The sequence below is a fragment of the Triticum aestivum genome, chromosome 5A (genome assembly GCF_018294505.1).
Source record: "Triticum aestivum cultivar Chinese Spring chromosome 5A, IWGSC CS RefSeq v2.1, whole genome shotgun sequence".
In the NCBI taxonomy this organism is placed as follows: domain Eukaryota; kingdom Viridiplantae; phylum Streptophyta; class Magnoliopsida; order Poales; family Poaceae; genus Triticum; species Triticum aestivum.
Window position 1 is genome coordinate 240,482,149 of NC_057806.1, and position 72,089 is coordinate 240,554,237.

The window sequence follows — 72,089 nt, forward strand, 5'->3', positions numbered from 1 at the left end:
AATTTGGAGAAAAATATTAAAACCAAATGAATATATTATTTTGGATTTTTTTCGTTATTTTATTAGAATTAGGAAAAATATGCGTTTTTAAAAATTGCATTGGAGGCCCAAATAAATGTTCACTTTGTCCGGAATATTATTAGAGGATCGTGAAAATTTATTTTGGGATTTTTGGAGTCCGTTTAGTATTTCTTTTATTTGTTTTTCCATGTCAGGATTTAAAAAAAAGTTACCGGCCTAACCGGGTCGTGTCCGACTTGGACTCCGACCCGGCCGGCCTTTATAAGCCGCCCCGCTAGCCCACCCGACCCACCAGACCCGCCGCCGAAACCCTAGCCAGCCACCGCGCCCTGCCTCGATTTCCATGTCGCGCCGCCGCCGCTAGCCGCCGCCCCGCAGCGTCGCCGCCGTTCCATTCCGCCGCCCCGCCGCCGGATCCGCTCACCGTCGCCGCCGCCAACCCCACCGGAGCCGCCGCCGACCCCGCTGGACCTCGCCGAGGTAGCCGCCCGCCTCCTCCGGTTTTCGTTAGAAAGCCACTCGTCTTTTTTTCGTTCGAAACCCTAGATCTCGTTTTTTAAGATCGGTTTTGTTTTGGTTTTTTCGGTTCGGTTAAATAGCGGACGTTCATCCGTACATTTGTTTTAAATAACGCTATTCGTTAGTTAGCCACAGATAACGGACGTTCGTTCGTTAGCCTGTTCGTCTCATTTTATTTTCCAGGATTTTTCTGCGATTATTTTCGATCGCGATTTCTGCCCTAATCTTCGATCTAGTTTATCTTTTCACTCGTTTATCCGAATCAGGTGAAACAAGCGCCTAGATCTTCGTCTCGAAGCCCTCTTTCCGTTTAACCAACTTAAACAAAATTTTGGTACTGTAAACTTGACTTTAGCCTATATTAGTAATCGGATCTTGTTTCTTTCGCAGTTTGAGTTTCGTTGCTCCATTTGATTTGATTATTTTTGCAAACCGGAGTTCTTCAGCTGAACTTTCTGGTTAGATCTTCTTATTTGAGATTTATGCGTGCATCTTTGCTCGATTTCTTAGGTATGCTATTGTTTGTTTGTGATAGAATTCCCGGAGTGCGAAGCGTGCTACTACGAGTCTTTAGGATTTGCAAGATCGTCAGCAAGGCAAGTAACACTTTGATCATACCCCCTTGATTACCCAGTTTTATGCATTAGTTACAACCCTCACACATTGCATGAGTAGGATATCTTAACATGTGGGTTTGGGAAGTAGTTGATGAGGTAGGAACCAATTTCCCTTTTATTATCAAACCCTTGGGAGTTACTTCTATGTTATGATTATATTGCTATGCTATGCTCATAGACGTGGATTGGGTTTGAGTGTATCCATGACAGATGTGAGATTCTTAATTAATGGTTCAACTTAAGGTGGCAACTTTAACACACATCTGGGTGGATTGCTTGTGGGCACCTGGAGAATCCAGTGTTGTCCTAGGATATCCCGCAGTACCCGTGTGATCATCCTACAGTCCGCCACCCAGGCTCAAAGGGGTCATAAGTTTATTCATGCTAGAAACTTCCGTGTGCAGCCACAAGCCATTATGGGCTCTGGCATAGTTGAGTATGTGTGTGACCTCTTTCAGTGGTGGGCTAGCAGATGTAGGGGAAAGTAGGTGTAACGGTCCACCCAGAGTAAAGAGTTAATGCTTCTGAAAGACTGTGTCTCGGTCATCCATTTCTCAAACACCTTGTAGTGCGAGAAATCCAACGGAGGAGATCGAGTCTTGTGGGGAAAAGTGCGCGAACCTCTGCAGAGTGTATAAACTAATCATGGTTAGTCGTGTCCCCAGTTATGGACATCTTGAGTATCTGGTACTTGAATTATTGATTTGATCTCATCACTCTAAATTAATTTGTTGGGTTAATGAATACTTTAATTGGGATTGAGTTGGAGGAACCTTCTCAATGATGTTTCAACTACCATGATAGTTAAATAAAATATATTCCTTTGTTGTAGGGAAAAATTGGCTTTACACAAAAACAATATAACCATAGAGCCTCCACCAGCCATATTGCATGTAGTGATAGCATTTATCTGTTCATTGCTCTACTGTATTATATTGCCAGCATATTCCATGTGCTGACTCGTTCTCGGGCTGCAACGTATCATGTTGCAGACTTTTCAGATGACGAGTAAGATGTCGTAGGTCGTTTGTCATGCACTCAGCTATGCTGTTGGAGTTGATGGACTCGCTTTATCTTCCAAGCATTCCACTATTATCGTATTTAGATGGCCTTAAGCCATATTTATTGTAATAAGTTATCTTTTGAGACATTCATTGTAATAAGTGTGTGATTTCTACTCTGTTATAAATCCTTCGAAGTACTGTGTGTGTCAGCATTACCGATCCAGGGATGACACTGAAGCACAGAGACTTGACCGTCTGAGGTCGGGTCGCTACAGCAATACCGTTTACGCTCACTTTTACCACTTACTACCTTGCTGTTTTGATATTTTCAGATTACAAAAACCTGTATCTACCATCCATATTGCACTTGTATCACCATCTCTTCACCGAACTAGTGCACCTATACAATTTACCATTGTATTGGGTGTGTTGGGGACACAAGAGACTCTTTGTTATTTGGTTGTAGGGTTGTTTGAGAGAGACCATCTTCATCCTACGCCTCTCATGGATTGATAAACCTTAGGTCATCCACTTGAGGGAAATTTGCTACTGTCCTACAAACCTCTGCACTTGGAGGCCCAACAACGTCTACAAGAAGAAGGTTGTGTAGTAGACATCAGGACGCCGCCAGGAAGTGTGAGTCTTTCGAAGAGGAGAATAAGGCCCAAGCGGCCGAACTGGCCAAGGCTCTCCAAGGGGGCCAAGGAGGTGCGGACTGAGTCCCGTGCGACGCGCAAGGAGATCGAGCAGGCCAAACAGATAACGGCTGGTAAGCCCTTTCTTTTACAGAGTAAATTCGACAATCAGAAGTATGCCTTGCTCAAGCAACTGTGGAGTGCTCCAGACGCCTTTGCGGATCTCCCAAAGAGTGCCGCCGACGCCGATCGGTACTTTGAGGCCCAAGAGGGACACACGACGGAGAAGCTCTTCTGGTCGCAATTCGCGATGCATGAGCGCCCAGCGTTGTTGAACGACCAGATGACGTAGTGGGCCGAGCTGCATAGGATGTCTGGATTGGCCATGAGGGACGTCATAGTCCGGCTGTGGCCAGCCGAACCCATTCTGAGCAGCTACTTCGGCCTGGTGCAGCGACTTGTCGACGTGCTGCCCCGAATTGACGCGGTCAAGCGCTCGATATGTATAGAAGGTGCGTGGATGGCCTTCGCTTGTGTCAAGATGCACTGGGCGAAAATGAAGGCCGCTTTCGTGGCAGCTGAGGGTCTGCCCGGAGGCAAGGACCACCGCAAGCCAGAGCGCTATTTTGAGGATGTTTTAGAGGGTGCTCGGTTGATAGAGGGTCAATGCTCGAAGGATATTATGCTCGGGTGAATGTACCTGAGCTGTCCAGACGTTGTATTATAAACCAAGGCTTTTGCAATATATCTATGCTTTCATCCAAACTAATTTCCTCCTGTGCGGCCGTATGTTATTATTCTAAAAGTTTGCCAGTCGTCGGCTTTAACCCCCACGTAGATACTACGGGGGTGTTTGGAATAACATGTAATCACTCTTGACCCAACCTCTTGGTCCGTAAAGGAGGTGACTTACATAGCGAACCAGGCAATCAGACTATGCAGCTTTAGTACCTTCACTTAGCCATAGGAGTTTGATGGGGGTTAAGTACTAGCCCCTGGTGCGTATGCGGCTGTCTGCACTGGGATGCCTTAGGCGCGCAACTGAGCCGAAGCCGGTCCTTCGTGTAATATGGAAAAATCGCAAAATATTTATATTAAGTCACCGAATAGCTGACCAGCTCTCGCCGCATCATGATAGTCAGTTTTCATCTTTCTCTACTGAGGTGTTTGACCGGATGAGCCGGAAACACAATCATAGCAGTTCCCCTTTACTACCCTAGTCGAACGGGTAGAACGTAAGGTAGTAACCACAGGGGCCGGGCAACCCAACTATTGACCAAAGACATGATTCGGAGCTGATGCATATAATACTATATTCGAGGCGCCGAAGTGTACTGTAAAAGTGTTCGGACTTCTTTTTTGAAAAATATGTGTGACTGAGTAGAGCCCCTAGCTATTTAAGTCGTGCCAAGGTGTATATGACAATCGAACGAAAAGAGGGAATACAGATTAGGGGATAAGCCAAGACCGAATAGGTTCGGCGAAAACTGTTTCCATTATAATCTGATTGATATGTCAAGACGTATTTTTACAGATGATGCCATAGGCCTCGAGGCTATTTTACATGCCGAGAACAAGGGAAAGCTGTATACAGGTCCTAGAAAATGAAAAGGTGATCTTGAAGATCCTTTGGATACTCTACCGCACGTCTGCGCTGCTTTTCGCCTTGATGTGTGATCCTTTGAGAGGATGGACGATCGAGTACACTTAAGGGCGTGGAAAAGGGCCCTTGGTACCATCAAAAAGTGATGTGGGTTGCAAAGAACATGAAAAAAATAAAAATAGGAAAAATAAAGGAAGAATATGAGGGTCCAGGTAGGATCGAGCCTTATTGTGGACTTTAATATGTCTCTGTCCTTGCCCATGGTATCTTTAGTGTGTAGTTATGTACACGCGATACATATGCCACAATCTAGTTAGGGTTGTGACGGAGGCTGAATTGCTAATTGATACGTCTCCAAAGTATCTATAATTTTTTATTGTTCCATGTTGTTTAATTATCAATCTTAGATGTTTTATAATCATTTTTGGTACTAACCTATTGACATAGTGCCAAGTGCCAGTTGTTGTTTTCCATGTTTTTTACATCACAGAAAATCAATATCAAACAGAGTCCAAATGCCACGAAACTTTATGATGATTTTTTATGGGCTAGAAGAAAGGCAATGGGCCCTGGTTGCACCTGGGGGTGCCCCGAGGGGGGCACAACCCACCAGGGCGCGCTAGGAGGCCCAAGCGCGCCCTGGTGGGTTGTGCCCACCTCGGGTGCCCCCCAGACCGCCTCTTTGCTCTATAAATACCCCAAAAATCCCAGAACCCTAGGGGAGTCAATGAAATATTCATCCAGCCGCCGCAGAGTCCATAATCACCAGATCCAATCTAAATACCATCTCGGATGGGGTTCACCACCTCCATTAGTTCCTCTCCAATGATGCGTGAGTAGTTCTTTGTAGACCTTCGGGTCCGTAGTTAGTAGCTAGATGGCTTCATCTCTCTCTTGATTTAACTCTTTTGCGGTGTGTTTGTTGGGATCGATGAACTTCGAGTTTATGATCATATCTATGTTTTTATATCCATGAAAATATTTGAGTTTCTTTGATCTCTTTTATGCATGATCTCTTATAGCCTCGTATTTCTTCTTCGATATTTGGGTTTTGTTTGGACAACTTGATCTATTTATCTTGCAATGGGAAGAGGTGCCCAGTAGTGGGTTCGATCTTACGATGCTTGATCCCACTGACAGAAAGGGAACCGACACATATGTATCGTTGCTACTAAGGATAAAATACGAGATCTATATCTACCGCCATATAGATAAACGGATCTTGTCTACATCATGTCATCGTTCTTATTGCATTACTCCGTTTTTCGATGAACTTAATACACTAGATGCATGTTGGATAGCAGTCGATGTGTGGAGTAATAGTAGTAGATGCAGGCAGGAGTCGGCCTACTGATCTTGGACGTGATGCCTATGTAATGATCATTGCCTGGATATCGTCATAATTATTCGAAGTTCTATCAATTTCCCAACAGTAATTTGTTTACCCACTGTTTGCTATTTTTCTCGAGAGAAGCCACTACTGAAACCGACGGCCCCCAGGTCCTCTTTCTCATATATTCGCCTTGTGATCTACTTTTCCTTTGCATTTTCATTCAGATCTATTAAACCAAAAATCCAAAAATACCTTGCTGCAATTTATTTTATTTGGCGTTTGATCTATCAATATTTACAACTTTATCTCTCGTCACACGTCGCTTCTGGCATCGTTACCCGAAAGGGATTGACAACCCCTTTAACACGTCGGGTTGCGAGGTGTTGTTATTTGTGTGTAGGGGTTGTTTATGTTGTGTTGCTTGGTTCTCCTACTGGTTCGGTACCTTGGTTTCATAACTGAGGGAAATACCTATCGTCGTTGTGCTACATCATTCCTACCTCTCCAGGGAAATACCGATGTAGTTCCAGCTACCATCACTAATCTAGCGCTTGACAAGCCAGACTGTCATTCTGTAGGGTAGACCGGACTCGTTTGACAGTGTCCGGTGGCTTGACTGCCGATGTAGTATACGGCTTGACAAGGCCACCCTGTACCTCAGCTGCGAGAGCCGCGGTGTGCTCCTCAGTACTGAGGGAGCGCTCCATGTTTCCATTGACTGTTATAATGCCACGGGGTCCGGCATTTTGAGCTTTAAGTAAGCATAAAGCGGGACCGATTGAAGCGGGCAAAAGCAGTTCGTCTGAGTAGTGCATGATAGCCACTACGGAAGGGGACGATGTCGAAGATCAAGTCTTCGCCGTGGAAATTATCCGGTGAACCGAAGACTACTTCCAGCGTGATGGACCCTGTACAACATGCCTCGACGCCGGGTATCACTCCTTTAAAGGTTGTTTTAGTGGGCTTGATCCTTGACAAATCAATACCTATTTTTCGGACAGTGTCCTGATAAAGCAGGTTAAGGTTGTTACCGCCCTCCATAAGGACTCGCGTGAGATGGAATCCGTCGATGATTGGATCAAGGACCAGTGCTACCGAACCTCCGTGACAGATACTGGTCGGGTGGTCTCTGCGATCAAAGGTGATCGGGCAAGCCGACCATGGGTTGAATTTTGGGGCGACTGGCTCTATAGCGTAAATGTCCCTGAGTGCGTGCTTGCGCTCCCGCTTGGGGATGTGAGTGACATAGATCATGTTCACTGCTTTTACTTAGGGGGAAATTTCTTTTGCCCCCTGTGTTTGATGAACGAGGCTCGTCATCATCCTCGCTAGACGGCTCTTTCCCCTTATGTTCGGTGTTTATTTTACCGGCATGTTTAAAGACCCAACAATTTATGTTGGTATGATTGGCAGGCTTGTCCGGGGTGCCATGGATCTGGCAAGGCCGATCTAGTATTTGATCCAGACTAGATGGACCATCTTTGATTCCTTTGAATGGCTTCTTCCGCTGACCAGGTTTAGAGCCGCTGAATCCGGCGTTGACCACCGTATCTTCAGTATTGTCATTATTGCTTCGACGCTTATGTTTGTTGCACCATGGCTTGCCGTTGCCGTCTCTGACTTCGGATGTGCCAGGGTCACCGGTGCCGTTGCTTCTACGAGCTAGCCAGCTATCTTCTCCTGCGCAAAAGCGGGTCATGAGTGCGGTGAGGGCTGCCATAGACCTTGGCTTTTCTTAGCCGAGGTTTCGAGCGAGCCACTCGTCACGGACGCTGTGTTTAAAGGCTGCGAGGGCTTCGGTGTCCAGACAATCGACAATTTGGTTCTTTTTAATTAAGAACCCGGTCCAGAGTTTCCGGGCTGACTCTCCGGGTTGCTGGATAATGTGACTAAGGTCATCAGCATCTGGAGGCCGAACATAGGTGCCCTGGAAGTTGTCTCTGAAGGCATCTTCCAAATCTTCCCAGCTACCAATAGAGTTTTTTGGTAGGCTATTTAACCAGTGTCGTACTGGTCCTTTGAGTTTTAGGGGGAGGTACTTGATGGCGTGAAGATCGTCACCGCGAGCCATGTGAATGTGGAGAAGGAAATCTTTGATCCATACCGCGGGATCTGTCGTACCATCGTATGATTCAATGTTCACGGGTTTAAACCCTTCTGGGAACTGGTGCTCCATTACCTCATCTGTAAAGCATAAGGGGTGTGCGGCGCCTCTGTATCGGGCGACGTCACGGCGCGGTTCGGATGAAGTCCGATGCGGTTTTCGGCCTTGGTGAGGTTATTCCTGTCAGGACAAGCCTGACGGTCGTCTTCTCGCGTTGGGGTGCACCCGCTTGATTCATATATTGATCTTGTTTGGCCTGCTCTATTGCCCAGGTCTTGATGAAGGTCGTAGGTGTACCCTGGAGCCGTTGCCTCTCTGCCTCTATGGCGAGGTGGTGCGGGTTGGTGTTCGGCGTAGGTGGCTGCTTTTATCTCGCCACGTGGTGGCCGATCTCGTTCATCGGCAATGTCATGTCTTGATGGTATGGGCTCGAGGGCTTCATCATAAAATTGTGGTAGTAGGCGACACTTCGGATAACTCTTTGCTGGGCGTTGAAGGCCGTACCCTTCGGCGGCTAGGACTTTGGTCCACCTGTCGTTGAGTGTATCCTATTTGGCTTGGAGCCGCCGCTGCTGCTTTTTTAGACTTCTCGCAGTGGCGATTAGCTAGCGCTTAAAGCGCTCCTGCTCGAGTGGTAACTCTGGCATGATGAAGTCTTCGTCGCCGAGGCTCACATCATCTTCGGAGAGTGGTAGATAATTACTATCTTCTGAGTCCCTGTTCCCGACTGGATCGTCGGGGTTGACTTGCCCCTCTCCCATATCATCTTTTTCAGATGTGGGCTCGACGGGGGCTTCGGAATCTTCTGCACCCTCCGGAGTGTTATCGTCTCCGGTGCCGGTATTACTATCTTTGCCACGACGTGATTTTGAGCGGTGTCACTGGCGTCGATGTTTCGGTGGTGCCTCATCAGGTTTGCCCTCTACCAGATCTTTCTTGTTTGCATCGTCATCCTATTTGGGTGTGTCCACCATGTATACGTCGTATATGGAGGTGGTTGTCCAACGTCCGATAATCGGCAGGTCTTGGCCTTGTCCGTCTTCCATGCTGTCGATATCTTCGGAGGCGTAGTCCAACATGTCGGTTAAATCTTCAACAGTGGCTATAAAGTGGGTGGTGGGTGGGGCGTAAAATTACGCGCTCTCAGCCCCTAGTCCGGGCGGGGGTAGTTCTAAAATGATTCCTCTGTAATGGTGAGGGATCGCATTAAGTCTAGGACTTTGTTTAATAGTGAGGTTTGTATAGGGAAACGAGAGTCCGCGGGGTTGGCCGGGGCGAAGACCTCCTGGCCATGCTTGCTTGGCACGGACTTCGAGAGCTCAGATTCGGAATCCGGGGGCTAGTCCAGCCTTTCAATGATAGGGGGAATCCGGACTAATCCTGAATTCGTCGTGGACACAATCGCCTCCGGATCCTCAGTAATGCGGTTCGCGGCAGAGAGTCCGGTGGGCTTCAAACTCCCATCTTCGGACCTGGTGGTTTGCTTCGGATCTAAGGCCAGAGCTGTGATCGGGGTCGTGAACCCTTCGAAGATCAAGTCTCCTCGGGTATCAGCGACATAGTTTAGGTTCCCAAAACTGATCTGATGACCAGGGGCATAACTGTCAATCTATTCGAGGTGGACAATCAAGTTGGCACGTAGAACGAAGTTGCTAAATACAAAAATCTGGCCGGGGAGGTAAGCTTCCCTAGAGACGGCATCGTTGTAGATGATCGAACGAGCCATCGAGCCTTCTGTTGACGGTGTCGGTGTCATTGAGCCATCGAGTGTAACGCCCCGGACACACCCGCCGGTGGTCATTACTCCTGGCGGGATCTAGACTGGCCCCACAGATCAATACTAGTCTTTTCTGCGCACTTTGTCCTCACTCATGCGCACCCGGGAGCAACTTCCCGGTCGGTCACCCATCCTGACACTACTCCAAGCTAAGCACGCTTAACTTTGGAGTTCTGTCTGAATGGGCTCCCGGAAAAGAAGGAATTCCTTATTGATATGAGTAGTATATCATCCCTAATAAGCCAGGCCGTCACATACACCCCACTCAGAGGAACCGACGTCCTTGTCGGGCCATAGGAACATTCCCTCTTGGCACATACGTCAGTGCTTCCAGTCCAGTACATGTGCCATGCCGTGTGCCACGACGGGTCACAAGCGACATGAACAACATGACCACGCACCTGTCCGTAACCATCCTGTAACCGTGAGGGTCGGCTCTGATACCAACTTGTAACGCCCTCGATGCGGCTATACCTCCCACGTGTCGAAGCACGACTTAGAGGTATAACCGCATTGAAAGCAATGTCGCAAGTGAGGTAATCTTCACAACAACCCATGTAATACAATAAGGGAAAAGGAACATAGTTGGCTTACACTCGCCACGTCACACAAATACATAAATAAGTCATTACATTCATCCAATACACTCAAGGTCCGGCTATGGAACCAAAATAAAGATAAACCCCAAATGCAACATAGTCCCCGATCGCCCCGACTGGGCACCACTACTGATCATCTGGGAAAGACACGTAGTAACGACGAGAGTCTTCATTGAACTCCAACTTGAGCTCAATCGCATCACCTGGAGCGGTATCATCGGTCCCTGCATCTGGTTTTGGAAGTAATCTGTGAGTCACGGGGACTCAGCAATCTCACACCCTCATGATCAATACTATTTAAGCTTATACGTATGGTAAAAGATATGATGTGGAGCTGCAGCAGGCGACTAGCATATATGGTGGCTAACATATGCAAATGAGAGCGAGAAGAGAGGGCAAAGGCACAGTCGAACAACTATGATCAAAAAGTGATCCTAGAATAACCTACGTCGAGCATTACTCCAACACCATGTTCACTTCCCGGACTCCGCCGAGAAGAGACCGTCACGGCTACACACGCGGTTGGTGCATTTTAATTAAGTTAAGTTTCAGGTTATCTACAACCGGACATTAACAAATTCCCATCTGCCCATAACCGCGGGCACGGCTTTCGAAAGATCAAATCCCTGCAGGGGAGTCCCAACTTAGCCCATCACAACCTCTCACGCTCAATGAACGATATTCCTTCTCCCAAGACAATCCGATCAGACTCGGCATCCCGGTTACAAGACATCTCGACAATGGTAAAACTAAACCAGCAACACCGCCCAAATGTGCCGACAAATCCTGATAGGAGCTGCACATATCTCGTTCTCAGGGCACACTCAGATAGGTCAAGCTACGAGTAAAACCAACCCTCGAGTTGCCCCGAGGTGGCCCCGCAGGCTGCTCGTTTCGGACCAACACTCAGAGGAGCACTGGCCCAGGGGGGTTTAATAAAGATGACCCTTGGGCTCCAGAAACCCAAGGGAAAAAGAGGCTAGGTGGAAAATGGTAAAACCAAGGTTGGGCATTGCTGGAGGAGTTTTATTCAAGGCGAACTGTCAAGGGGTTCCTATTATAACCCAACCGTGTAAGGAACGCAAAATCCGGGAACATAACACCGATATGATGGAAACTAGGGCGGCAAGAGTGGAACAAAACACCAGGCATAAGGCCAAGACTTCCACCCTTTACCAAGTATATAGGTGCATTAAAATAAACAAGATAATATGGTGATATCCCAACAATAAACATGTTCCATCAAGGAACAAACTCCAATCTTCACCTGCAACTAGCAACGCTATAAGAGGGGCTGAGCAAAGCGGTAACATAGCCAAACAACGGTTTGCTAGGACAAGGTGGGTTAGAGGTTTGACATGGCAATTTGGGAGGCATGATAAGCAAGTGGTAGGTATCGTAGCATAGGCATAGCAAAAGAGCGAGCATCTAGCAAGCAAAGATAGAAGTGATTTCAAGGGTATGGTCATCTTGCCTGCAAAGTTCTCAGAGTTGCCTTGATCCTCGTAAGCGTACTCAACGGGCTCCTCGATTCACGTACTCGTCTCCCGGCTCTACCCAAGCAAGAACAACAAGCAAAAGGAACACAATCAACCACATGCAATGCTCAAACAACATGATGCAAACATGGTATGATATGCGGGATGCGGTATGTGATGCATATGCAAGATTTGGAAAGGAATGATTGAACCTAGACTCAACTTGGAAAACCAAGAGTGTCACTGGAAAGGTAAGTTGATTTCGGTCGAAATTGATATAAAGATCACCGAAATCGGATGCACGGTTTGGAAATGGCAAGCAAAACAAATATGGCACCGGTCTGCGATAATCAGCACGAGACCATCTAAATGCATCAAGAACAACATGCTACTGCACCCAAACATAGCAACAAAATACATGGCAAGGATCCACTCATGATGCTTGACAAAAGATGAACACTAAGATACGGCTAATTCACTCAATAGCAAGCTCAAACAAGCATGGCAAAAATGCAAAAGATAACAGGTTTCAGACTTAGTGAAATTAACAGCAAGTCAAGAATTTAACATCAGGAAGCAATGTTTAGAGCACAAAAACTACATGCTACAGGAATATATCATGGCAAAGAAAGGCATGGAATGAAGCTACTCAAAACATACAAAAAAGTCCCTTAGTAACCATGAGCCAAAAGGGATAAGAAAATACAATTGCAAGCATGTGAACATAGCAATTAACGAAAACAGATTCAGACTGTGAAAAACTGGAGCATGGCAAAACAGATATCAAATAGGCATGTTTACGAGCTCGATGCACTCACTACGAGGCATTGCATGACCAACTAAGCATACACCCAGCAAATAGACATGGCATAGAAGCTATACATGGCAAGAACAACATCATAGCATGCATGGATCAACAACAACAAGCTTGGCAAAATTGCTAAACATGTTAACAATCTGCCAGGAACATTTTATAGCAAAAGTATAGCTCGACTGACTCAAGCTAGGATGCTCCATAATTGCAAACAAAGACATTGATGGATAGAGCACAACATTATCTACAAAACATCCTTACTGATCATGCTCAAAAGAGGCACGGATCACTAGGAAACAACATGAACATATGGCATAAAAATAATGACAGGGCAAGGACTAAGTGAAAATCTAAGTCCCTGAAATCAGCATCATTGAGTAAGCTACTTTGCATGCTTGTGCTAGTCACCACATAGATCACAAAAAATACATGGCGTACACCCCTGTGAAGAGAACATGGCATACTTCAAAACACATGTAGAGCTCAGGATCATAGCATGCACACATTAATCATGGCAAAAATGACAAAAGAGCATTTGCTGAAACAGAACTGAAACTATCATCACATAGCCCTCTTCGAATAGCATTCCGGGCATCAAGATGAGCTCAAAAGAAAATGATGCAATGAGATGAAATGAAGTACTCGTCGAGACAAACATTTTGATATGCTACACGCACGAATCGGAGCCACGATGAGGAAGTTATGATGCGTCAAAGTATGCAAAAATATCTAGGGTTTGAGGGGGAAAAGTCAACCGAGTGGATTGGATCCAGATCTGGATCGGGATCACGATTACTGTAGCAGCTCGAGGTCTCGCCGAAAATGGAGGTCCGCCGGATTCCTGTTCGCCGGAAGGAGGGGGTTCGACGGAGATGGGGACTTGCCGGGGCGCCGATGGGTGGCAGGGAGGCCTGCGCGGGCCTGGGCGGCCGGCGGATGCGGACACCAAGACGAGGCGGCGGCGAAGCGATGCAGCCGCGACGAGGGACGGCGTCGCCGGCGCGGGCGGCGCGGCGGCCGGCGTGGTCGGTGACGGCGGCAGGTGGCGACTCGGGCGGCGGAAGGAGAAGCGAGGCGCGCGGGAGGATGAGGACGACTCGGGCGGCGGCGCGCGGTGACCCGGGCCGCAGGGGCTCTCCTTGGGCCCGGCGGGCCTCGGGTGGAGGGAGGCAGCCGGCTGACAGGTGGCAGCTCCTCAGTGGCTCGCGGCGGTGTCCGGCGCGGAGGTGGGCATTGTCCGGCGGCGGAGGAGCGGGTTTAGCTAGGGTTAGGGTAGAATGACCCAAAAATTTCGGGGATGGACCTATTTATAGAGGTAGAGGGAGCTAGGAAGCTCCAAATGAGGTGCGGTTTGCGGCCACGCGATCGTGATCGAACGCTCTAGATTATGGAAGGGGTTTAGGTGGGTTTTGGGCCACTTTGGAGGGGTGTTGGGCTGCAACACACACGAGGCCTTTTTGGTCCCTCGGTTAATCGTTGGAGTATCAAACGAAGTCCAAATGGTATGAAACTTGACAAGCGGTCTACCAGTAGTAAACCAAGGCCGCATGACAAGTCTCGGTCCAATCCAAAAACGTTTAGCACCCACACACGAAAAGAGGTAGAAAGGGACACCGGAGGACATAGGAGCGCCGGAATGCAAAACGGACAACGGGGAAAATGCTTGGATGCATGAGACGAACATGTATGCAAATGCAATGCACATGATGACATGATATAAGATGCACGACAAAGACAAAACACACGGAGACGAAAACCCAACAACGAGGAAATAATATAACTTAGTGCCGGAAAAGGAAAGAGTTGGAATACATATAAGGCAAGTTACATCCGGGGTGTTACAACACTCCACCACTACGAAAGGATCTCGTCCCGAGATCTAGGACTGGAAAAACTCCGGGTACTCAGAACGGAGGTGATCCTCGTGTTCCTAGGTGGCTTCATGGTCGGAATGATGTGACCACTTGACTTTTAGGAATTTGATAGACTTGTTGCGAGTCTTGCGCTCAGTTTCTTCAATAATAGCAACTGGGTGCTCATGATAAGACAGGTCTTCTTGGAGATCAATGTCTTCGAAGTTGACGGTGCGGTCAGGAGTCTTGAAACACTTGCGGAGTTGAGAGACATGAAACACGTCGTGCACATTTGCAAAGTTGGAGGGAAGCTCAAGTTGATAGGCGAGATCGCCTCTTTTGCTGATGATCTTGAAAGGACCCACGTATCTCAGGGCAAGCTTCCCTTTGATACCGAAGTGACGAGTACCTTTCATTGGAGAGACACGAAGGTAGACATGATCTCCGATCTCAAAAGCCAAGTCGCGATGCTTACTATCATAGTAACTCGTCTTGCGTGTTTGCGCGGCTTTGAGATTATCATGAATGACTTTGCACATCTCTTCGGCCTCTGTGATCAAGTCATTGCCAAGAAGTTGGCGTTCACCAGTCTCTGACCAGTTAAGAGGAGTACGGCACTTCCTGCCATAGAGAATCTCAAATGGGGCCTTGCCCGAACTCGCTTGGAAGCTGTTGTTGTAGGAGAACTCGGCATATGGAAGACAATCTTCCCACTTCATACCGAAGGAGATGACGCAAGCCCTGAGCATATCTTCAAGAATTTGATTGACTCGCTCGACTTGGCGACTAGTTTGAGGATGAAAAGCTGTGCTGAAGCGAATGTTGGTGCCCATGGCCTTCTGAAAAGAATCCCAAAACTTGGAGGTGAAGATGCTGCCATGATCTGAAGATATCAACTGCGGAATTCCATGCAGAGAGACAATCCGGGAGGTATATAGCTCTGCCAACTGAGCTGTTGTGATAGATTCTTTGATAGGAAGAAAATGAGCCACTTTAGTGAGCTTGTCGATGACAACGAAGATAGCATCATTGCCACGCTTGGACTTTGGAAATCCAGTCACGAAGTCCATCTCAATGTGGTCAAACTTCCATTCTGGAATGGCAAGAGGTTGGAGGAGACTAGCTGGTCGTTGGTGTTCTGCTTTCACTCTTCTGCAGGCATCACATTCATTCACGAACTAAGCAATCTCGCGCTTCATTCGAGTCCACCAATATGACTGCTTGAGGTCATGGTACATCTTTGTACTTCCAGGGTGGATAGAGAGGAGTGAATTATGAGCCTCGTTCATAATGACTTTACGAAGGTCACCTTTAGGAACAACAATGCGATCCTCGAAGAATAGAGTATCCTAGTCATCAAGACGATAGCACTTGTACTTGGGTTGACTCTTGGCAATCCCAATCTTCACCTTCTTCACCATAGCATCAAGAAGTTGAGCCTCGCGAATCTGATCTTCCAAAGTAGGAGAGACTTGGAGGTTGGCGAGTAAACCTTGAGGAACAACTTGCAGATTGAGTTTGCGGAAAGCTTCACAAAGCTCGGGTTGGTAAGGCTTGATAATCAAACTGTTGCAGTAAGACTTCCTACTCAATGCGTCAGAAATTACATTGGCCTTGCCTGGAGTATATTCGATACTCGGATTATACTCTTGAATCATCTCGACCCAACGAGTCTGCCTGAGGTTGAGGTTAGGCTGAGTGAAGATGTACTTGAGACTCTTATGATCAGTGAAGATGTCCACTTTTCGTCCCAATAAGAGATGTCTCCAAGTTAAAAGAGCATGGACAACTGCCGCCAACTCAAGGTCATGAGTGGGGTAGTTCTTTTCATTGGGCTTCAACTGGCGAGAGGTATAGGCCACAACTTTCTTCTCTTGCATCAACACTGCACCAAGACCTTGAAGGGAAGCATCAAAGAAGACCTCGAACGGTTTGGATTCATCAGGAGGAGTCAGAACTGGAGCAGTGACTAACTTCTCTTTCAGGGTGTTGAAAGCGATGTCACAATCAGACGACCAGACGTACTTCACATGCTTCTGGAGAAGGTTGGAAAGAGGCTTCGCGATCTTTGAGAAGTTCTTAACGAACCGTCGACAATACCTTGCGAGCCCAAGGAAGCTGTAGAGTTGCTTCATGTTCTGAGGTGGTTCCCAATTCACAATTGCAGACACCTTCTCAGAATTCACTGCTATGCCCTTGGCAGAAATGATATGTAAGGTAGAGAACCTCATCGAGCCAAAACTCACACTTTGAAAACTTGGCATAGAACTGATGTTCTCTGAGCTTATCCAGCACCAAACGCAAGTGCTTGGCATGATCCTCCTTGTTCTTGGAAAAGACCAAAATGTCATCGAGGTAGACCAAGACGAAGTCATTTGTGTAGGCGTTGAAAATGAAATTCATCATGCGAGAGAATGTTGGAGGAGCGTTGACAAGGCCGAAAGACATGATAGTGTATTCATATGAACCATAGCTTGTTCCGAATGCTGTCTTAGGGATATCTTGCTCACGAATGTGAATCTGATGATAGACCATACGGAGATCAAGCTTGGAGAATACGTGAGCACCTTTGAGTTGTTCAAACAGCTCATTGATGTTGGGAAGTGGGTACTTGTTCTTTATAGTCTTCTTGTTCAATGGACGGTAGTCGACACAAAGTCGGTCTGTTCCATCCTTCTTCTTCACAAAAAGAACTCCACAACCCCACGGAGAAGAACTAGGTCGGATGAGACCCATTCGCTCTTGAATATCGAGTTGCTTCTTCAGCTCCTTCAACTCTTCAGGTCCAAGCTTGTAAGGACGTTTGCAAACAGGTTCCGTGCCAGGCTCAAGATCGATGACGAATTCAACTGGCTGGTGCGGAGGCATTCCTGGAAGCTCTTCTGGAAAGACGTCTTAATATTCGCAAACGACTGGAATTTGAGATATAGCATCCAGTTCGCCCTTTCTCATTGAGAGAAAACAGTCGAATGGTATCATCACAAACAGCAAAGACAATTACATCCTTAGATGAATGAGTCAATTGAATCTGCCTGGGAGCACAATCAAGCTGAGCCTTGTGCTTAGAAAGCCAGTCCATTCCAAGAATAAGATCGATATCCGAGTTACCAAGGACCATTGGGGAAGAAAGAAACTTATAGTCGCCCAACGTGATAGTAACATCTGGAACCTCCAAACTGGCACTCAAACGTTTGTCGGGAGAAACGATATCCATTGATTTGCCCAAATGAGAAGAAGCGAATTCATTCTTGGCAAAAATGGCTTTGACATGAAACAATGCGATGCACCTGTATCAAAAAGTACTTTTGCAGGAACATCGTTAACAGGAAGGTTACCCATGATGACATCTGATGAGTCCTCTACCTGAGCTGCGTTCAACAAGTTGACCTTGGCGTGCTTGGGATTATGCTTGACCACTGCGGTGCTAGCAGATCTCATAGGAGGAGGAGGAGGAGGAGGAGGAGGAAGACGCCTCTGATTGAAGCATTTGTTGGCATAGTGACCCTTCTACTGACACTTGTTGCACGTGACCTCCGAGAGCGGACGGTGATACAGAGCACTTGATCTTGGAGCTTGAGACGAAGTCTTGTTCTGAAAGCCTGGGTTGGGTGGGTGGGAAGATCCATTGCCACCTTTGCTCTTCTGCTGATAAGGCTAACGGAACGGAGGAGGAGGCAGCCAATACTTTTGCTGCTTAGAAGCCACTTGAGTTGAGGAAGAAGGAGTTGCATCTCTGACTCGCTTCTTGGAAGCATCGCACTTGAGTTGAGTAGTCTCTTGCTTCATTGCCATATTGTAGAACTCATTGTACTTCTTCGGCTCAAACAGGATGAGAGCTAGTTGGAGATCTTCTCTGAGGCCACCCCTAAACTGATAAATCATGCTCTTCTCGTCAGGGACGTCTTGCTTGGTGAAACGAGCGAGCCTCTGGAACAGAATGTTATACTGGTAAACAGACAAGCTGCCTTGCTTCAGGTTGCGGAATTCCTCATGCTTGCTTTCAACAACACTCTGAGGAATGTGATGAGCTTTGAAGTCTTGACGGAATTCATCCCAGGTAATCACACGGCCTCCTCTAGAATCTTTGTATTGCTGGAACCATTCTGTAGCTTGGTCTTTGAGTTGGAAGGAGGCAAACTTGACAAAGTCCTCATGCCTGACGTTGCTGCACTCAAAATGCTTGCAGATATCCACGAGCCAATCATCAACGTCTGAGGCCTCGACGCAGTTGCTGAAGGTCTTTGGCTGGTTTGCGAGGAACTGGTTGAGTGTAGCAAACCGATCCTGATTGTTGCCATGGCCATGATTCCCTTGGTTACGCTCTTGCAAGAGCTGCATGATCAGCTGCGTGTTTGCATTGGTAGTGGCCATCACAGCTTGCCATGCCTCCGAGGTGGAGGTGGTGGTGGCGGATCATGATTCGGAGTCGTGCGCGTTGGAGGAGCCATCCTGAAGAGGGTGACATCCATTAGCATCTTGACAGACATATAATCAAGCTGAATCAAAAAGGATCGAAATTGCAACATAAAGTCTTCACATCCGAACAACATGAATGAATGAATTCCAATTGAAATGGTCACATTTCCATAAATTGAGAAGCCACTTAGATAGAGGTAGATGAATAAAACAACAAGGTACAGACAAGAACAAATACTTGGTGAGGATTACCCAATCACAAACCAAATATCCGCAGAAGAAATACTAGAGCTACATGAATTCCCACCTATGAAACTCCCGCACCTTTCCGGTTATGCAATCAGGTGTTGGGGATACAGGGGAAGCATAATATCTCACCCAAAGCTAGCAAATCCTACATCCAACTGTATCCATCCTTCAACACATAACCAAGAAACCTTCGGAAATCATTTACCTCAACCTTCAAAAAGCATCCGTTATACGAGTTATGGCAATACTCCCGAACTCCCGCCCCAGTACTAGGTGGCGTCGAGGTTATCTCACCAACAACTGCATAAAAGAGATTTTCAATGTCGGTGAAACTCAGGTATTCCAGAATTGCAATGATAAAATTGTGACAACAACACCTCGGAGCTCAACTCCCCGGGACGCTGCCACAACCCCTAAATGTCAGGAGGCACCAAGAACAACATTCTCATCACAAAACCATCGGAACGATTCCAAGATACCCGCTTGATCCTAAAAAAAATTAGTGAAATTTGAGAAGAGAAGAGTCAAAACTCTATGTCAGGATGCCTCACCAGAGTGACGAAGGGATTGAGGAGTAAAAAGAAGTCCTACTCTCCGATATATATAATCCTAAATGACTCAAAACATTTTTCTAGACTCAACAACGCCAGCGATTCGATCAAGCAGGGGGCTCCTAAGGTCGGGGAAGGCTCTGATTACCAACTTGTAATGCCCCAGACACACCCGCCGGTGGTCATTACTCCTGGCGGGATCTAGACTGGCCCCACAGATCAAAACTAGTCTTTTCTACGCACTTTGTCCTCACTCATGCGCACCCGGGAGCAACTTCCCGGTCGGTCACCCATCCTGACACTACTCCAAGCTAAGCACGCTTAACTTTGGAGTTCTGTCCGAATGGGCTCCCGAAAAAGAAGGAATTCCTTATTGATATGAGTAGTCTATCATCCCTAATAAGCCAGGCCGTCACATACACCCCCACTCAGAGGAACCGACGTCCTCGTCGGGCCATAGGAGCATTCCCTCTTGGCACATACGTCTGTGCTTCCAGACTAGTACATGTGCCATGTCGTGTGCCACAACTAGTCACAAATGTCATGAACAACATGACCACGCACCTGTCCGCAACCATCTGTGTAACCGCAAGGGTCGGCTCTGATACCAACTTGTAACGCCCTCGATGCGGCTATATCTCCCACATGTCGAAGCACGACTTAGAGGTATAACCGCATCGAAAGCAATGTCGCAAGTGAGGTAATCTTCACAACAACCCATGTAATACATAAAGGGAAAGAGATACATAGTTGGCTTACACTCGCCACGTCACACAATGCATAAATAACATTACAATCATCCAAATACACTCAAGGTCCGGCTACGGAACCAAAATAAAGATAAACCCTAAATGCAACATAGTCACCGATCGCCCCGACTGGGCACCACTACTGATCATCTGGGAAAGACACGTAGTATCGTCCTGAGTCCTCATCTAACCGCCACTTGAGCTCAGTTGAATCACCTGGAGCGGTATCATCCGTCCCTGCATCTGGTTTTGGAAGTAATCTGTGAGTCACGGGGACTCAGCAATCTCACACCTTCGCGGTCAAGACTATTTAAGCTTATAGGTATGGTAAAAGATATGATGTGGAGCTGCAGCAAGCGACTAGCATATATGGTGGCTAACATACGCAAATGAGAGCGAGAAGAGAAGGCAAAGGCACAGTCGAACAACTATGATCAAAAAGTGATCCTAGAATAACCTACGTCAAGTATTACTCCAACACCGTGTTCACTTCCCGGACTCCGCCGAGAAGAGACCATCACGGTTACACACACGGTTGATGCATTTTAATTAAGTTAAGTTTCAGGTTATCTACAACCGGACATTAACAAATTCCCATCTGCCCATAACCGCGGGCACGACTTTCAAAAGTTCAAATCCCTGCAGGGGAGTCCCAACTTAGCCCATCACAAGCTCTCACGATCAACGAAGGATATTCCTTCTCCCAAGACATTCCGATCAGACTCGGCATCCCGGTTACAAGACATCTTGAATATGGTAAAACAAGTCCAGCAACACCGCCCGAATGTGCCGACAAATCCCGATAGGAGCTGCACATATCTCTTTCTCAAGGCACACTCAGATACGTCAAGCTACGAGTAAAACCAACCCTCGAGTTGCCCCGAGGTGGCCCCGCAGGCTGCCCATTTCGGACCAACACTCAGAGGAGCACTGGCCCAGGGGGGTTTAATAAAGATGACCCTTGGGCTCCGGAAACCCAAGGGAAAAAGAGGCTAGGTGGCAAATGGTAAAACCAAGGTTGGGCATTGCTGGAGGAGTTTTATTCAAGGCGAACTGTCAAGGGGTTCCCATTCTAACCCAACCGTGTAAGGAACGCAAAATCCGGGAACTAACACCGATATGACGGAAACTAGGGCGGCAAGAGTGGAACAAAACACCAACCATAAGGCCGAGCCTTCAACCCTTTACCAAGTATATAGCTGCATTAAAATAAACAAGATAATATGGTGATATGCCAACAATAAACATGTTCCAACAAGGAACAAACTCCAATCTTCACCTGCAACTAGCAACGCTATAAGAGGGGCTGAGCAAAGCAGTAACATAGCCAAACAACGGTTTGCTAGGACAAGGTGGGTTAGAGGTTTGACATGGCAATTTGGGAGGCATGATAAGCAAGTGGTAGGTATCGTAGCATAGGCACAACAAAAGAGCGAGCATCTAGCAAGCAAAGATAGAAGTGATTTCGAGGGTATGGTCATCTTGCCTGCAAAGTTCTCAGAGTTGCCTTGATCCTCGTAAGCGTACTCAACGGGCTCCTAGATTACGTACTCGTCTCCCAGCTCTACCCAAGCAAGAACAACAAACAAAAAGGAACACAATCAACCACATGCAATGCTCAAACAACATGATGCAAACATGGTATGATATGCGGGATGCGGTATGTGATGCATATGCAAGATTTGGAAAGGAATGATTGAACCTAGACTCAACTTGGAAAACCAAGAGTGTCACTGGAAAGGTAAGTTGATTTCGGTCGAAATTGATATAAAGATCACCGAAATCGGATGCACGGTTTGGAAATGGCAAGCAAAACAAATATGGCACCGGTCTGCGATAATCAGCACGAGACCATCTAAATGCATCAAGAACAACATGCTACTGCACCCAAACATAGCAACGAAATACATGGCAGGGATCCACTCATGATGCTTGACAAAAGATGAACACTGAGCTACGGCTAATTCACTCAATAGCAAGCTCAAACAAGCATGGCAAAAATGCAAAACATAACAGGTTTCAGACTTAGTGAAATTAACAACATGTCAGGAATTTAACATCAGGAAGCAATGTTTAGAGCATGAAAACTACATGCTACAGGAACATGTCATGGCAAAGAAAGGCATGGCATGAAGCTACTCAAAACATACTACAAAAGTCCCTTAGTTACCATGAGCCAAAAGGGATCAGAAAATACAATTGCAAGCATGTGAACATAGCAATTAACGAAAACAGATTCAGACTTAGTGAAAAACTGGAGCATGGCAAAACAGATATTAAGTAGGCATGTTTACGAGCTCGATAGACTCACTACGAGGCATTGCATGACAAACTAAGCATACACCCAGCAAATAGACATGGCAAGAACAACATCATAGCATGCATGGATCAACAACAACAAGCTCGGGAAAATTGCTAAACATGTTAACAATCTGTCAGGAACATTGTATAGCAAAAGTAGAGCTCGATTGACTCAAGCTAGGGTGCTCCATAATTGCAAACAAAGATATGGATGGATATAGCACAACATTATCTACAAAACATCCTTACTGATCATGCTCAAAAGAGGCACGGATCACTAGGAAACAACATGAACATATGGCATAAAAATTACAGCAGGACAAGGACTTAGTGAAATTCTAAGTCCCTGAAATCAGCATCATTGAGTAAGCTACTTTGCATGCTTGTGCTAGTCACCACATAGATCACAAAAATACATGGCATACACCTCTGTAAAGATGGCATGGCATACTTCAAAACACATGTAGAGCTCAGAATCATAGCATGCACACATTAATCATGGCAAAAATGACAAAAGTGCATTTGCTGAAACAGAACTGTAACTATCATCACATAGCCCTCTTCCAACAGCATTTCAGGCATCAAGATGAGCTCAAAATAAAATGATGCAATGAGATGAAATGATGTACTCATCGAGACGAACATTTTGATATGCTACACGCACGAATCAGAGCCACGATGAGGAAGTTATGATGCGTCAAAGTATGCAAAAATATCTAGGGTTTGAGGGGGAAAAGTCAACCGAGTGGATTGGATCCAGATCTGGATTGGGATCACGGTTACTGTAGCAGCTCGAGGTCTCGCCGAAAATGGAGGTCCGCTGGATTCCTGTTCGCCGGAGGGAGGGGGTTCGCCGGAGATGGGGACTTGCCGGGGCACCGATGGGTGGCAGGGAGGCGTGCGCGGGCCCGGGCGGCCGGCGGGTGCGGATACCAAGACGAGGCGGCGGCGAAGCGATGCGGCCGCGATGAGGACAGCGTCGCCGGCGCGGGGCGGCGCGGCGGCCTGTGGTCGGTGACGGCGGCAGGTGGCGACTCGGGCGGCGGAAGGAGAAGCGAGGCGCGCGGGAGGATGAGGACGACTCGGGCGGTGGCGCGCGGTGACCCGGGCCGCGGGGGCTCTCCTTGGGCCCGACGGGCCTCGGGCGGAGGGAGGCAGCCGGCTGACAGGTGGCAGCTCCTCAGTGGCTCGCGGCGGTGTCCGGCGCGGAGGTGGGCATTGTCCGGCAGCGGAGGAGCGGGTTTAGCTAGGGTTAGGGTAGAATGACCCAAAAATTTCAGGGATGGACCTATTTATAGAGGTAGAGGGAGCTAGGAAGCTCCAAATGAGGTGCGGTTTGCGGCCACGCGATCGTGATCGAACGCTCTAGATTATGGAAGGGGTTTAGGTGGGTTTTGGGCCACTTTGGAGGGGTGTTGGGCTGCAACACACACGAGGCCTTTTCGGTCCCTCGGTTAATCGTTGGAGTATCAAACGAAGTCCAAATGGTACGAAACTTGACAAGCGGTCTACCGGTAGTAAACCAAGGCCGCATGACAAGTCTCGGTCCAATCCAAAAACATTTAGCACCCACACACGAAAAGAGGTAGAAAGGGACACCGGAGGACATAGGAGCGCCGGAATGCAAAACGGACAACGGGGAAAATGCTCGGGTGCATGAGACGAACACGTATGCAAATGCAATGCACATGATGACATGATATAAGATGCATGACAAAGACAAAACACACAGAGACAAAAACCCAACAACGAGGAAATAATATAACTTAGTGCCGAAAAAGGCAAGAGTTGGAATACAGATAAGGCAAGTTACATCCGGGGTGTTACATCGAGCCATGGAACTTTCAATGAAAGCACCAATGTCGGTGTCAAAATCGACCGATCTCGGGTAGGGGGTCCCAAACTGTGCGTCTGAGGATCGAAGTTAACAGGAGGCAGGGGACATGATGTTTACCCAGGTTTGGGCCCTCTTAATGGAGGTAATACCCTGCTTCCTGCTTGATTGACTTTGATGAGTATAGGGGTTACAAGAGTTGATCTACCTCGAGATCGTAATGGCTAAACCCTAGATGTCTAGCCTGTATGATTATGATCGCCTCTACGGACTAAACCCTCCAGTTTATATAGACACCAGAGGGGCCTAGGGTTGTATAGAGTCGGTTTACAGAGGAAGGAAACTTCATATCCGAACACCAAAGCTTGCCATCCACGCAAAGGAGAGTCACATCCGGACATGAGGGAAGGCCTTCTATCTTGTATCTTCATGGCCCATCAGTCCGGCCCATGTCACATAGCCCGGATGCCCGGGGACCCCCTAATCCAGGACTCCCTCATGCGCCATGACATTTACCACATCTTTGCGTGCACAACAAATGAATTTGCTCTCATGAATGCTTTACATATCTGTCGATATCATCTTCATAAGTTTCATGAACCTTGCCACGAACAATCTTGTCGCACAGACTCATGCTTACATGATGGACATCTTGTGTGCGCTAATCATTGTATTTCTGAGTGTCGTTTGTGCTTCCTCTTTTTACATGTATATCACTCCAGAGACACCTTGGAGTACTTGGATTGCGCCATGCCTTCACCTTTGTCCAATTACAAGTGCGTCCACGATAACCGTTTCCATGATGACGAGGATTACAATTCGAGGTCGGATCTTTCCCGGCAGGGGGGCAGATGATGCGGAGCATCCTACGATCATCCCCATGTACGCTACGACTACTCCCCAAGCCCCAAGAGGACATACGATGAGACCTCAAGCATATGCCATTGGACACAAGGTTATCCCGCTCCTCTCCGAACCGTCACTTTCCACATATGAGACATGGCTAGTACCTCATGCATGGACTTTGTGTATACTCAGGCACAACCGAGGCAACCATGGAGAATCTAAGGACCAAGGCCAAGCATGGAAGAGAAGAAGGAAGAAGAGAACAAGCAACTCAGGAGTTGCCCGGATGATCCGGACCGAGACTCGAACAATCCGGCCCTTGGCCCGGATGATCTGGCTACGCGCGACATGAGGACAACAAGCCCCCAGACGAATTCGGATCATCCGAACCAACACCCGGACCATCCGAACCCACCCGAACCATCCGGGCCACCCGCGACTGCCATGACACTTTTGGACGATCCAGACGGTCGCCCGGCTGAAGAATGGAGATTAAGAGATAGTAGACTTATTGTAATATAGTTTAGTTGCATACACATTGATGTTTAGTTGGCTTGTAATATAGTCTAGTTGCACACACATTAATGTTTAGTTGGCTTGTAATGTAGTCTAGTTATACACACATTAATGTTTAGTTGGCTTATAATGTAGTCTAGTTGCACACAAATTGATGTTTAGTTGGCAGGAAGACTAGTTGCACACGCATATACTTAGTTGGCTTATAATGTAGTCTAGTTGCACATACATTAATGTTTAGTTGGCTTGTAATGTAGTCTAGTTATACACACATTGATGTTTAGTTGGCTTATAATGTAGTCTAGTTGCACACAAATTGATGTTTAGTTGGCATGAACACTAGTTGCACACGCATATACTCAGTTGGCTTATAATGTAGTCTAGTTGCACATACATTAATGTTTAGTTGGCAGGACTATTGACACACACATGTTTAGTTGGCGCGGCAATCTATTCTAGTTGCACATACATTGATGTTTAGTTGGCAGGACTAGTTACACACATATATGCTCAGTTGGCGCGGACTTTTAGTCTAGTTGCACACATTGATGTTTAGTTGGCAGGACTAATTACACACACATATGCTCAGTTGACGCGGCAATGTATTCTAGTTGCACACACATAGATGTTTAGTTGGCAGGACTATTTGACGCATACATATGTTCAGTTGGCGCGGCAATGTAGTCTAGTTGCGCACACATTGATGTTTAGTTGGCAGGAAGACTAGTTCGTCGAAACATCCCCATGCGGGATCTATTTTTGAAGAACACGTCGCGAGGGTTTCAACGATGAAAACGGATCTGATTTTCAACACACGGTTTAGAACATATGTTTTTTATAATTTTAAAAACCAAAAATTAGTGCATAAGGGATGAACATGAGAAACATTAATGCAATGTCATGCAGATATCCATCAAGTAAAAAAAAACCACATGGAAATGATTAATTAGCAATGTTATTTTTATCCACATGGATTATTAAGTAACAACATGCTACGTGCCAAAAAAAACGGCCGCCCAGGAGCGCTAGCGGGCGCCCAGCCGCCCGCTAGACGCGTCCTTCTTTGAATCCTTTCGGCCTTTTGAAACCCAGCTAAAACCCTTCACGGTTTTTTGTTTTGTTTTGACGGTTCTGCACCGTGTAGTTTCCGCCTCCTGCACAACGTAGGGTTTCCTGAGCTCCGCCCCCATGGCGCGCGTCGCCGCCTCTAGGCTCGCCACCGTCGTGACCTCCTCGAAGTCGAAGGTGAGCTCATGCCCCTCCCATCCCTCCCCGCTTCTCCCTCTCGCTTCTCCTCCCATCCAACCCTGGTTCCTCACGGCCAACCCATTTTACCTCCATGCCAGCTCGAGGTGTTCTCCCGCCATCTCCCCGCCGCCTCGTCGGCGTGGGGCACCCCGTCGCGGCTTCCCAATCCAGGTCAGGCCCCTCTCTTGAAGTTTAAATTTCGATATTTTCGCGTGAATTGTCCGAGAAAAGCTGACCCGAGATCACTGAACAGCGAGGGAGAGAAGGAGCCCGAGTTGGTGGTGCCCGAGCAGGTCGTTCCATGGTAAGCCCTCCGGTAGATTGATGTGTTCTGCTGTGCAATACCATTTCTCAGATAGCAATTTGTCTACCTCGGCGGGCGTACTTCAGTTCTGTAACCACTGTCAGAGTTGAAAGTTGGAAACCAAGTGTTGGGCATTTTGTAATTAATGCGCTTCAGTTTGCTTATTTTTAAGCTGCTGTGAGAGTAGCTGTTCTGCGGTTAGTACATCAGATTGTAGTTGCATGAGTTCTGTTAATCAATGGTTTTCCTCAGCACATTGCATCTCTGCTTGAATGGGATAACATATCCCTTCCCTAATTGATTGTGGAAAATAAAAGAGCAAGCACCTATGCATATAAAAACATCTTAACCAGACAAGATTATCGTACTTCACTGCAATAGGAAAAAGAAGCAGGGACGGAGCCACGAAATTGTGAAGGGGGTGGGGGGGGTCATAATAGACACAATAGCATGGTAAATATTGTAACACCTAGATGCTCAAAATATGTCCGTTGTTCTGCAATGTAATTTACAACCATCATCATTGACACACTTGACGGTCTAGATAATTTCTTCAGAATTAAAATTGCCTACTAGTTCCGATTGGCTTGAAAATGTTCTAAACTGAGCTCTTCCTCTTCATATCTGTAAATAACCATAATTGGACAATTAAATCTTGTATACGGTCTATACGCCTGTTGTCAACCTGGTAATGATGTCCTGAGAACTCAACTTATTGGATTGATAAAATTATGAATTGATTGAGCTCTCTTCCTTTCCATGTACGCATAAGCACACGGAGGCAATCAGAAATTTCATAGTTAAAATTTAACGTTTGAAGTTTCTACAATTCTATTTAGGTTTAAAGGCATGAAGTAATCTAATGACGAAAGTAAACTAATCCTTTTCCTTATGTCCTTGCCGCACTGTTGTGTGGCCTGCCAAATGGCAGTGCGCCAGTGGATCGCTGCCCGGCCGCCCCCAAATGATAGTGCAATAGATCGCCGCTGTGACAGTAGGCAGCTGGCGTGAGGCGTTGATTGCATCGCCGCAGCAGCCAGGAAGCGGAGAGAACTGATTTGTGTGTCCGTTCGTGCCGATGACAAGTCCTACCTAGGCCTGCAGTCCTGCACCCTATTTCAAACACGATGGGCTCTCCTTTTCTTTTGCCGGCTTTTGGGCTTTTGGTACACAATATGTTATAAGTATGTCGGCTGTTAGGAAGGTAATCACGAATAATCTTGGAGGCTTTACGTTTCCTCACACAGCGATAGGGGGAGGGGGGGGGGGTGCGAACGGTAACAGAAGCTGCGTAATTCAGGGAAAAACTATATTAAAGGGGAGATAAAATCGTTTTTTTTTGGGGGGGGGGGGAGGGGGCCTCGTCCCCCCTTGAATCTGTCCCTGCTAATAAGTATCTCAACCAAATGAGATTATCATACTCTTGTAATAGTGAACAAATCTGTTATTTTGTCAATTTTTAAATGAAGTCAACATTCATATCTGAATCCTTTCAGTCCAGGCAACCAGCATTTCTTCTATCAGTAAAAGTATGTGTCTGTGGGTGTCAACCATCTTGGCATATTGGTAATTTCCTTTGCATTAAACACAACCCATCAGTGTTATGGTCACTCATATCGATGCTAGCTTGCTATGTCCAGTGTTGAACACTTTCCCTGATTCACCAACAGATGGTTCAATATCCCCAAAAGGAATCAACCATAATATATCTCTCACTGTCCTTGCCAGGGTTATATTATTCTGTAGATTATGTAGCCACTAGACACTTTATAATCTTCCAAGTGGCGCTAGTTGTATACAAACCCATAACATTGTCAAATTCCTAGTAACTTGTTGCTATCGTGTCAAACGCAAATCAGGTGTTCGTTTTCTTTTGCCTGTTTTCGAACTACGAAAGTATGAATAGAGCAATATGGTACACTCATCTGACTCTTGACTCTAGCTTCCTAGTGGGCCAGTGGGCGTCTTGATTCAAATGAATTTAGTAGGTCACGATCCTTAGAAATTCTTTCTGTAGTGGTAGTTTGATTGTTGGACTTTCGATCTTGGGAAATTTTATTATGTGCCACTTTGCACTTAATTCTAATGGAACCGCTTGGAAATTGCTATGGCTCATTACTTTCTATGTTTTTCGTATGATGTAAATGAAGACACTTTCGTGCAAATTCCTATGGTTTCTGGGCATGTAAGACTCAAGAGGGCATGCCATTGCAATCCTGCATTTTCCCTATTTTAGTGTTCCTGAAATTCTGCAAATTGGAGTGGCCCTGAAGCTGGGTTACTGCTGCTCGTCCTTAAAAGAGCACGTCACCGCTATGAAAGTTAAAAGAAGTGTTCCTAGGTGCTTGCCTAGGCACGCAAAAAAGCACTGTCGTGAAAAGATGGTGCATGGCAGGTTGTCTCTGTCACTGCTGGTGGCTTGGTTGTTTGTGGAAGCTGCATATGAACTAAGGCATACTTAACCAAAGTAAAGCAGCAGTTTACTGGGATAAATGGCTTTTGGAAATGGTTGGACCCCCCCCCCCCCTCCCCCCCTGATTTCTCCTTTCCAGAGCTGGCCAGCTTGTTGCTGCTGCGCAGTCGCTTAGGCGGGCTATACGCACAAAAGCCTAGTGCCTCGTTGAACCTTTACCATGACGGCTGTATGAAGTATAAAGAGACAATGTAAATTTATGCTTGATTTTATCATTTACCAGTACCCATATTGTCATTGCCATTTGTCAGACACAGGCACTCAGCCTTGGACCATTTGTAATGCAAAAGTCTTACTTCAAACTTGCCTTTAATTTGAATTATGAGTGTGACTCCCTTTGTTGTTTTTCGTTTGGTAACTAAATTCCATGTTCCTTTTGTTTATTTCTATGATAAGAAGTTAAGAACTTATTTTTATGATTTTAGCCACAGCGAGGGTGAATGCAAGGGATTACTATGATGTGCTCGGAGTGAGCTCGGATGCTTCTGCATCGGACATAAAGAAGGCATATTATGGGGTCTGTATTCACTTTGTCTCAATTAAGGCTTACGATATTCATTATTGATCAGTTATAACTTGATTAACTTTCTGGAGGTTCCTGTTTATTCCAAGATGTTACTATACTATACCAGAATGGTTAACATGAAACAGGGCCTGGACCAAATAAATAAAGAAATTTGACATGTTGTTGGACATACCATCATATTCTCTTGTTAGCTCGTTATGTGCAGAAATGCACTATAATTGATCAATAATGCCTAGCTGGATCTTTCATCAGGATTGGTTAGCCAAGATCTGTTTCGGAATTTTTAAATTTTGGCTAAAGAAGGGAAAATCTCTACTCACCTAAGGTTTTCTAAGAAGTTTATTCTCGCCACGGGTGGTTCAGGTCTAATTGTACACACCACCACAAGCTTTGACGTGCTATCTTCCAGGGCTTCTGCAGAGTGGATTAGCATGCTGCCAGTAGCCTTGGCAGAAACCAGTTATACTGCCTTTGTAAGATCTTTTGTTGTCGCACGATGTCTTTCAGAAACTAGATACGTTATTTGTAGTTCACCTTTTTAGCCATGCCACCTCGCACTTGCCGATCTAGAGAACATGGCAAAATTCCAGAGAAACAATTAGATAATGCCAGGCCCTGCTCACTCGCAATGTTAGCCTACAGTTTCTTGTTTAAAAGAGATAAAGTGCCCTCACTTTTGTTACATTTTGTCATGAGAGGTTTCTAAACTGAAATTACTAGTGCTAGTTTTAGAATCCAATGAGTATAGTTGGGTCATGGTGCACACATTCTTAAGTTCCAGACAGGCGATTGTTTACTTCTGCAACAAATAGGTTTTTTCCTACATGGAACACTTTTTGGACCAGTAGAGAAGCTATTTCTTGTCAATGATGGCTTATGAGAGAGATAGTCCTGCCCCCTTGCAGAGACTGTACGCCTAAAGGATCAACTTCTTGTGATCTACCGTTGAGGATCAACTACATTGTATTTTTTATAGCTTCGGGCTGTTTGATCAACAATTCATGATCTTCATGTACTAGATGATCTTTCTGTCTCCTTTGTAACATTTGTTAGCTCATCAAATTTTAGCTTAACTGGCATGCTTCTCCAGCTTGCAAAGAAGTTCCACCCCGATACTAATAAAGATGATTCTGGCGCAGAAAAGAAATTCCAAGAAGTTAACCGGGCCTATGAGGTATGAAGTTTTCGTAGACACAATTTATTCTGTTTGGTGAGCCATGGCGCATGTTTATCTAAAAGACTGCTATTGTTTGTGATTTTCTCTTAGGTTTTGAAGGATGATGATAAGCGCGAAACTTATGATCAGGTTCTTACTTTGTTTTGTATGAAAATAAAATAATATTAATATGTAAACTCAATGCCATCATAAATAAGAAACAAGTTTTTAATTTCATTTCTTTCTGTGTTAACTGTTTATCTAAGCTTGCTTACATAATGATAACATTGATTTTCTAATCACTAAAATTAATTCTAAGATACACGAAATCTAGTGCTTATGTATAACTATTACCTGTTGACAGCTTGGAGTTGAAGCTTATGAGCGCCTAGCATCAGGGGGTGGCCCAGATGGTTCCCCTGATAGCGGTGGGGACTTTGCTGGTGATAATCCATTTAGTGATATTTTTACCGATGTAAGAGGTCCTTTGTTTTTATTTAGTACCAGTAAATTGGCCCTTGTACATTTTTTGGTTGTCACTGTAAGCTGTTGTATCCATGAGGCTGTGCTTTACAAACTCAAAATATGTGATTGCCTTCAATGCAGGGACTTCAAAACATAAGTGGACTTTTTTTGTTTGAACCATGCAGGAGAACTGCATGTGAAATATATAGATAGAAGAAAAGGGGCGAACAGCCCATACGTGACTTAAAAAAAATTGTACAAAGGTGTTCATGTAAACATTGTAGTGCACTTATGGTTTTTAACCTAATGCAGTTCCTTTATTCATTAGTGCAAGGCCTAGGCTTATGTATACTTTAATAAACATATTATATGAAGTAGTTCCTTGATATTTTATTTTTTTGCCATGTCAACCAGATCTTTGACAGAGGAGGCCAAGATGTCCAGGTTACTCTTCTTCATTGCAACGGTTACTTTAAATTTGATATATTGTTGCAATGCTCATTTTTTTTTCTCAATTGTAGATTCCTGTTGAATTGTCATTCATGGAAGCTGTCCAAGGATGCAGAAAAACTATTACATATGAGGCTGATGTTCTCTGTGGGACCTGCAGTACGTGTTATCATCTGTCTATTATCCGTTGATGTAGGAATTTTCTGAATTGTGCGCTGTTATGTGGCTGCTAGAAGGAGGGCGCGAGAGGACCGGCCGGGGGCCTTTTTGCCCATGGCCGGGCAAGAGGGAAGGGATTTCCTTCTTAATTCTCGCTTGATTAGATTGATACATCTCCTCCCCTTATATAGAGAGGTTTACTTGACTCCCCAGCAAGGCTTACTTGACCCCTAAGCAAGCGACCCTTATCTCTAATTAACCCTAAGACTAACGGGCTATACCGCCAGCCCAGGCCCATTAGGCCCATTACGTACTCTAACACTACACCCCACCTGGACATGCAGCTTGTCCTCGAGCTGCAACCTAACCAACTTATACCATGACTCGACGCAACACAAACCTAACACCTAAAAACAAGCCTTTTACATCTCGGCTTGTTTCATTACTCTCAACCTGAAATGGACTGGGAGGCTTTATTTTGGGCTATTTTTTTTAAATAATACATTTTTATATTAAATTTCAGAAATATTACGCCGTAATTATATTTTTTAAAAATATTACCCAATCGGCCTACTGCTGACCGATTGGATCCAGTCGGCCTGCTGCTGGCCGATTGGCCCCCAGTCGGCCCACTGCCGGCTGATTGGATCCAGTCGGCCCACTGCTGGCCGATTGGCCTCAGTCGGCCCATTGCTGGCCGATTGACACCCAGTCTGCTTCCTCTAGGCCGACAGGTGCATGCACCCATTTATCTGTTAAATAGGTATTTGAAAAATGTTGAGGAAGTATTTGAAAAAAATATTGATCATGCATATAAAAATGTTAATCAAGCATTTTAAAAAACATTGAACAAGTATTTTGAAGATGTTGAACAAATATTTGAAAAATGTTGAATAGGTATTTGAAAAATATTAAAGAAGCATTTTAAAAAATGTTGATCATGTATATAAAAATGTTAATCAAGCATTTGCAAAAAATGTTGAACAAGTATTTCAAAAAATGTTGAAAAAGTTTTTGAAAAAAATATTAATCATGTATATAAAAATGTTGAACAAGTATTTGAAAAAATATTAATCATGTATATAAAAATGTTGAACAAGTATTTGTAAAAATGTTGATCATGTATATAAAAATGTTGAACAAGTATTTAAAATATGTTGAACAAGTATTTAAAAAATGTTAAACAAGTATTTTTAAAAAATTGAACAAGTCTTTGAAAAAAAGTTTAACATCTGGAAGCTGGTGGGGTAGTTATTAGCTGCGTTGGGGATCGATGCCTGGTCTCCATGGCAATCACCAGAGTAGCTAACTACCCCATTAGTTTCCAATTGCTGGTTCGAAAAGGGATCGCGACCAACTAAAGGTGACTGAGCCGGTCTTCTCTATTATTTCATTCTTTTTTTCTTTTCTTTCTATATTATTTTTCTAATACTTGTTCAAAAAAATTAAATACTTGTTCAAATTTTTTCAAATACTTGTTCAACATTTATATATACATGATCAACATTTTTACAAATAATTGTTCAACATTTTTATTTACATGATCAATATTTTTTTAAATACTTGTTCAATTTTTTTTTTCAAATACTTGTTCAACATTTTCTTCAGATACTTCTTCAACATTTGTTGCAAATGCTTGATTAACATTTTTATATATACATGATCAACATTTTTAAAAATACTTCTTCAACATTATTCAAATACCTATTCAACAGTTTTCAAATATTTGTTCAACATTTTCAAATACTTGTGCAACATTTTTTTAAATGCTTGATTAACATTTTTATATGCATGATCAACATTTTTTCAAATACTTCTTCAACATTTTTCAAATACCTATTCAACAGATAGATGGGTGCATGCACCCGTCGGCCTAGAGGAAGCAGACTGGGTGCCAATCGGCCAGCAGTGGGCCGACTGGATCCAATCGGCCGGCAGTGGGTTGACTGGGGGCCTATCGGCCAGCAGTAGGCCGACTGGATCCAATCGGTCAGCAGTAGGCCGACTGGATCCAATCGGCCAGCAGTAGGCCAACTGGATAATATTTTTAAAAAATATAATTACGGCGTAATATTTCTGAATTTAATATAAAAATTGTATTATTTAAAAAAATTAGCTTATTTTGGACCCAACATAAAGTGGACACCATCCGCACGTTGGACGTGCACGTGTACAGCCACCTGGATCCCATGGACACCATCTGGACAAAAGGAGTGCATGTATATGGCCACCTGGAAGTGGTCGCAAGAGTGACCAGCAGAGGCGCCCTCGCGGCGGCCGGCGGCGGAATGCAGTGGTGCTACGCTCCTGTCGGTGACACCATGCCTTCTCCCCGCCGGACGGCTGTTGGTCTGCACCACACAGAGAAGAGTGGAGGGCTTTCGATGGAGAATGGCGAGGAGGGGTGCGCCCCCCAACCGCCGATGTCGCAGACTTTGAGGTCGCTGTCCATGGGGAAAACAGCATGCCCGCCGCCCGTGGGGAAAACTGCATTCCCAAGATCCCCGACGCAGCGGACGAGATCGAGGTCCTTTGCGCAGCGAAGCGCAACTGGGAAGAGCGGCAGCTGCAGACCACGCATCTCCCGCACACGCCGACGCGCTAGGAGGCCGCGCGCAGCAGCCTGCAGCCTCACCGCCGCCGACACGTGGCGGGTAGCGATCCAAGCTGGAAGCGGTGACGGCGACGGCGGGAACTTGATCTGCTGGATGGGGACGCCCTGGGACGGCGGCGGCGCTGATGGGAACGAGGTCGTTGCAGTCCCGTCGTAGGGCATCCCATACTGGTACGAGATGACCGGCGCTGTGGTCGCGTCCGAGGGCGGCGGCGGCGGGGGTAGCTGCTGTTGGTGTGGCGGCGGAGGAGGTGGCTGCTGGGGATGCGGCTGGGGCGCATAGGGCCCGACGAGGAAGGCCTTGATGCCCGCCACGCCTGCTGTAATTCCAGGATTGCGGCTGTCATCTGCTCCGGGGTGAGGACGAGGGCGGACGGCGCATGGGCAGAGGGTGCAATCGCCCTTGAGGACGTCAGCACGCCCAATGCCTGCGCGCCTGCTGTGTGGGGCAGCAGCGCCGATGAAGACGCTGGTGGCGGCGGGTAGGTGTGCGGCGGCGGCTGGTGGGAAGAACTCGGTGGAGGGCTGGATATGATCGAATCCGGGAAAGCTGATACCAGATTGTTATGTGGCTGCTAGAAGGAGGGCCGGCCGGGGGCCTTTTTGCCCACGGCCGGGCAAGAGGGAAGGGATTTCCTTATTAATTCTTGCTTGATTAGATTGATACATCTCCTCCCCTTATATAGAGAGGTTTATTTGACTCCCCAGCAAGGCTTACTTGACCCCTAAGCAAGCGACCCTTATCTCTAATTAACCCTAAGACTAACGGGCTATACCGCCAGCCCAGGCCCATTAGGCCCATTACGTACTCTAACATGTGCACCCCCACCCCCACACCTCTCGTTTGATGGCTAAAATGTAACATGTATTGATTGCAGATGGAAGTGGCGTTCCACCTGGCACTATACCTCAAACATGTAAAGCTTGTAGAGGTGCTGGTGTGGTATGTCTCCTTTTAAATGATGTTTTGACAGAGTATTTCACTCGGAGATTACTTTCTTGACCTTAAAAGTGTCGTCTTATGAGTACAGACATTCATCCAGAGGGGTATGTTGAGTTTTGAATCTACTTGTTCTCGGTGCGGTGGAAGCGGAAAAATTGTGAAGGTACATTTCTGCTTCAAAGGCTTATTTTGTCTATATGTTCCTCCAAGTTTAGTCTTTATGGTATTATTGTCATGTGAGGTGAAGTTGCTGTCTGTTATGATGCTCAGTTACATCACTGTCATATGAGGTGAATTAACATCTTTGATGCTTTAAACAATTTGGGGTAGTAATTCCTAAAATTTCTGCATTATGCCAAGTACATGATATGAATTGCTCTATGTGATTGTACAGTAAATTGTTAGTTCTGAACTTTCTGTTCCATGATTTATCCTAACTTAATCTGCTTTTCCATGTTTCACTTGAAGAATTTTTGCAAGACATGTAAGGGCCATCAGCTTGTCAAGGGGAAAAAATCAGTCAAGCTTGACATAATGGCTGGTAAAAATGACTAATCATTACCATGTATATGCTTGATATCTGAATCTTGGGTTCTTCTGGATAAGGTTTTACTTGCCCATGCGAGTGCGCTAGAGTAACAAGGGGCATGTGCATGCCAAAAAGGTTGGCAACCATGTAAACTAGATAGGGTAGATTTGGCCCGTGGCAACAAACCAAACATATTCATTTTGCATATAATTTTTGTTTATCGGTAGCTTTGCTTGCTGTAAAGTGTGAACTAAGACTAACTTACCTAGGTGGACATACCACTGATACCAACCCAACTACTTGACACAATGCAGAAGTAGATCTCCCCTTCCAGACTTTATTTATTAGCACTACTAATGTAAAGATGGTACTTTTAACGGCAGTGGCGGACCTAGAATCTCAGACTTGGGGTGCCACAGTTCAAAGTTTGTGAAACTTTACACTATAGATAATTAGATAGTATAATTTGGTCTAAACATCGTCATAATCCTGCACCTGTTCAGGCGCGCATCCGGACTGAAGGTGAACTTCCAGAAGAGCGCTGCGGCCCTGATTCGGTGTGACACCGAAGATGCTGCCCACGTCGTCCAGCACCTGGGGTGCCCCATCGTCGATTTTCCACTCACCTATTTGGGCATCCCACTCATGTTCCATCGCCCACCGCCGCCCAGCTCCAGCCCGTCGTCGGCAAGGTGGCAGGGAAGCTGCCCTCCTGGAAGGCCTGGCTCATCAACAAGGCTGGCCGCTTGGCCTTCGTCAAGGCCGTCCTGAGCGCGATCCCCATCCACCAACTCCTCGTGCTCGCGCCGCCAAAAAAGACCCTCAAACTTCTGGAAAAAATCGAGAGGGGATTCCTCTGGGCAGGCCGCGCTGAGGCCAATGGGGGCAACTGCCATGTTAACTGGCGGCGCGCTTGTCGGCCAATCCCGCTTGGCGGCCTTGGCGTGCACGACCTCGAGTGCACCGGACTCGCCCTGCGCATGCGCTGGTTATGGCCGAGCCATGCCGGTGACGAGAGGGCCTGGAGCGGCCTCGACCTGCAGTTCTCGCATGAGGAACGCTCGTTCTTCTTCGCGTCCACGACAACGACGATCGGGAATGGCCTGCACGCCCTCTTTTGGGAAGACCGATGGATTAACGGCCGCGCCGCCAGTGAGATCGCGCCTCTCCTATACGTTTGCATCCCCAAACGGCGCCGCAAGTCCAGAACTGTCGCCGACGGCCTCCATAGAAACCAATGGGCTACCGACATCCATGGCACGATTGGCATACCGGAGATAGGCGAATACCTCGGCCTTTGGTGCCTGATTGCCCAAACCACTCTCAGCAATGAGCTGGACAGCCTTCGCTGGAAGTGGACTACGAATGGAGAGTACTCTGCCAAGGCCGCATATCTCGCCACCTTCCATGGCTCCACCCATTGTCAGGCTTGGAGGCTAACCTGGAAGTGTTGGGCGCCGCCGCGGGTGCGTTTCTTCCACTGGCTAGCCAACCTTGACCACTGCTGGACAGCCGACCGCCTCGCGCGCCGCAACCTGCCACACCCACAACGTTGTCTGCTTTGCGATCAGGCTCCGGAGACGCTGCATCACTTCTCCTCGGATGCCCCTTTGCCCGACAGGTGTGGCACGCGATCCTCTCATGGCTGCGCCTCTCCTGCCCGCCGCCCAACAACGACGCCACACTTCACGATTGGTGGCGAATGGCAAGACAGAACACGCCCAAGCCTATGCACAAGGGTCTTGCCTCCGCTACCCTGCTCGTGCCATGGATGATTTGGAAGCATCGCAATGGCTGCGTCTTCGAGGGTGCTCGCCCTTCTACCACCTCGCTGATCGCCGCGGTCAAAGACGAGGCTGCACTTTGGGCCAGAGCAGGGGCCCTAGGGTTACGCGCCATTCTACCACAAACCTGGGATGTTCACTAATGTGCCTGTACTTGCCTTGTAACCAGCCTCCTAGGAGGATTGTACCAAACTCCTTTTCAATACAATGAAACGCAAAGCTTTTGCGTTTTCTCGAAAAATAATCTCGACAAGTAGTCTTAAAGTTGCATTAACTTGTAGGTATTTAGTGTTAGGTACATACTAAAAAATGTTTCACCCCCACTAAATCCGGCCCTGTTTAACGGCAATAGCTCATTTCACTGTTCTATTAAATATGCTTCTATTTAATTATTCTTCCTTTTCTGTTAATGTTTGAGTAGTTGTGACTACAAGTATGCAACTGTGCGAGTTCTTTTGGAGTCTAGGAAAATACTTACATTTTTATGTGTATTATATATAACTAGAACGCTTCTTCAGGAATTGATGACAATGAGGCTATAAAGGTTCGTGGTCAGGGTGGTGCAGATGCGGAGCGCAATAAACCTGGTGACCTTCTTTTGACTATCAAGGTTACATTTCTCTTTGGTCAAATTTCCAACTCTATCTGTCAGTTAAATTGGTACTACGTCTGTAAACTTTTATTAGACGTTTTAGGTTACTAAAGTAGTGACCTAAAATGTCTTATAGAAGTTTACAGAGAGAGTATGTTTCAAGTGAAATTATGGCTTGTTTGTGTTGCTGCACTGTGGAGTCTAGTTAGTCAGGACAATTTATTAATTTCTTCAATATTTTTCTATGAAAAAAGAATCTTCATTTGTAAGTGCTTTCGTAAAGGAGCCCTAATACTCATTTTCCTATTACAGGTCAGAGAGGATCCTATCTTCCGTAGAGAAGGCAACCATGTGCATGTTGATGCTGTTCTAAGCATGGCCCAGGTGAACTCTCTTACTATTGTTGCCCTCCCCTTTGTTGTTTTCACCGATCTGAACTCTTTAAGTAACTGCATTATGCAGATCACATCTTTCTTTCTGGAAAACAAATATTCAAATTACGTCTTCTGCCCTGTGTCACCAACTCACCTCCTACTATGCACCGATACTTTGCACAATCGTCCTATCAGTATCACCAGACTTACCTGATACTGTTAGGCCATTGATACAGCTCAGATGTGTATTAGGCTCTGTGAGTTAGTTTATTTAAAAAATAAAAAAAGATAAAAGTACGATGCCTATGTTACCGTCATGCATTGCTCCGTATATTTTTGGGTATCTAAAACTGCTTGATTTACAGGCTGTGCTAGGTGGGACTGTTACAATACCTACCCTCACCGGAAATGTTTCAGTCAAGGTAGGCATACATGGACTATTTCAGTTTTTGGGTTATGGTACATGACACGAGCTGACTATGCTGCTTGTATTTGTTGGATGATGCTGTTTCTTAAGGCTCACGTTGCATTTGGTTTTCCCTGTCTAGGTTCGCCAAGGTACCCAACCAGGAGAGAAGGTTGTCCTACGGGGCAAAGGTTGGTCATTGTGGTCACCTAAATCCCTAAAAGAAACCCCTTTATCTGGGTCGTGGGATTTCGATCCAAATGTTATTAACGCACGTGCCATTTCCCTCTTTATTTTTGCAGGAATAAAGGCGAAGAATTCGTCATCGTACGGGAACCATTATGTTCACTTCAACATCAGAGTCCCAACGTATGTTTCTTTGCCTCAACTAAATTCAGTTGACAGAAGAAAAGGAAAGAAATGAAACACCAAAATGAACATATTGTTTTGTCTGTGCCATTTGTAGGGAGCTGACACCACGGCAACGGGAGCTGATGGAGGAGTTTGATAAAGAGGAGAGCAACGACGTGGCGAGAGTTGCGGCTGCATCTGGATGAGATTTTTATGCTCCTCATCGATTGATTGATTATTGGCACACATAATAAGTCAGATGGCCTTGAAGGGCTTGGTGTACCCTATATGTCCCTATCCTTGTTTGTAGGCGTTAGATGGTGAGTTTTGCCCTGTATAATATACACGTCACCATAACTGATAAGCCTAAATTATATTGTATAAGCATCTGATTTATATTCACCACTTCCTTGTGGTACCATTGTAACAAGACATAAGTTGGAACCGATGGAAGCAACGTTTTTGGATGAGAATGTATCAGCATTTTTGTTATAAACATGAAACAAATGGAACGGATGCCATTTGCTGACGTAAAATGCACGTCTGCACCGGGCGGCAGATGCCGTGCAGCAAATCCATCTTGTTTGGTTATATGCAAGTTCTGTTGGGGAGCGGATTTTCTGCTACTCTCAAGTTGTTTTTTCTTATAAAAACCTAGAATTCTTTTTAGATGCACTTCAAATATTTTTGGGAATATTGTTGCTGATGGACCACGGTCCAGCACGGTATGCACATACAAGATGAGAAGCAAATATGTGAGGCACTTAATGCTAAATTCGATGCAATGGATGTAGACAGTGAACTCTACAGCATTTTTATGACTACAAGATGGTTAGCCACTGTTTTGTAGTTGAATAAGCTCATGAAGTACAACGCATTGTGAAGGAATTAAAACTCCTTAGTCTGTCTTATCCGATAAATTTGTGGCCGGGTGCATGATTGCAAAGCTGTCTCCTTTATGGAGGAGTTTGGCCACTACTAGGAAACATAAGAAACATGAGATATCAGTTGAAAACGTGATATCATCTCTTGATGTTGAGGAGAAAGTTATTGCTAAAGACACTATTGAGAAAGGAGGTGAGGTCTAGTCTAGCGTCGATATTGTGCAGAGATACCCACACAACAAGGACAAAGGGAAAAACAAGTATGTTCTCAATAAGCACGTCAAAACTACTGCCTTCACGAAGAAGAAGATGAATAAGGCTACGCTAGAGTGTAATGAGTGCGGGAGCTCGGACACTTTTCCAAGTGCCCAGAACATGGTCGCAGAGGGAACAGGCTCCAAGAATGTCAACATTGTGACCGCTAACAATATTGATGGTATGATAATTTGCCTATTGTTCTTTCAGCATTTCAATCATCATTTTGGTGGACTGGTTTTGGTGCTAATGTTCCAGTGTGTATACTGACGTTTGTATGTTCACTTCTTATCATGCCGCACAGTATTTTTTCGTCCTAATAAAGAATGGGTGGAATGGTTCCGTTTGTGGTATTGGCAAGGTGGATCTGAAGTTCACTTTGGGAAAAATTGTGCAACATGTTCCTACTATGAACAAGAATCTTGTTAGCGGCTCTCTTCTATGTAGAGATGGGTTTAAAGTAGTTTTAGAGTCGAATAAAGTAATTGTGTCGAGATATGAACAATTTTTTTTGATAGAAAGACTGTAAGGGAACCCCCTACAGTATAATTGGTGCAACAAACCCAAATTGCAAGTACCAAGTCTTGAACCTGGATGGGTGGGAAGGCATCAGCCCCTTCCCACCACTAGGCTATGCCTTAGTCTGCGAGATATGAACAATTTATAGGCAAATGCTATGAGTGTGGAGGCTTGTTCCGCTTTTTTTTGCAGTAAGTCAGTGAACCAAATTTGTGCTGGTATTAATGATTATGCAAGTGTTTGACACTCTTGTTTATGTCATATTAATTTTTGTTTAATGTCTCGGCTATCCAATATAAGTTTAGTTTCAAATTTGACTATCGCCAAAAGTTTTAAGTGTCGTAGTCATGTGCAATCGAAGCAACCTTGGAAGCCGCATACGACAGTCGAGGAGAGAAACTTAGCACCTCTAGAACTCATACGTTCTGATCTATGTGAGATAAATGGTGTATTGACAAAAGGTGGAAAGATATATTTCATGACGTTGATTGATGCTGCCAGTAGATTTTGCCATGTTTATTTGTTGCAAAGTAAAGATGAAGCTTCATACTACTTTAAATCTATAAGGCCGAAGTTGAAAATCAATTAGAGAGAAAGATCAAGCGTTTTATGTCGGATCGTGGTGGCGAGTAATTTCTCAAAATATTTGGCGAATTCTGTGAAGAACATGATATTATTTCATGAGAGGACGACTCTCTATTCTCCCCAATAAACAATAAATGGGTTGTCGAGAGGAAAAATCGGACATTTACTGACTCGGTGAATGCCATGTTAGAAACCGCTGGTTTATCTAAGGTATGATGGAGGAAGGCCTTTGTTGACTTCATGTCAAGTCCTGAATAGAGTTTCTAACACTAATAAAGAGAAAACCCCTTACGATGAGTGGGTTGAGAGAAAACCATCACTTTCTTATTAGCACATTTGAGGGTGCTTGGTGAAAGTCAATGTTCCAATCACTAACAAATGCAAACTCAGACCAAAGACTTTGGATTGTGTCTGTAGAATATGAAGTATAGGCTGTGCAAACACAATACATTGATCGGTGCACCAGGCACGTATATATGAGTATAGAGAGGGGCCACAACCTCGACTATACAAAGGAAACATGAGGTGGGCTCAATACACAATATACACATACATAATATACTCAACCCCCCCCCCCCCCCCCGCAGTCAAAGCGGCGCCAGTGACACAGAGACTGGAACGAAACTCCTCGAAGGTGGAAGTCGGCAGGCCCTTCGTCATCACATCGGCGAACTGTTGTGCAGTCGGAACATGAAGGGCCCGAATACGTCCAAGGGCCACTTGCTCGCGCACAAAGTGAATGTCCAGCTCAATGTGCTTAGTCCGGCGATGATGAACGGGGTTGGTGGAGAGGTACACTGCAGAGATGTTGTCGCAGTAGACAACCGTAGCCTGGGAGATATCGTGATGCAGCTCCTGAAGTAACTGTCGTAGCCAGGTGCACTCGGCAACAATGTTAGCCACAACTCGGTACTCAGCCTCCGCGCTAGAGCGCGATACTGTGGGTTGTCGCTTGGACGACCACGAGACGAGTGAAGGACCGAGGTAAACGCAGTAGCTGGAGGTGGACCGACGAGTGTCGGGGCAGCCAGCCCAGTCTGCGCCGGAGTAGGCCACCATCTCTAGAGAAGCAGACGCCATGAGGGTGAGCCCAAGAGTCATCGTGCCGCAAGTGTAATGGAGGATCCGCTTCACGAGAGTCCAATGGGAGTCACGAGGGGCGTGCATGTGGAGACACACCTGTTGAACTGCATAGTGTAGATCCGTTCGGGTGAGAGTCAGATACTGAAGAGCACCGACAATGGACCGGTAGAATGGAGCATCCGACGCTGGCGAGCCCTCAAGAGCAGAAACCTTGGCCTTCATGTCAACAAGAGTAGTAACAAGGTGACAGTTGAGCATGTCAGCACGCTCAAGGAGCTCGTGCGCATACTTCTGCTGATGAAGAAAGAAGCCATCCGATCGCCGAACGACCTCAGTGCCAAGAAAATAATGTAGAGCACCCAAGTCCTTGATGGCGAACTCGTCATGCAACCGGAGAGTAATATGCTGAAGAAGAGCTGCGGAGGAGGCCGTCGGGATGATGTCGTCGATGTAGAGGAGCAAATATGCAGTCGTGTCACCATGGCGATAGACAAACAATGAGGGGTTCGAGCGAGTGACGATGAAGCCCAGTGTCTGAAGAAACCCGGCGATCCACTGGTACCAAGCGCGAGGTGCTTGCTTGAGCTCGTATAGAGACTGGGACAGCAAACACACATGGCCAGGAAGAGATGCGTCGACGAAACCTGTGGGCTGCTCACAATAAACCTGCTCCTCAAGATGGCCGTGGAGGAAGGCGTTGGAGACATCCATCTGATGAACTGGCCAGCCTCGGGACATCGCAAGCTGGAGGACGGTGCGGATCGTGCCCGGTTTGACAACCGGTGCAAACGTCTCAGTGAAGTCAACTCCAGCGCGCTGTCGAAAACCACGAACCACCCAGCGAGCCTTGTAGCGCTCAAGTGTACCATCCGAGCGGGTCTTGTGGCGAAAGACCCACTTGCCGCTAATGACATTGGCGCGAGGAGGCCGGGGAACCAGTGTCCAGGTGCGGTTTCGCTGGAGAGCGTCGAACTCTTCCTGCATCGCGGCAAGCCAGTGAGGATCACGAAGGGCTGCGCGAGCGGACGGAGGAATAGGGGACGGCTCCGCGGTGGAGGCGGCGAGGAGGTACTCTTCGCTCGAGTACCGTAGACTCGGACGGTGAATGCCAGCTCGGGCCCGTGTGACGCGGTGAGACGACAGCGCCGGGACGTCCAGCGAGGCGGGCGGCAAGACGGTCGGCGAGGTGGCCAGCGAAGCCGCCGGCGAGGCACCTGGCGTGGCAGCCGGCGACGGGGCCGGCGAAGGGGTGGCCTCCGAGGTGGCCGGTGAAGATACCGGCGACGCGGCGGCCGACGAAGATGCCGGCGAAGAGGCCGGTGAAGATACCGACGACGCGGCGGCCGGCGAAGTGTTGGGGAACGTAGTAATTTCAAAAATTTCCTACACACACGCAAGATCTTGGTGATGCATATCAACAAGAGGGGAGAGTGTTGTCCACGTACCCTCGTAGACCGAAAGCGGGAGCGTTATAACAACGCGGTTGATGTAGTCGTACGTCTTCACGATCCGACCGATCAAGTACCGAACGCACGGCACCTCCGAGTTCTGCACACGTTCAACCGATGACGTCCCTCGAACTTCGATCCAGCCGAGTGTTGAGTGAGAGTTTTGTCAGCACGACGGCGTGGTGACGATGATGATGTCCTACCGACGCAGGGCTTCGCCTAAGCACCGCTACGGTATGATCGAGGTGGATTATGGTGGAAGGGGGCACCGCACACGGCTAAGAGATCAAGAGATCAATTTTTGTGCCTATGGGGTGCCTGATGAAGCTATGTACCTAGGGTAGGGTCATGGACCTGTCCTAACTGCACTACCCAAGGACATCTCTAGAAGAAATCACCTTTCAATCGACTTGCAGGTGTTCCACTCAACAGACTCGAAGACATTCGACCGAGAAGCAATCACTCGACCAAGATCCAACCACTCGACGGCTAGGAGACCTAAAGTCACTCCGCACACTAACGGTCGGTCATTAAGTAGCTTTTATGGTCATCATAGCACTTTATTACTAGCATTACCAGTAACGCCCTGCCTTAATATACATTGAACCCTTTGTAACGTGGGCTGGTCGGGGTCCTGGCGCACTCTATATAAGCCACCCCCTCCTCCGAGACAAGGGTTCCCACCCCTGTAATTCATACTCTCATAATCCAGTCGACCGCCTCCGGGCTCCGAGACGTAGGGCTATTACTTCCTCCAAGAAGGGCCTGAACTCGTAAACCTTGCGTTCTTACAACTTCTCCACAGCTAAGATCTTGCCTCTCCATACTTACCCCCCTACACTACTGTCAGACTTGGAACCACGACAGTTGGCGCCCACCGTGGGGCAGGTGTTTTAGCGTTTGTTGGAGGAGTTGCAACCTTTTCCGACCTGAATCATCATGGTTTTCGGTGGAGTTTTGGTGGAGGGCCGCGAGATCCATCTTGGTGCGCTCACGTTCATCGTCGACGACTCTGCTTGGCTCCAGGAGGCTCCGCTCGACGTGGACGCACTCCCTGTTCGCGGGGCAACGCACTTTAGCGCGTGCGTCCGCGACGTTCTCCTGCGGCAACCGTCGACCCCCTACCGGTCGGCTCCTGTGTTGTCCTCCCTCCCCATCTCCCGCCGGCGCAAGCGCTCCGGTCGGTCGAGACTTCAGCGTTGGGTGAGACACGCGGTGGCACGTCGGTCGGCCACCCCTCAAGTCGCGGCGATCGAGCCCGACGAATCCCTCTACGGCATGTTCGACCGGCTCCGCAGAGACTGCATCCGAGTGCGACAGTAGCAATCCGGCGGCGGAGGTTCTGATGGTCAATGGACCGCCCAGTCCCCCCGGTTTTCCCCGCACCGACGGAGGCGCGGGTGGAGGCGACCCGTCGCATCTCCATGAGGAGTATCTTCCCGAGCCTCTCACGTCGCTGCAGAGAGAAGAACTTCGCCACCGGAACGTGGATGCACTGCACACTCCTATCATTGGAGAAACCCTCGAGGCTCGCGCCTTGGAGGACGCGCGCCTAGCAAACTTGGCCGAGCACACTAGACTGGAGAACCTCCAGTGAGCACTCGACGAGCGTGCGCGACAACGGGTTCCCGAATCCAGTTTACGACAGCTCTTCCCGCCCCCGCAGGTATATTGAACTCTGATTCAGAATTTAGCAGCTGCGGCCCGTATAGCGGAGTTGATTCAGCCTTCCCAGTCGGAGGCTGGCAGAGGCTTGCTGCAGATCAGAGCGTTACTCCGGGCAGCAGGAGATCAGAATTCCGCTATTTCTCAGTCGCGGAACAGGATTCACAGCAGATCCGTTGCCGCAGACACAGTCTAGTCGGCTCACAGCCCGAGATCGCCCCTGAGGCGTGAGGGACGTGGAGACCGGCGTGACCAGTATGGGAACCATGAGCAGTATGATCACCGAGTCGACCGTGACGGTCGACGTCGAGTGCCCACGCCTCCCCCGAGGAGCGGGTCGTATGTGCCTCGCCAGCAGGATGACAGACGCCCTCATAGTGGTGGGCGAAGGATTCCAGTCGACCCTAGAGGGCCAGGCTTTGACGCGAGATCCATTCTCGTCCAAGGTTTGGTCGACAGGAACAGGGCTCACCAAGAAGGTCACGACAGAGATGCACCTACCAGCAGCAGAGTACATGTTTCGGGGCCAGAGTGCTTTAGTAGAGCCATCAGGGCCGCTGTGATTCCTCCCAACTTCAGGTTGGCGACTGGAGTCAGTAAGTTCACTGGCGAGTCCAAGCCCGATACTTGGCTTGAGGACTACCGAGTGGCCATCCAGATTGACAGCGGTAATGATGAAGTGGCCATGAAGCACCCGCCTCTCATGTTGGAGGGCTCAGCCAGAGCGTGTCTGAACCAGTTAGCACCTAGCAGCATTTACACTTGGGAAGATATCTCCCGAGTGTTCGTCACCACATTTGAAGGCACATGCAAGTGACCGACAGGGCTGACGGAACTGCGGTCTTGCGTGCATAAGCCGAATGAAACTTTGAGGGATTACATCCAGAGGTGGATCACGTTACATCACTCGATGGAGAATGTGCCTGACCACCAAGTAGTTTGTGCCTTCAAGGAAGGCGTCAAGTACAGAGAACTGAATTTGAAATTCGGTCGAACCGGGGATATGTCCCTGAATCGGATGATGGAGATTGCCACCAAGTACGCTAATGGTGAAGATGAGGATCGATTCAGGAGTGGCAAGCTCAAGTCAGTCGCCCAAGAAACCGGAGAAAATTCCAATCGGAAACAGAAGCGGAAAGCCGAGCCAGTGGCTCCCGGGGAAGCCTTGGCTTTAACCCAAGGAAAGTTTAAAGGGAAACCTAAAGGGCCTTGGAACCCCCAAAAGGTTAAAGACCAGGACAAAAATGATGTGTTGGACTTGCCATGTCTCGTCCACACAAAGAAAGATGAAGAGGGTAATTTCATTTACCCGAAACATACCACTCGACAGTGTCAACTCTTGATCCAGCAGTTCCAGGGCAAGCAGCCCAAAGGTAAGGAAAATGAGTCAGACAAGGTCGAGGACAAAGAAGACAGTGACGACGGATACCCTCAGGTCAATTCCACTCTGATGATTTTTGCCGATGTTGAAAGCAAAAGTCGACTGAAAGTTATTAACCGAGAGGTGAATATGGTCGCTCCGGCGACACCTAGTTACCTGAAATGGTCTCAGACTGCCATAACATTCGACCAGTCCGACCACCCAACGCACATCGCCAGCCCTGGGAGGCAAGCTTTGGTGGTCGACCCAGTTGTTGAAGGCACCCGACTGACCAAAGTCCTGATGGATGGTGGCAGCGGTTTGAACATATTGTATGCTGAGACATTGAAAGGGATGGGCATTCCGATGTCCAGACTCAGTGCCAGCAACATGAGTTTCCATGGAGTCATTCCTGGGAAGAAGGCTGAATCACTCGGCCAGATTGCTCTTGATGTGGTTTTCGGTGATTCCAAAAATTACCGCAAAGAAAAATTGACATTTGAAGTTGTAGACTTCCAGAGTGCCTACCACGCTATTTTGGGGAGGCCGGCTTACGCATGCTTCATGGCCCGACCATGTTACGTGTACCTCAAATTAAAGATGCCTGGCCCCAAAGGTGTGATCACTATTACGGGCAATCGGAAGAAAGCGGAAGAATGTTTTCAAAAAGGTTCGAAGATCGCTGATGCTCAGATGGCAGTAGTGGAGTTGCAGGAATACCAGAAGACTGCAGACCCGAGTGATTTGTTGAGAGCCAAGAAGCCCGCTACAGAGTCAGCTTTTCAGTCGACTGGCGATACGAAGACAGCTCACATCCACTCGACCGACCCCAGCGCTGCTCCAACTCATATCTCGACAACACTCGACTCCAAATAGGAAGAAGCGCTCATCCAGTTCCTCCATGAGAACTGGGACATTTTTGCATGGAAGCCCTCTGACATGCCGGGTGTTCCCAGGGAGCTGGCTGAGCACCGCCTAAGAGTCGACTCAAAAGTAAAACCTGTCAAGGAACATCTCCGATGGTCCGCCGCCCTGAAGAGAAAGGCCATCGGCGAAGAGGTGGCTCAGCTCTTAGAGGCGGAGTTGATCCGAGAAATCTACCACTCCGAGTGGCTCGCCAATGTTGTCATGGTCCCCAAGAAGGACAAGTCACTTCGCATGTGCATTGACTTTAAACATATCAATCGAGCCTGCCCGAAAGATCATTTTCCTCTCCCCCGCATCGACCAGATAGTCAACTCGACTACGGGATGTGAGCGACTGTCTTTTTTAGACGCCTATTCCGGGTACCATCAGATCCGTCTGTTGTTGGAAATATGCCCTAGAGGCAATAATAAATTGGTTATTATTATATTTCCTTGTTCATGATAATCGTTTATTATCCATGCTAGAATTGTATTGATAGGAAACTCAGATACATGTGTGGATACATAGACAACACCATGTCCCTAGTAAGCCTCTAGTTGACTGGCTCGTTGATCAATAGATGGTTACGGTTTCCTGACCATGGACATTGGATGTCGTTGATAACGGGATCACATCATTAGGAGAATGACGTGATGGACAAGACCCAATCCTAAGCCTAGCACAAAGATCGTGTAGTTCGTATGCTAAAGCTTTTCTAATGTCAAGTATCATTTCCTTAGACCATGAGATTGTGCAACTCCCGGATACTGTAGGAATACTTTGGGTGTGCCAAACGTCACAACATAACTGAGTGGCTATAAAGGTGCACTACGGGTATCCTCGAAAGTGTCTGTTGGGTTGGCACGAATCGAGACTGGGATTTTTCACTCCGTGTAAACGGAGAGGTATCTCTGGGCCCACTCGGTAGGACATCATCATAATGTGCACAATGTGATCAAGGAGTTGATCACGGGATGATGTGTCACGGAACGAGTAAAGAGACTTGCCGGTAACGAGATTGAACAAGGTATCGGGATACCGACGATCGAATCTCGGGCAAGTATCGTACCGCTAGACAAAGGGAATTGTATACGGGATTGATTAAGTCCTCGACATCGTGGTTCATCCGATGAGATCATAATGGAACATGTGGGAGCCAACATGGGTATCCAGATCCTGCTGTTGGTTATTGACCGGAGAGTCATCTCGGTCATGTCTGCATGTCTCCCGAACCCGTAGGGTCTACACACTTAAGGTTCGATGACGCTAGGGTTATAGGGAAAGTATGTACGCGGTTACCGAATGTTGTTCGGAGTCCCGGATGAGATCCCGGACATCACGAGGAGTTCCGGAATGGTCCGGAGGTAAAGATTTATATATGGGAAGTCCTGTTTTGGTCACCGGAAAAGTTTCGGGTTTTATCGGTAACGTACCGGGACCACCGGGAGGGTCCCGGGGGTCCACCAAGTGGGGCCACAAGCCCCGGAGGGTTGCATGGACCAAGTGTGGGAGAGGACCAGCCCCAGGTGGGCTGGTGCGCCCCCCACAAGGGCCCAAGGCGCCTAAAGGGGAGGAGGGGGGCAAACCCTAAGGGCAGATGGGCCTTAGGGCCCATGCCTGGTGCGCCTCCCTCTCTCCCTCCCCTTGGCCGCCCCCTAGATGGGATCTAGGGGCCGCCGCCACCCCTAGGGAGGGAACCCTAGGTGGGGGCGCAGCCCCTCCCCTCCCCCTATATATACTTGAGGTTTGGGGCTGCCCAACACATGTGAATTCTCTCCCAGTTGGCGCAGTCCTACCCCTCTCCCTCCTCGTCTCTCGTAGTGCTTAGCGAAGCCCTGCTGGAGTCCCGCGCTCCTCCACCACCACCACTCCGTCGTGCTGCTGCTGGACGGAGTCTTCCCCAACCTCTCCTTCTCCCCTTGCTGGATCAAGGCATAGGAGACGTCACCGGGCTGTACGTGTGTTGAACACGGAGGTGCCGTCCGTTCGGCACTAGGATCATCGGTGATTTGGATCATGACGAGTACGACTCCATCAACCCCGTTCACTTGAACGCTTCCGCGTAGCGATCTACAAGGGTATGTAGATGCACTCTCCTTCCCCTCGTTGCTAGATTACTCCATAGATTGATCTTGGTGATGCGTAGGAAAATTTTGAATTTCTGCTACGTTCCCCAACAGTGGCATCATGAGCTAGGTCTATGCGTAGTTTCTATGCACGAGTAGAACACAAAGTAGTTGTGGGCGTTGATTTTGTTCAATATGCTTACCGTTACTAGTCCAATCTTGATTCGGCGGCATTGTGGGATGAAGCGGCCCGGACCGACCTTACACGTACTCTTACGTGAGACTGGTTCCACCGACTGACATGCACTAGTTGCATAAGGTGGCTAGCGGGTGTCTGTCTCTCCCACTTTAGTCGGATCGGATTCGATGAAAAGGGTCCTTATGAAGGGTAAATAGCAATTGGCATATCACGTTGTGGTTTTTGCGTAGGTAAGAAACGTTCTTGCTAGAAACCCATAGCAGCCACGTAAAACATGCAAACAACAATTAGAGGACGTCTAACTTGTTTTTGCAGGGTATGCTATGTGATGTGATATGGCCAAGAAGAATGTGATGAATGATATGTGATGTATGAGATTGATCATGTTCTTGTAATAGGAATCACGACTTGCATGTCGATGAGTATGACAACCGACAGGAGCCATAGGAGTTGTCTTTATTTATTGTATGACCTGCGTGTCATTGAACAAGGCCATGTAATTACTTTACTTTATTGCTAACCGGTAGCCATAGTAATAGAAGCAATAAGTTGGCGAGACAACTTCATGGAGACACAATGATGGAGATCATGATGATGGAGATCATGGTGTCATGCTGGTGATGATGATGATCATGGAGCGCCGAAGATGGAGATCAAAAGGAGCAATATGATATTGGCCATATCATGTCACTATTTGATTGCATGTGATGTTTATCATGTTTTTGCATCTTATTTGCTTAGAATGACGGTAGTAAATAAGATGATCCCTCATTAAAATTTCAAGAAAGTGTTCCCCCTAACTGTGCACCGTTGCGAAAGTTCGTCGTTTCGAAGCACCACGTGATGATCGGGTGTGATAGATTCTTACGTTCACATACAACGGGTGTAAGCCAGATTTACACATGCAAAACACTTAGGTTGACTTGACGAGCCTAGCATGTACAGACATGGCCTCGGAACACAAGAGACCGAAAGGTCGAGCATGAATCGTATGGTAGATGCGATCAACATGAAGATGTTCACCGATGATGACTAGTCCGTCTCACGTGATGATCGGACACGGCCTAGTTGACTCGGATCATGTAATCACTTAGATGACTAGAGGGATGTCTATCTGAGTGGGAGTTCATAAGATGAACTTAATTATCCTGAACATAGTCAAAAGGTCTTCGTAAATTATGTCGTAGCTCGCGCTTCAGTTCTACTGTTTAGATATGTTCCTAGAGAAAATTTAGTTGAAAGTTGATAGTAGCAATTATGCGGACTAGGTTCGTAGACTGAGGATTGTCCTCATTGCTTCATAGAAGGCTTATGTCCTTAATGCACCGCTCAGTGTGCTGAACCTCGAACGTCGTCTGTGGATGTTGCGAACATCTGACATACACATTTTGATAACTACGTGATAGTTCAGTTAAACGGTTTAGAGTTGAGGCACCGAAGACGTTTTGAAAACGTCGCGAAACATATGAGATGTTTCGAGGGCTGAAATTGGGATTTCAGGCTCGTGCCCACGTCAAGAGGTATAATACCTCCGACGATTTTCTTAGCCTGCAAACTAAGGGAGAAAAGCTCAATTGTTGAGCTTGTGCTCAGATTGTCTGAGTACAACAATCATTTGAATCAAGTGGGAGTTGATCTTCCAAATGAGATAGTGATATTTCTCCGAAGTCATTACCACCAAGCTGCTAGAGCTTCAGGATGAACTATAATATATCAGGGACATATGTGATGATCCTTGAGATATTCGCGATGTTTGACACCACAAAAGTAGAAATCAAGAAGGAGCATCAATTGTTGATGGTTGGTGAAACCACTAGTTTCAAGAAGGGCAAGGGCAAGAAGGGATACTTCATGAAACGGCAAATCAGCTGCTGCTCTAGTGAAGAAACCCAAGGTTGAACCCAAACCCGAGACTAAGTGCTTCTGTAATAAGGGGAACAGCCACTGGAGCAGAATTACCCTAGATACTTGGTAGATGAGAAGGCTGGCAAGGTCGATAGAAGTATATTGGATATACATTGTGTTAATGTGTACTTTACTAGTACTCCTAGTAGCACCATGGTATTAGATACCGGTTCGGTTGCTAAGTGTTAGTAAACTCGAAATAAAAGGCTGCGGAGTAAACGGAGACTAGCTAAAGGTGAGCTGGCAATATGTGTTGGAAGTTTTTCCAAGCTTGATGTGATCAAGCATCGCACGCTCCCTCTACCATCGAGATTGGTGTTTGCGTTGAGCATAGACATGATTGGATTATGTCTATCGCAATACGGTTATTCATTTAAGGAGAATAATGGTTACTCTGTTTATTTGAATAATACCTTCAATGGTCTTGCACCTAAAATGAATGGTTTATTGAATCTCGATCGTAGTGATACACATGTTCATGCCAAAAGATATAAGATAGTAATGATAGTACCACCTACTTGTGGCACTGCCACGTAAGTCATATCGGTATAAAACGCATGAAGAAGCTCCATGTTGATGGATCTTTGGGCTCACTCGTTTTTGAAAAGTTTGAGACATGCGAACCATGTCTATTGGTGTATATGCATGAAGAAACTCCATGCAAATGGACCGTTTGGACTCACTTGATTTTGAATCACTTGAGACATGCAAATCATACCACATGGGCAAGATGACTGAAAGCCTCGTTTTCAGTAAAATGGAACTAGAAAGCAACTTGTTGGAAGTAATACATTTTGATGTGTGCAGTCCAATGAGTGCTGAGGCGTGTAGTGGATATCGTTATGTTCTTACTTCACAGATGATTTGAGTAGATGTTGAGTATATTTACTTGATGAATCACGAGTCTGAATTATTGAAAGGTTCAAGTAATTTCAGGGTGAAGTTGAAAGATCGTCGTGACAAGAGGATAAAATATCTATGATATGATCATAGAGATGAATATCTGAATTACGAGTTTGGCACAGAATTAAGACATTGTGGAAATTGTTTCACAACTAATACAGCCTGGAACACCATAGTGTGATGGTGTGTCCGAACATCATAACTGCACCCTATTGGATATGATGCATACCATGATGTCTCTTATCGAATTACCACGATAGTTTATGGGTTAGGCATTAGAGACAACCACATTCACTTTAAATAGGGCACCACGTAATTCCGATGAGATGACACCGTATGAACTATGGTTTAGAGAAACCTAAGCTGTCATTTCTTAAAAGTTTGGGGCTGCGACGCTTATGTGAAAAAGTTTCAGGCTGATAAGCTCGAACCCAAAGCGGATAAATGCATCTTCATAGGACACCCAAAACAGTTGGGTATACCTCCTGTCTCAGATCCGAAAGCAATAAGGGATTGTTTCTAGAATCGGGTCCTTTCTCGAGGAAAAGTTTCTCTCGAAAGAATTGAGTGGGAGGATGGTGGAGACTTGATGAGGTTATTGAACCGTCTCTTCAACTAGTGTGTGGCAGGGCACAGGGAGTTGTTCCTGTGGCACCTACACCAATTGAAGTGGAAGCTTATGATAGTGATCATGAAACTTCAGATCAAGTCACTACCAAACCTCGTAGGACGACAAGGATGCGTACTACTTCAGAGTGGTACGTAATCCTGTCTTGGAAGTCATGTTGCTAGACAACAATGAACCTACGAGCTATGGAGAAGCGATGGTGGGCCCGGATTCCGATAAATGGCTCGAGGCCATAAAATCCGAGAGAGGATCCATGTATGAAAACAAAGTGTAGACTTTGGCAAGAACGGCTCGATGGTCGTAAGGCTGTTGAGTACAGATGGATTTTAAAAGGAAGACGGACAATGATGGTAAATGTCACCATTAAGAAAGCTCGACTTGTCGTTAAGATGTTTCCCGACAAGTTCAAGGAGTTGACTACGATGAGACTTTCTCACTCGTAGCGATGCTAAGAGTCTGTTGGAATTATATTAGCGATTACTGCATTATTTATGAAATCTTGCAGATAGGATGTCAAAAACATTGTTTCCTCGACGATTTTCTTGAGGAAAGGTTGTATGTGATACAACCGGAAGGTTTTGTCAATCCTGAAAGATGCTAATAAGTATGCAAAGCTCCAGCAATCCTTCTAAGGACTGGAGTAAGCATCTCGGAGTTAGAATGTATGCTTTGATGAGATGATCAAAGATTTTGGGTGTATACAAAGTTTATGAGAAACTTGTATTTCCAAAGAAGTGAGTGGGAGCACTATAGAATTTCCGATGAGTATATGTTGTTAACATATTGTTGATCGGAAATGATGTAGAATTTCTCGAAAGCAATCAGAGTTATTTGAAAAGTGTTTTTCAATGGAAAACCTGGATTAGGCTACTTGAGTATTAAGCATTAAGATCTATAAGGATAGATCAAAACGCTTAATAGTACTTTCAAATGAATACATACCGTGACAAGATTTTGAAGGAGTTCAAAATGGATCGGCAAAGAAGGAGTTCTTGGCTGTGTTATAAGGTGTGAACATTGAGTAAGACTCAAAACCTGACCGCGGCAAAATAGAGAGAAAGGACGAAGGTCGTCCCCTATGCTTTAGACGTAGGCTCTACAGTATGCTATGCTGTGTACCGCACCTGAAGTGTGCCTTGCCATGAGTCAGTCAAGGGGTACAAGAGTGATCCAAGAATGGATCACAGGACAGCGGTCAAAGTTATCCTTAGTAACTAGTGGACTAAGGAATTTTCTCGATTATGGAGGTGGTAAAAGAGTTCGTCGTAAAGGGTTACACCGATGCAAACTTTGACACTAATCCAGATTATTCTGAGTAGTAAACTGGATTCGTATAGTAGAACAGTTATTTGGAATAGCTCCAAATAGAACGTGGTAGCTGCATCTGGGAGATGACATAGAGATTTGTAAAGCACACACGGATCTGAAAGATTCAGACCCGTTGACTATAACATCTCTCACAAGCATAACATGATCAAACCCAGAACTCATCGAGTGTTAATCACATGGTAATGTGAACTAGATTATTGACTCTAGTAAACTCTTTGGGTGTTAGTCACATGGGGATGTGACCTTGAGTGTTAATCACATATCGATGTGAACTGGATTATTGACTCTAGTGCAAGTGGGAGACTGTTGGAAATATGCCCTAGAGGCAATAATAAATTGGTTATTATTATATTTCCTTGTTCATGATAATCGTTTATTATCCATGCTAGAATTGTATTGATAGGAAACTCAGATACATGTGTGGATACATAGACAACACCATGTCCCTAGTAAGCCTCTAGTTGACTGGCTCGTTGATCAATAGATGGTTACGGTTTCCTGACCATGGACATTGGATGTCGTTGATAACGGGATCACATCATTAGGAGAATGATGTGATGGACAAGACCCAATCCTAAGCCTAGCACAAAGATCGTGTAGTTCGTATGCTAAAGCTTTTCTAATGTCAAGTATCATTTCCTTAGACCATGAGATTGTGCAACTCCCGGATACCGTAGGAATACTTTGGGTGTGCCAAACGTCACAACGTAACTGGGTGGCTATAAAGGTGCACTACGGGTATCTCCGAAAGTGTCTGTTGGGTTGGCACGAATCGAGACTGGGATTTGTCACTCCGTGTAAACGGAGAGGTATCTCTGGGCCCACTCGGTAGGACATCATCATAATGTGCACAATGTGATCAAGGAGTTGATCACGGGATGATGTGTTACGGAACGAGTAAAGAGACTTGCCGGTAACGAGATTGAACAAGGTATCGGGATACCGACGATCGAATCTCGGGCAAGTATCGTACCGCTAGACAAAGGGAATTGTATACGGGATTGATTAAGTCCTCGACATCGTGGTTCATCCGATGAGATCATCATGGAACATGTGGGAGCCAACATGGGTATCCATATCCCGCTGTTGGTTATTGACCGGAGAGTCATCTCGGTCATGTCTGCATGTCTCCCGAACCCGTAGGGTCTACACACTTAAGGTTCGATGACGCTAGGGTTATAGGGAAAGTATGTACGCGGTTACCGAATGTTGTTCGGAGTCCCGGATGAGATCCCGGACGTCACGAGGAGTTCCGGAATGGTCCGAAGGTAAAGATTTATATATGGGAAGTCCTGTTTTGGTCACCGGAAAAGTTTCGGGTTTTATCGGTAACGTACCGGGACCACCGGAAGGGTCCCGGGGGTCCACCAAGTGGGGCCATAAGCCCCGGAGGGCTGCATGGGCCAAGTGTGGGAGGGGACCAGCCCCAGGTGGTCTGGTGCGCCCCCCCACAAGGGCCCAAGGCGCCTAAAGGGGAGGAGGGGGGCAAACCCTAAGGGCAGATGGGCCTTAGGGCCCATGCCTGGTGCGCCTCCCTCTCCCCCTCCCCTTGGCCGCCCCCTAGATGGGATCTAGGGGCTGCCGCCACCCCTAGGGAGGGAACCCTAGGTGGGGGCGCAGCCCCTCCCCTCCCCCTATATATACTTGAGGTTTGGGGCTGCCCAACACATGTGAATTCTCTCCCAGTTGGCGCAGTCCTACCCCTCTCCCTCCTCGTCTCTCGTAGTGCTTAGTGAAGCCCTGCTGGAGTCCCGCGCTCCTCCACCACCACCACTCCGTCGTGCTGCTGCTGGACGGAGTCTTCCCCAACCTCTCCGTCTCCCCTTGCTGGATCAAGGCATAGGAGACGTCACCGGGCTGTACGTGTGTTGAACACGGAGGTGCCGTCCGTTCGGCACTAGGATCATCGGTGATTTGGATCATGACGAGTACGACTCCATCAACCCCGTTCACTTGAACGCTTCCGCGTAGCGATCTACAAGGGTATGTAGATGCACTCTCCTTCCCCTCGTTGCTAGATTACTCCATAGATTGATCTTGGTGATGCGTAGAAAATTTTGAATTTCTGCTACGTTCCCCAACATCTGTATGGGCCTGACGAAATCAAAACAGCTTTCATCACTCCATTGGGGTGCTTCTATTATGTTACCATGCCATTCGGCCTCAAGAATGCCGAAGCCACATTCATGAGGATGATTCAGAAGTGTTTGCTCACCCAAATCAGTCAGAATGTGGAGGCGTACATGGATGATATTGTGGTCAAGTCACGGAAGGGTTCCGACCTGCTGACTGAGCTTGCTGAAACCTTTGCCAACCTCAGAAGGTTTGATATCAAGCTTAACCCATCAAAATGCACATTCGGGGTTCCTGGCAGAAAGTTACTCGGTTTTCTCATTTCCGAATGGGGAATCGACGCCAATCCAGAAAAAGTCGGTACTATACTCCGAATGAAAAGTCCTGTGCGAGTGCACGATGTTCAGAAGCTTACTGGTTGCTTGGCCGCCCTAAGTCGATTCATATCTCGTCTCGGTGAAAAGGCGTTGCCTCTTTACCGATTGATGAAGAAGTCTGACAAGTTTGAGTGGACTCCTGAAGCTGACGCAGCGTTCGCAGAGCTCAAAGCTCTGCTCTCCACCCAACCGGTGCTTGCTGCCCCAATTAGCAAGGAGCCTTTGCTGCTTTACATTGCAGCCACAAGACAAGTCGTCAGTATGGTACTTACGGTCGAGCGGGAAGAAGAAGGGAAAACCTTCAAAGTTCAGCGCCCAGTGTATTATATTTCTGAAGTCTTGACCCCATCGAAGCAAAGATATCCTCATTATCAGAAGCTCGTATATGGGATTTATATGGCCACAAAGAAAGTTGCCCACTACTTCTCTGATCATTCCATTACAGTCGTCAGCGACGCTCCGTTGTTAGTGATCTTGCATAACAGAGACGCAACTGGTTGAGTGGCAAAATGGGTGATTGAACTCCTTCCTCTAGATGTCAAGTTTGAGGCAAAGAAAGCTATCAAGTCCGAGGCAATCCCGGATTTCGTCGCCGAGTGGATTGAACAGCAACTGCCGACTCAGGTTCACTCGGAGCATTGGACCATGTTCTTCGACGGTTCCAAGGTGCTAAATGGTTCCAGCGCCGGAGTGGTGTTGATCTCCCCCAGAGGAGATAAACTTAGATATGTTCTTCAAATCCACTTTGATTCCTCTAACAACGGGGCAGAATATGAAGCACTTTTATATGGGTTGCGCATGGCCATTTCACTCGGCGTCTGTCGCCTCATGGTCTATGGCGACTCAGATTTGGTGGTTAATCAAGTGATGAAGGAATGGGACATCAGAAGTCCAGCCATGACTAGTTATTGCAATGCAGTGAGAAAGCTGGAGAAGAAATTCGAGGGGTTAGAGCTTCATCACATACCCCGACTGAAAAGCAAGCAGCTGATGATCTGGCAAAAATAGGTTCCAAAAGAGAAGCCATTCCCAGCAATGTGTTTTTGGAACACATCCACACACCATCGGTCCAGGAGGATTCCTTCACTGAAGAGGCCCCGCAGCCAAAAAGCACCACGGATCCGACTGAAGTTGAAGTTCCAGCTGTGGTCGACCTGATCATGGAAGTCTTGGTTATCACTCCCGTCTGGACAGAACCGTACATCGCGTACATCCTAAGGAAAGAACTCCCAGAAGACGAAGAAGAGGCTCGACAGATCGTCCGTCGATCCAAGGCCTTTGCAGTCATAAAGGGATAGTTATATAGAGAAAGCGCGACTGGGGTCGGCCAGAAGTGTATTACACCAGAAGAAGGTCAGATGATCCTTAACGATATCCACTCGGGGACCTGTGGTCATCATGCGTCCTCTTGGACCATTGTGGCTAAAGCATACCGAGCGGGGTTATACTGGCCAAGAGCCAATGAGATGGCAAAAGAGATAGTCGACAAATGTGAAGGATGTCAGTATTACTCCAATATGCCGCACAAGCCCGCGTCAGCCCTGAAAACCATTCCACTCGTCTGGCCCTTCGCTGTTTGGGGGCTGGACATGGTTGGACCACCGAGAACAGGCAGGAGCGGCTTCACTCATGTGCTGGTAGCAGTCGACAAGTTCACCAAATGGATTGAAGCCAAGCCTATCAAGAATCTCGATGCTTGCACCGCTATCAGTTTCATTAGAGAGTTGATATTCAGATACGGAGTTCCACACAACATCATCACGGATAATGGGTCAAACTTTGATTCCGACAAATTCAGGGCCTTTTGCGCCTCTCAGGTCACTCGGGTCGACTATGCTTCGGTCGCTCACCCCCAGTCGAATGGCCAAGCAGAAAGGGCAAACGGCCTAATTCTCAAAGGACTGAAACCCCGATTGATGTGCGATCTCAAGCACGCAGCAGGTGCATGGGTCGACGAGCTTCCATCAGTCCTTTGGGGATTGAGGACAACCCCAAATCGACCGACTGGAAGAACCCCATTCTTTCTGGTCTACAGAGCCGAGGCAGTCATACCGAGTGACCTGCTTCACAACGCTCCCCGAGTCGAGCTCTACTCTGAAGATGAAGCAGAACAAGCCCGACAGGATGCAGTCGACCTCCTAGAAGAAGAAAGAGAAATGGCCTTGATTCGATCGACCATCTATCAGCAAGACTTGCGTCGATTCCATGCCAGAAACATGAAGAGCCGAGCCTTCCAAGAAGGAGACTTAGTCCTCCGAGTTGATCAGCAGAAACCACACAAGCTCGCTCCTACTTGGGAAGGCCCCTTCATAGTCACCAGAGTCCTCCACAATGGAGCATACCACCTCTACAATGTCGATCGCCAGATTGATGAGCCACGAGCCTGGAATGCGGAGCTACTCCGCCCCTTTTATACTTGAATTCTCACTCGGATGAGATGTAATAAGAAAAACTCCTGTAGTTTATTTATCAAAGACAAGAGCGTTATAATTTTCCCAGTGATTATTATTGTTTTTGTTTGCGTAAGAAATCCCCCAGTGGGTGGCTTAGCTGCGAATCCGCTTCGCCTAAGTTTGTAAAAACAATTTCCTACCGAGTGGCGAGCCAGCCTCCCACTCGGGGGCTTAGCTGCGAATCCGTTTCGCCTAAGTTTGAAAAAATCCTACCGAGCGGAGAGCAATCCTCCCACTCGGGGGCTTAGCTGCAGTCCAGTACTCGCCTAAGTTTTCTCACTTGGAGACTTAGCTGTAGTCCAGCACTCGCCTAAGTTTGAAAAAATCCTACCGAGTGGAGAGCAATCCTCCCACTCGGGGGCTTAGCTGCAGTCTAGTACTCGCCTAAGTTCTCTCACTGGAGACTTAGCTGCAGTCCGGCACTCGCCTAAGTTTGAAAAAATCCTACCGAGTGGAGAGCAATCCTCCCACTCGGGGGCTTAGCTGTAGTCCAGTACTCGCCCAAGTTCTCTCACTTGGAGACTTAGCTGCAGTCCGGCACTCGCCTAAGTTTGAAAAAATCCTACCGAGTGGAGAGAAATCCTCCCACTCGGAGGCTTAGCTGCAGTCCAGTACTCGCCTAAGTTCTCTCACTAGAGACTTAGCTGCAGTCCGACACTCGCCTAAGTTTGAAAAAATCCTACCGAGTGGAGAGCAATCCTCCCACTCGGGGGTTTAGCTGCAGTCCAGTACTCGCCTAAGTTCTCCCACTTGGAGACTTAGCTGCAGTCCGGCACTCGCCTAAGTTTGAAAAAAATCCTACCTAGTGGAGAGCAATCCTCCCACTCGGGGGCTTAGCTGCAGTCCAGTACTCGCCTAAGTTCTCTCACTTGGAGACTTAGCTGCAGTCCCGCACTCGCCTAAGTTTGAAAAAATCCTACCGAGTGGAGAGCAATCCTCCCACTCGGGGGGCTTAGCTGCAGTCCAGTACTCGCCTAAGTTCTCTCACATGGAGACTTAGCTGCAGTCCGGCACTCGCCTAAGTTTGAAAAAATCCTACCGAGTGGAGAGCAATCCTCCCACTCGGGGGGCTTAGATGCAGTCCAGTACTCGCCTAAGTTCTCTCACTTAGAGACTTAGCTGCAGTCCGGCACTCGCCTAAGTTTGAAAAAATCCTACCGAGTGGAGAGCAATCCTCCCACTCGGGGGCTTAGCTGCAGTCTAGAACTCGCCTAAGTACGAAACACATCTCAATCCTCAAGGACGACGAGGGGCAGGTCGACTGCCACCTTCTCCTGGGGAGCTTCGCCACAAATACAATGCGCGATTCATCCCGCTCTACAGTAACGAAGTGCGGGTCGACTGCCACCTTCTCCTGGAGAGCTTCGCCACAAATACAATGTGCGCTCCGTCCCGCTCTGCAGTAACAGGGTGTGGGTCGACCGCCGCCTTCCCCTGGAGAGCTTCGCAACAAATACGATGCGCACTCCATCGCCGCCCCGCAAGGGCGACAAGACATGGGTCGACTGCTTCCCTCTCCTTCGGAGCTGCGCTGCGAATACAAAAGTTCTCTCAAATGAAGAATGGGTTCACTCAGCAGGAGATTCATAAAGATATTCAATGGTAAACCAAGTTCAGGTAAATTCTAAAGGTTCCGGATCACAGATCGAAGTACTCGGGCATGCAGCCCGAAAAAAGTTTAACGGTTACAAAAACCACTCGGCATTCCGAGGCAAATTTAAGGTGGGTCATAAGAGTTTGTTCACTCCGCGAGAGGAGGGCTGGCAGGCTCGACGAACTCATCCAGGTCGACGCCGTCAGCTATCCGAGTGGCTGCAGCGATGAAAGTCTCCATAAAGGTTCGGAAGTCATGCTTCTGGGTGTTGGCGACCTTGATTGCTGCCAGTTTGTCTTGTCGCACCTCCTTGCAGTGGACACGAACCAAAGACAGAGCCACATCAGCGCCACACCGAGCAGCAGACTTCTTCCACTCCTGCACTCGGTCTAGGATTTCATTTAGTCGAGTCATCATTTTAGAGCACAGCCTCTGGCCAAAGTGCCGGGTCAATCCGCGACATGGCGACCTTCAGTCGATCCAAGTAGTCCACGGCACTGTCGATGCGAGATTCCAGACGGAGCAGATTCATGGTAGTTTCATCTTTCACGGGAGAGTTGATTGGATCCAAACCTGGTTCGATCCGCCCAGTCTCCTCTTCAAAGTTCTGGCAAAACTCTGTATTCACGATCCAAGGATAAGTCAATTTTCGTACACTGAGTCGACACAAAAAAAATCAGTGGGAATAGAATGTGCACCTTCAAGTTTGATGAACAACTTCTTGGCAAGACTTCTCAGATAGCTCTCCAGATCATCCCTCCTGCGAGCAATGCCTTCCATTTTCTCGCCCTGGACGAGATTCGCCTTCTTCCAGCGCGAGCACTCCTTGTTGGAGTCATTCAGAGCGGTCTTCAGCCTGGTATTCTCTTCTTCCAACTGGCCGACCGAAGCCAGCTTCTGTTCGGCGAGAGCGGTCCTGTCGTCAGCCTCCTTACGAGCAGTAGCCAAATCCTGATCCTTCTTCGCTAGAGCTTCTCTCAGTTTTTCTGCAAAGAAATGACGATTGATTCAGAAATAGCAGAAGGTTACTCAAGCCTAAAACTGACCAGTCGACAAACTCGTCTTACCAGTGGCGCCGTCTCTGACCTTTTGCAGCTCTGTCCTGGCCAGCTCCAAGTCAAGGTTCAGTTGAATCTGCTGCTTCTCCAAGTCAGCAAAGCGAGCTCCAAGATCACAAGATTTCTGAAATCAAAGGGGAGAAGTTATTTTTACAGCAAAAAACAGCAAAGGCAACAAATACTAAGACTACGGTCGACTGCCCGCGGTCCACCATAGTCTCGGGGACTACACCCAATGGGTGCACTTTGCGTGCCCCCACCGGTTCTGATCCCACTCACCGGCCCGCCGAAGTCGAGTCCAAAAAAAGGCAGAAAGAGAGAAAGTAGAACTCAGACTACAGTCGACTACCAGCAGTCCACCGTAGTCTCGGGGACTACACCCAGTGGGTGCACTTTGCGTTCCCCCATCGGTTCTGATCCCACTCAACCAGACCGAGTGGAAGAGACAAACTACCAGTTTGGTTTATACATTCGGAAAAATACAAAGACTACAGTCGACTGCCAGCAGTCCACCATAGTCTCGGGGACTACACCCAGTGGGTGCACTCAGCGTGCCCCCACTAGTCCAAAAATTCAATCAACGCACCCAGTGGGTGTACAGATGCAAAGATTTTCGGAAAGAATCTTTAGGTAGCATATCCTAACAGAACAAGCGGCGACCAACTAACCTGAACATTGCTCTGGAGAGCCGAGCTGGCATCATAGGCGGCTTGGCTGGCGTCCCGCACCGTCTTCATCTTCTCCATCATAATGCCCGCCTGGCATATGGCTTCCCTAGCAGCATTCACCTCATCCTCTGGGACATGATGGGTCACAAAAACTGAAGGCGGGTCGACAGGGGCCTGAGCAGTCGACGAAGAAGGCAAGGCACTCGACAGTGGCACGACGAAGGTAACAGAACCCCGATTAACGTTGCCAGTGTCCTGAACGACTGGTTCCTCCCTCGGCGTCGACTGTAGCGCCTCACTTACAGGAGCTCGCCTATTCTTCCTCGTCAAAGGCCTCTCGGGCTCTTCATCATCATTAGGGAGGTCGATAATGTTGGGAGCTGTGCAAAGTTCAATTGCCAAAATCACGTCACCCAATGATGCACATTGCAGTTGAATCGACCGAATAAAGATAGTATGGCAGAAATCACACCCGAATTAGAAGTGACCGCATCCTCCATCACCTCATCATCATCCCTGTAAGCTGAGGTCCCGGAAGTGGCAGTGCCGACAATTCCAAAGTTCGTCCAGTTAAAACAAGAAAAACAAACAGCGCGGAGCGCCGAGTGAATACAAAGAGAGCCACTCACGCGGAGGCGACTGGGATATCAATCTTGATCTTCGGCAACGCCTTACAAGTCCTCGGCTCTGCAACTTTGGGGTGCTTGGGCGCCTTCTTAGTTGGGGTTGGTGAAGAGATCCGAGGACGCTTCAAAGACTGACCAGCCTGAGCAGTTACCTTGTCACGGGCACTCGACCGTTCTTGGTCAAGCTTGGATCGCCTCTTCCTGCGAGGGGGCGACTCGACTTCTTCTCCATCACTTGAGTCGTCGCTTCCTCCATCCCCTTCACCATCGGAAGTCCACTCGCCACTATCGCCGCCACTCGCCTCGCCTTCCAAAGCTTGCTCTTGCTCCCCGTTGGGCATTGAATACATTTCAATAATGGCCTGAAAGAAAGCAGGGAGAACAAAGTCAGTCGACGCAATATAGGCAGCTGCGCAAGTGAATTCAGATTAAAAGCAAAAACTCAGAATCATACCTGCTCTGGTGCATGAGACTGGTCAAATGGGGGAACTCTCCTGGCTCCCCTTGGATTGTCCTTGTTCCCGGTAATGCCTGACAACCACTTCTCTAGTGTGTCGTCGTCGAACTCCTCTAGGTGGATCCGAGTGGAGTCTTCAAGACCCGAATACATCCACATCGGATGGTCTCGAGCTTGAAGAGGCTGGATGCGCCGCTGAAGGAAGACCTCCAAGAGATCCATACCAGTGACCCCGTCACGAATAAGCTGGACCACTCGATTAACCAACACCTTCACATGCGCCTTCTCCTCCGGGAGCACCTTTAAAGGGGAGGGTTTCCTCACTCGGTCCATGGTAAAGGGAGGAAGGCCAGTCGATTGCCCTGGCGTCGACTGGTCTTTACAGTAAAACCATGTCGACTGCCATCCGCGAACTGAGTCAGGAAGAATCATGGCCGGAAAGGAGCTTTTCCCTCTCGTCTGAATGCCAAGACCCCCACACATCTGGATCACTTGGGTCCTCTCGTCACTTGGATTAGCCTTTTTCACTGTCTGGGAGCGACAAGTGAAAATATGCTTGAAAAGACCCCAGTGAGGCCGGCAACCTAGGAAATTCTCACACAAAGAAATGAAAGCAGCGAGATAAATGATTGAGTTGGGGGTAAAATGGTGGAGTTGTGCCCCAAAGAAGTTCAGAAACCCTCGAAAGAAAGGGTGAGGAGGCAAGGAAAATCCACGGTCGACGTGGGTGGCAAGAAGAACACGCTCACCCTCCCGAGGTTGCGGCTCAGATTCCTTCCCCGGAAGCCGCGCCAAATCATAGGGGATCAGCCCCCCTTCGGCCAGATCATCGAGGTCTTCTTGGGTGATCCCCGAGTGGATCCAGCCCTTCGGCAGGCCGGTCCGTGAGGAAGATCCGCCCCGGCTGGTCGCCTTCCCCTTCGACCTCGCCGTCGCCTTCTTTGCCCGCTCCAGAGCCGCCGTCTTCTCCTTCCCCATTGTCGCTGGCGAGACGCGTACGGAGCGGTGACGCTGGGGCGAGAGCGAGCACAGCGGAGGGGCGTAAAGAGGAGAAGAGGTAATGGGAACGCGCTGTTCGGGAGACTCCGGTCCAATGCCTTATATGAGGCCGCTTTCGAGTGGCTGACGGGTAGGCCCAGGTGGCTCTGTCAAATCCCGTAACGATTGCGCACGCGATACGTGGCGAAAAAAGTGGCACGGGGATCGAGGCGGCTCCGCTCTATCCCATCTAATTATTGTGGCCTCCCCCGTCCCGCGCGCTTCCCAAAATTCAAATCCCACAAAATCTGCGGGCAGCAAACAACTTGTCAGACCAAAGATCTCCTCCGCACCGTCACTCGGAGCCTTACAACTAAAGAAACTCACTCGACGAAGAATTAAGAATGGATCAAGGCGACTGAAAAGGAAGTTGCTGTCGTCACTCAGGTCCGTTGATCCGGAACAAGATACGCTCACGGCATGAAAAACGAATCGGATAAGTTCTCAACTCCTTCCCCACTCAAACCTCGATCCATTCGGGGGCTAATGATGAAGCTATGTACCTAGGGTAGGGTCATGGACCTGTCCTAACTGCCCTACCCAAGGACATCTCTAGAAGAAATCACCTTTCAATCGACTTGGAGGTGTTCCACTCGACAGACTCGAAGACATTCGACCGAGAAGCAATCACTCGACCAAGAACCAACCACTCGACGGCCAGGAGACCTAAAGTCACTCCGCACGCCAACGGTCGGTCATTAAGTAGCTTTTATGGTCATCATAGCACTTTATTACTAGCGTTACCAGTAACGCCCTGCCTTAATATACATTGAACCCTTTGTAACATGGGCTGGCCGGGGTCCTGGCGCACTCTATATAAGCCACCCCTCCTCCGAGACAAGGGTTCGCACCCCTGTAATTCATACTCTCATAATCCAGTCGACCGCCTCCGGGCTCCGAGACGTCGGGCTATTACTTCCTCCAAGAAGGGCCTGAACTCGTAAACCTTGCGTTCTTACAACTTCTCCACAGCTAAGATCTTGCCTCTCCATACTTACCCCCCTACACTACTGTCAGACTTGGAACCATGACAGTGCCCCCTTGCCCCCGTATATAAAGGTGTGGAGGAGGGGGAGGGCTGGCCCTCTCTATGGCGCGCCCTAGGGGAGTCCTACTCCCATCGGGAGTAGGATTACCCTTTTCCTAGTAGAATTAGGAGCCCTTCCATGTAGTAGGAGTAGGAGGGAAGGAAAGGGAAGGGAAAAGGAGAAGGAAGGAAGGGGACGCCCCCCTCCCTAGTCCAATTCGGACCAGCCCATGGGGAGGGGTGCGGCCAAGCAAGGGGCGCGCCAGGAGGAGTCCTACTCCTACCGGGAGTAGGACTCCCCCCTTTTCCATGTTGGACTAGGACTTGGGGGAAAGAGAGAGAGAGGGGAAAGGAACGCCCCCCCTCCTTGTCCAATTCGGGCTTGGGGGGAGGGGCACGCGGCTGCCCCTTGGCCTCCTCTCCTCTTCCTCCACTAGTCCCATTAAGGCCCATTAGGTTACCGGGGGTTCCGGCAACCTCCCGGTACTCCGGTAAAATGCCGATTTCACCCGGAACACTTCCGATGTCCAAACATAGGCTTCCAATATATCAATCTTCATGTCTCGACCATTTCAAGACTCCTCGTCATGTCCGTGATCACATCCGGGACTCCGAACAACCTTCGGTACATCAAAACATATAAACTCATAATGAAACTGTCATCGTAACGTTAAGCGTGCGGACCCTACAGGTTCGAGAACAATGTAGACATGACCGAGACACGTCTCCGGTCAATAACCAATAGCGGAACCTGGATGCTCATATTGGCTCCTACATATTCTACGAAGATCTTTATCGGTCAAACTGCATAACAACATACGTTGTTCCCTTTGTCATCAGTATGTTACTTGCCCGAGATTCAATCGTCGATATCTTAATACCTAGTTCAATCTCGTTACCGGCAAGTCTCTTTACTCGTTCTGTAACACATTATCCCGCAACTAACTCATTAGTTGCAATGCTTGCAAGGCTTAAGTGATGTGCATTACCGAGAAGGCCCAGAGATACCTCTCCGACAATCGGAGTGACAAATCCTAATATCGAAATACGCCAACCCAACATGTACCTTTGGAGACACTTGTAGAGCACCTTTATAATCACCCAGTTACGTTGTGACGTTTGGTAGCACACAAAGTGTTCCTCCGGTAAACGGGAGTTGCATAATCTCATAGTCATAGGAACATGTATAAGTCATGAAGAAAGCAATAGCAACATACTAAACGATCAAGTGCTAAGCTAACGGAATGGGTCAAGTCAATCACATCATTCTCCTAATGATGTGATCCCGTTAATCAAATGACAACTCATGTCTATGTCTAGGAAACATAACCATCTTTGATCAACGAGCTAGTCAAGTAGAGGCATACTAGTGACACTCTGTTTGTCTATGTATTCACACAAGTATTATGTTTCCGGTTAATACAATTCTAGCATGAATAATAAACATTTATCATGATATAAGGAAATAAATAATAACTTTATTATTGCCTCTAGGGCATATTTCCTTCAGTCTCCCACTTGCACTAGAATCAATAATCTAGTTCACATCGCCATGTGATTTAACATCAATAGTTCACATCACCATGTGATTAACACCCATAGTTCACATCGTCATGTGACCAACACCCAAAGGGTTTACTAGAGTCAATAATCTAGTTCACATCGCTATGTGATTAATGCCCAAAGAGTACTAAGGTGTGATCATGTTTTGCTTGTGAGGGAAGTTTAGTCAACGAGTCTGCCACATTCAGATCCGTATGTATTTTGCAAATTTCTATGTCAGCAATGCTTTGCACGGAGCTACTCTAGCTAATTTCTCCCACTTTCAATATGTATCCAGATTGAGACTTTGAGTCATCTGGATCAGTGTCAAAACTTGCATCGATGTAACCCTTTACGACGAACCTTTTGTCACCTCCATAATCGAGAAACATATCCTTATTCCACTAAGGATAATTTTGACCAATGTCCAGTGATCTACTCCTAGATCACTATTGTACTCCCTTGCCAAACACAGGGCAGGGTATACAATAGGTCTGGTACACAGCATGGCATACTTTATAGAACCTATGGCTAAGGCATAGGGAATGACTTTCATTCTCTCTCTATCTTCTGCCGTGGTCGGGTTTTGAGTCTTACTCAGTTTCACACCTTGTAACACAGGCAAGAACTCTTTCTTTGATTTCCATTTTGAACTACTTCAAAATCTTGTCAAGGTATGTACTCATTGAAAAACTTATCAAGCGTCTTGATCTATCTCTATAGATCTTTATGCTCAATATGTAAGCAGCTTCACTGAGGTATTTCTTTGAAAAACTCCTTTCAAACATTCCTTTATGCTTTGCAGAATAATTCTACATTATCTCCGATCAACAATATGTCATTCACATATACTTATCAGAAATGCTGTAGTGCTCCCACTCACTTTCTTGTAAATACAGGCTTCACTGCAAGTCTGTATAAAACTATATGCTTTGATCAACTTATCAAAGCGTATATTCCAACTCCGAGATGCTTGCACCAGTCCATAGATGGATCGTTAGATCTTGCATATTTTGTCAGTACCTTTAGGATTGACAAAACCTTATGGTTGCATCATATACAACTCTTCTTTAATAAATCCATTAAAGAATGCAGTTTTGTTTATCCATTTGCTAGATTTCATAAAATGCGGCAATTACTAACATGATTCGGACAGACTTAAGCATAGATACGAGTAAGAAACTCTCATCATAGTCAACACCTTGAACTTGTCGAAAACCTTTTTTGCGACAATTCTAGCTTTGTAGGTAGTAACACTACTATCAGCGTCCGTCTTCCTCTTGAAGATCCATTTAATCTCAATGGCTCGCCGATCATTGGGCAAGTCAATCAAAGTCCATACTTTGTTCTCATACATGGATCTCATCTCAGATTTCATGGCCTCAAGCCATTTCGCGGAATTTGGGCTCATCATCGCTTCCTCATAGTTCATAGGCTCGTCATGGTCAAGTAACATGACCTCCAAAACAGGATTACCGTACCACTCTGTTGTGGATCTCACTCTGGTTTACCTACGAGGTTCGGTAGTAACTTGATCTGAAGTTACATGATCATCATCATTAGCTTCCTCACTAATTGGTGTAGTAGTCACAGGAACAGATTTCTGTGATGAACTACTTTCCAATAAGGGAGCAGGTACAGTTACCTCATCAAGTTCTACTTTCCTCCCACTCACTTCTTTCGAGAGAAACTCCTTCTCTAGAAAGGATCCATTCTTAGCAATGAATATCTTGCCTTCGAATCTGTGATACAAGGTGTACCCAACATTTTATTTTGGGTATCCTATGAAGACGCACTTCTCCGATTTGGGTTTGAGCTTATCAGGTTGAAACTTTTTCACATAAGCATTGCAACCTCAAAATTTAAGAAACGACAGCTTAGGTTTCTTGCCAAACCATAGTTCATACGGTGTCGTCTCAACGGATTTAGATGGTGCCCAATTTAACGTGAATGTAGCTGTCTCTAATGCATAACCTCAAAACTATAGTGGTTAATTGGTAAGAAACACCATAGATTGCACTATATCCAATAATAGTATGGTTATGACGTTCGAACACACCATTATGCTGTGGTGTTCCAGGTGGCACGATTTTGTGAAACTATTCCACATTGTTTTAATTGAAGACCAAACTCGTAACTCAAATATTTGTCTCTGCGATCAGATCGTAAAAACTTTATTTTCTTGTCACGATGATTTTCCACTTCACTCTGAAGTTTTTTTTAACTTTTCAAATGTTTCAGACTTATGTTTCATCAAGTAGATATACCCATGTCTGCTCAAATCATCTGTGAAGGTCAGAAAATAATGATACCCGCCATGAGTCTCAACATTCATCGGACTGCATACATCAGTATGTATTATTTCCAATAAGTCAGTTGCTTGCTCCATTGTTTCGGAGAACGGAGTCTTAGTCATCTTGCCCATGAGGCACGGTTCGCAAGCATCAACTGATTCATAATCAAGTGATTCCAAAAGCCCATCAGCATGGATTTTCTTCATGCGCTTTACACCAATATGACCTAAACGGCAGTGCCACAAATAAGTTGCACTATCATTATTAACTTTGCATCTTTTGGCTTCAATATTATGAGAATGTGTATCACCACGATCGAGATCCAACAAACCATTTTCATTGGGTGTATGACCATAGAAGGTTTTATTCATGTAAACAGAACAACAATTATTCTCTTACTTAAATGAATAACTGTATTGCAATAAACATGATCAAATCATATTCATGCTCAACACAAACACCAAATAACACTTATTTAGGTTCAACACTAATCCCGAAAGTATAGGGAGTGTGCGATGATGATCATATCAATCTTGGAACCACGTCCAACACACATCGTCACTTCACCCTTAACTAGTCTCTGTTCATTCTGCAACTCCCGTTTCGAGTTACTACTCTTAGCAACTGAACCAGTATCAAATACCGAGGGGTTGCTACGAGCACTAGTAAAATACACATCAATAATCTGTATATCAAATATACCTTTGTTCACTTTGCCATCCTTCTTATCCGCCAAATACTTGGGGCACTTCCGCTTCTAGTGACCAGTCTCTTTGTATTAGAAGCACTTAGTCTCAGGCTTAGGACCAGACTTGGGCTTCTTCACTTGAGCAGCAACTTGCTTGCCGTTCTTCTTGAAGTTCCCCTTCTTCCCTTTGCCCTTTTCTTGAAACTAGTGGTCTTGTCTACCATCAACACCTGATATTTTTCTTGATTTCTACCTTCGTCGATTTC

At 47.0% G+C, this 72,089-nt stretch overlaps 1 protein-coding gene across 1 annotated transcript; it reads left to right on the forward strand.

Annotated features, from left to right (window-relative positions):
* Nucleotides 1-26,919: 26,919 nt before the first annotated feature.
* Nucleotides 26,920-40,663, forward strand: LOC123102885 (chaperone protein dnaJ GFA2, mitochondrial). The gene is made up of 18 exons (XM_044524344.1): nucleotides 26,920-27,064; nucleotides 27,166-27,238; nucleotides 27,321-27,371; nucleotides 30,270-30,361; nucleotides 31,461-31,544; nucleotides 31,638-31,676; nucleotides 31,891-32,001; nucleotides 32,406-32,435; nucleotides 32,513-32,600; nucleotides 36,093-36,157; nucleotides 36,246-36,320; nucleotides 36,626-36,698; nucleotides 38,989-39,080; nucleotides 39,375-39,446; nucleotides 39,802-39,858; nucleotides 39,985-40,033; nucleotides 40,145-40,211; nucleotides 40,309-40,663. Exons 1-18 carry the CDS (start codon nucleotides 27,008-27,010, stop codon nucleotides 40,397-40,399), a joined length of 1,266 nt encoding a protein of 421 aa, XP_044380279.1. The 5' UTR covers nucleotides 26,920-27,007; the 3' UTR covers nucleotides 40,400-40,663.
* The last annotated feature ends 31,426 nt before the right edge of the window (nucleotides 40,664-72,089 follow it).

What these genes read in the sequence shown, in the direction of transcription:
- LOC123102885 (XM_044524344.1), top strand. Translation starts at nt 27,008, where the DNA reads ATGGCGCGCGTCGCCGCCTCTAGGCTCGCCACCGTCGTGACCTCCTCG. An exon ending in TAAAGAAGGCATATTATGGG is followed by an intron (nt 30,362 to 31,460) that starts GTCTGTATTCAC and finishes ATGCTTCTCCAG; the next exon opens with CTTGCAAAGAAGTTCCACCC. An exon ending in AGCGCGAAACTTATGATCAG is followed by an intron (nt 31,677 to 31,890) that starts GTTCTTACTTTG and finishes ACCTGTTGACAG; the next exon opens with CTTGGAGTTGAAGCTTATGA.